Consider the following 72,089-nt stretch of genomic DNA (forward strand, 5'->3'; position numbering starts at 1 on the left):
TTATCAATGCTACAAAATCACATAAAATGAAAGTATAAATGCTAAAATGAATATGTTGTTTGATTGAATCAGATGATCTTAAAGTTAACAAGCACAAGGCCCTGGGTTCGGTCTTCAGCTTTGGGAAAAAAAATAAGAAAAGAAAATAGACATAGACTCTGATAATACATTTGTAATGTCAAGCACAAATCCATGTCAACAAAAAAACAAAAAAATCTGGGGATGGAAATGATTTTAGTACCTAATTGCAACCATATCTTCGGACTTTAAATATGACAATGTATCTGGAAAAAGATGAGATTTTATGCCATAATTTAACACCCCCTAACCATTTTTTTCTGTGCATGTAATTTCCTGGGATCCATTTCTTACTTTTAGCCTTAAGAACATTGACAGTGATTTCGTATGCAAAGTAGGTCAGCTAGTAATACCTCTCTAAGATCATATGATAAAAGCTCAAATGAAGATAGATTTTGAATGCAATGATTATCTTCCCAAATATGAATCAACAAAATCCTTTCTTTCATCTTAAGCTATATTTTATTGTATTCAATCTAATGTGTGATGATTAAGATATATTAATGGTGCTTTAAAAGATGCAATATATTCTATTTAAGTATATCTTTATTCAGAGAATAAGCAAACACATTAATATAATTTTGAAAATCTTGTAAATTATTCTGCCCCTCACTTTTCATATGTGTGTGTGTGTGTGTGTGTGTGAGAGTGTGTGTTTGTGTGTGTGTGAGATGTGTATTTTTTGAATGTATGGTGTTTGTGTTAGGAGATGCCTATTCGTGAATGTATGTATATGATGGGCAGAAGCAGATGTGTGAGTCCATCTTTAGTCCCTATTTATGTCATAAGAGTGCATGTCTCCACGAAGTTGGAGTTCTGGGATAAAGATAAGATCCTTAGAGAGTAAGGTCCAATGGTCGGCTTGCCTCTTCTCCTCACTGCCATGTTTATAGAACTATGCAATTATATCTGACTTTTATGTACCTTCTTGGAACCCTAACTCAAGTTCATATTTGAACAATAAGACTTCACTAATTAAACATTTTGCCCACTCCCTCGTTCTTTCTTGTAGGCTGATAAAATGTTATCTACAATATTCTCTTCCTGACAGAGTGAGGTGCTTATGGTCATGTACTTTTCCATCTGACCTAGTCTGGGACTATAGATAGCCTTGACTTCAAGCTCATTGTTCTATTTTCTGATCAGTGGCTACACATATTTTGTCTTTTAAATTCTTTAACTCAGGAAGTGACCACCTCTGAGAGAAAACTGTGATTTTTTTATTCTAATATATCTACTAAATTTCCTGAGAACATACAGAAATATACACAAATCTTTTGAGAAAAAAAAGATTAATTGGTAAGGAAATCAATCCTATAGCAGGTGCATCTGCATAGACATTTAAATGATGCCCCATTCCTCCATATGATCTTTGTCTGCTAAATATTACTAGACTAGATATAGAGATTTACTTTAGTATAGCCAACAATGAGGAGTCTACCTTCCTATAAGCAAGCATTTTTATGCTTCTATTAATAAACTCAATAAAATTTGTTAAATGACACAAAAATGTAGAAATAGAAGAAGACAGGAAGAAGATTGGAATTAGCATTGGACAAGAGAGTATTATTGGAGTAAATGTGAATAAAATACATCCTTTACATGTATAAAAATGAATTCTAGTTTGGCATTTTAAAAATGAAGTTTTGTCTTTTTTAATTGAGTATTGTAGAAGAAGGTCATATTTGTGTGCACAGTTATTTACTTTAGGTTTTGGGAGTTTCGTTTTCCTTTTCATGTGCCAAATACAAAAGGTACAGTCAGAAATGTAAAAGTGTTATGGAACTGTCACAGGATGAGCATGACTTACATCATAGTTCTATCTCTCCAGAGTTTTCCTTCTTCCTTCCCCAACCTATATTTTGGATCTTAGAATCTGAAAAGCTTAAAAGTTGCTTCTGAAATTGAATGATCCTATTCACATAAGATATACAGGAAAAGTGGTTTATGAAAGAAGTTGTTCTCTTGAGTCTGGATTTATTTCAGATTGACAGTCACTTTAATTTGGATGAGAACTTGAGACTTTCAAATAGAAATAGTTTTACATGAATCAGTCAACATACAAACACTAAAAATAAGCAACAGCTTCTATGACTTTAAATATACCCATGCTTAACAGTCCACCTAGTTTTTCACAGTTCAATTAGTAGTATCATTTCCCTGGACTTGAGCTTAGCCATTATATCCTAGATATTTCATTTATGGCTGAAAAAATATAGTGAGATGTGGGTTTGGGCATTATTCCTTTGGTTAAGGTAAGTGAGAATTTTCAAGGAGAAAGCACAAACAAGAAAGAATAAGATCACTATGACTTTGGCTTTCTAAGTAATTTCACCTATAAAAAATCCACAACCATTTATTATCTTCCCCCTTTCGTTTCATGAATGGGCTGATATGGACCCTCCAGCAGATAGCTCACAAGAGAGTGGAAGAAGAATTAAATTAACACACAACAATTAATCTAATTAGTGGCTGTAATAGTGCCATGCATCATTTTAATACTGTTCACAGCAGACACTTTTGCAGAAGTGATTTTATTTAATCTCTTTCGATCAGTGTTGTGTTACGTTGTTTTGGTACATACTACAAAACACAAATGATGTTCCCAGAAGAGAGATCAACATGGGTTGCATGGTAGAAAAGCTGTCAAGTCTACAAGTAGTGAGTGAAAGTTGAATACAATTGCAACCTCAGGGATGGATAGAGACAGGGGAAGCAATTAGTTCCTTAGCTCATTTCCTGTGGCACAGCCCAAGAGTCAAAATAGCTCAACATTTTCCCATCTGTAGACTGCTTTTAAATCTAATTCAGGATTTGAGCACAAAATATATGCATTTAGCCCCTCAATGATTATAAAAATCTTGGAAGTCAGACACAAGCAATCATTGTGTTGACTGTGAAGATGTACCAATCATAGGCTGCTTCTCTCCTGCGCCTCAACTGCCTCAGCTGCACTGACGTTGTTTAATTCAAAGTACTGAAAAATATCCTGAAATACCTCTGAATTATTTTTTAGAAGAAAATACAACAAAGAAAGCAAGAAAGGAAAAATGTGTTCCTATGTGCTGGAAGACCAGCTGGAGAGGAAGCGCCAGGCTTTTGCAGTCAATATTTTGCTGTGCTGAAGCTTGATTGAAAGTCTCAGTCTCTAACTGATGGAATAGTTAAGGGTTGCAAGGGCGCCTTAGCAAGGATTTAAATTTATATGGAAGAAAAGTCCATTAGAGGGAGAGGCATGGGGAGGGGAGGGAGGGAGAGTTTGTGTTAGGGGTGGGAGTGTTTTAAATATACCAAAGTTTCCATAATTCTAATACAGAAAAGTCTTCACAGAAAGATTCAGGTAACTTTTTACCTGACTTATCAATAGCCATGACAAATAACATGACCTAAGCAACTTATAAAACAAAATATTTAATTTGATGCTCATGGTTCCAGAGAGTTACATTTGATGAGCATCATGTATAGGAGCATGGAAACAGGCAGGGAGTCAGGGATAGTGCTGGAGTAGTAGCTGAGAGCTAGCATCTTGATTAACATGCACATGGTAGAAAGAGGTAACTAGCAATGATGTTGGTGTTAAAACTTCAAATTCAAATCGAAGTGAAACATCTCCTCCAACAAGGCCACAGCTCTTAATCCTCCCTAAATAGTTTTACTAACTAGCGATGGAGAGTTGGAATATATGGAGTTTTGGGAGCCAGTCTCATTCAAAAATCCAGTCAAAGCCAAGATGCCAGTGAACGTTCTGAGTGATCAATATATCACACAGAGGAATCAGTATATGACCACCTTATATTTTGCCGCGTTAGCTTCCTTCTAGTTGCTGTGAAAAGACTCTACTCTAGAGGGAAAAGAAGATTTATTTTGTATTACAGGTCCAGAGTTGATACAGTCTATCATAGGGAAAGGCATAGCACAAGGAGCATGAGGTGCTTGCCAAGAAGCAGAGTGATTTCATTTCATTGACATAGATGAAATAGAGAAAATGCTCATGAAGTGGTGCCAAGTGATAAAACCTAAAGGAACTTTCTCCCTAGGTTTGCTTCCTTCCTTGAGGTCTTGAGCAAAGCAAAGCCTACAATGCGTGGTGGTAATGATGGATGGCTGCACATATTGATGTGGGAGTGAGTGCATATATGTATATGATTTTGACAGAAGAGGCCAGGTACCTATTTTTATTGTTTCCTAATACAAAATGTCTTAGAAAACTCATAACTCAATGTTGCAAGACTGGCTGCCCAATGAGCTTCAGAGATCCACTTATGTCTACCCACTCAGGTCTGAATTACAACTGTGTTTAGCTTTTTAACATGGATTCTTCATTCGTGGATGGGAGGGACATTACGTGATGAGTCACCCACCTATTCCAAGAACTATCAGCTTGTAAAAGTAAATTATCTTTGAAAATGGTCTCATGCAAGAATAATTGAGTAGCTAGAAATCTCTGTCAGTTCATACAACGCAATGTGCATGTGTCTATATTCTATAGATATCTATATTTCTCCCAAGTGCAATTACTGTCCTAAATACCAGACAGTCTTTCACAGAACACTCCAAGCATATATAATAGTCCAGACTGAGACTTCACTACTTCTGGTAGCTTGTTTGGGAAAGAATTACTAAAAGTATTATATCACAATAATCCTTACTGGTAAAATAAGCTATTAAGACCAAATGGTATGTATATATTTTCCCTTTTGCTTTCTTTTCCATTCATCTTTTCCACATATTTTCTTTGTTTTTCTTTTCTCCATCACTTCCGTCCTCCTTCATCTCTTCTTGTTCTTCTTCCACATATCCCTTCATTTCATCCCTTCCCTCCTTCCCTCCCTTTCTCTCTCCTTCCCCCTCCCTCCTTCTTTCCTTCTTTTCTTCCTTCCCTTGTGTTTCTTCTTTTGAAAAACAACATCTTCTATAGCTCTGGCTGGGTTTGAACTTTCATATTTTTATGACACATCTACAAATAACATATTGCAGACATTTTAAGCACTCTCAACTATGTATATTGCTATAATTAGTGTTGTTTATGGTGTTTACTTCTATCTTACCTGTCATATAGAGCTTATATCCTAAGTCCTTCAAAAATACTTGTCTTAGACTATGCTTTCCTTTTTCTCACGCATATATTCATGGACCAAACAAATGCCAAATATTTTCATTTTTTCTAACTCTCCTTTATTCCTTTCTGTTTTATTTCTCTCACATTTTTGCCTCAGATATACTACCTCAGACATTGTTTCTTTGTTCTTCATTACTCTGCTGAGATTCTGAGAAGTAATCATTGAATAGTTATGGAAGACCAGGTCTATGTTCCTATAGCAAGTCCTGGTCAGGATTATTCTACTTCATATCTAGTCCTATATCATAATAATTCTGTCTCCACATTTCCTGAGAAACTGATAACAAGAATTGCCACTACTCTGTCTTCATACCAGATTCTCCTGCTTGACACTATAGCAGACTATTCTGGGAGTTCACAATACTCCACAGCACAACTATGTCAGATGCAACTTAGAACACCACAGGCAAGAAGAATTTCTTTGTTTGAGACATACTGCCTCCCAATGTCTAAAACAAGGCGGTCTTCATCTGTTCCATACTGAGTAGAATCTGTCCTGTTGAAAAAACCAACCAACTTTCCCTTTTTTTTTTGTTGGTTGTTCTTTCACTGTAGATTTTTCCTGTAATCAGTGGGTCTGACTGAGTCAAATGAAGCACTATATTGTAATTTATTTTAAATTATTGTTATTCATCATGGAGTGATCCACATATAATTTGGGCAATAAATGCATTTTCAATGAAAATTTACTTGTAGGTTACTTGGGCAGAACTTCAAAAAAGAATCAATGTTTTATCCTTATTTGTGAAAATAGAAATTATGTAGTCCAGTGTATTCAGAAGAAAACAACAACAACAACAACAACAACAACAACAACAACAACAACAAGCAAAACTAACAAAAAAACAAAAAACAATAAACCACCCTGTTCCTACAAAGTTTCTATTCTACAAGAGATGTAGAGACAAGAATTTACAGAAGGTATAAACACTGATCCATTTTGAGCTTAGGAGATCTAGGAGGATAATGTTACATGGTGACCATCTGAGAGTCAGCTGGGAATTTTCCTGTTATTGGTGATTAGGAGCATATTCCTAGTATCCATAAACCCAATAGCTAAAGTATCTGCGTAGTTTGAGAACTTTCTGCATCATGTTCACACCAATGATCTAATAAAAACTGCCCTACAACTTGCTCTGCCCTATTAATATACAAATATCATGAAATTTTATTATTTTGAAATAGGGTATGTGAGAAAATCTAAATCTGAGTCTCAAGGATCTTAATTCATATTTGACTATGTAACAAACAAACTCTTACTTCCATTGATGACAGAGCTATGTTTCATTGATGATATTAGTCTGGGGGTTATGATAGATATGTTGTTATCTACAAAAATTCCTATGACATACTGAATGTTTAAAAAGTATTGTTATTTTTTCATACCTCATGTTATCCACCTGTTTCCTAGCAGCCCTACAGGTCCTGTAGCAGACAGCATGTATTGTGAACCATGCCTTGCTATGTATACTTGACCTCCCTCTAGCCTTATCTCTCTAGAGGGCCTCCTGTCAATATTCTCTCTGAAGCCCAGGAATTCCCCAGCTGATCAGGTCATGCTCCTTTGCAATTAATTCGACTTAGCATTAAGGCACATTCTAAAGGAAGACAACATCATTATATTTTTAGTACACTTTGCTGGCTCTACATTCCACTCAGTGACAAAAATTCCTTCTGGAATAAATAAACCTGAGATTACCTTCTCATCTCTTCCTGGTGGAACAGTGCTTTGTTACCTGGATAGACTGAAAATCTAAAGAAAAGGAGGGGCTTTTTGGATATGAAATTTTCAAAACTTTGATGAAAATATATTTCTTGGTTTAATACTCTCTGTGAGTATTTATGTACAGAGACGTATATGTATACATGAATATACACATACCTACATGTGCTATTCAAATGTATGTAATAAAATACATGGACATGTTCTTATCGTGTTTGTTATCAGTGTTTTCATTTCTGTTATATTTTTGTGAAAGGATTAGAAAAAACTTTTGAGACAAGATTTCATGTAGGCAAAGCTGGGTTCTAATGTCCTACCTCTCTAGTGATGATCTTGTACATCTAGTTCTTGTCTTCCTTTGCTGAATGCCAGAATTATAGGCATGAAACATGGTGATCAATTTATGTGAGTATCAGAAGCAAACTTGGGATTGTGTAATTGCTAGGTCAGCACTCTACAAACAGAGCTTTATCCTCTGGTATGAATGGAAAGTTTAGTAAACAATTTATTATGCAAGGTAGCAATAAATTCACATAGGTAAATATTTATAAGTGTTATGAAGCATCAAAATCCATCTACTCCTGCACTGATTTGACCATTTTATCCATGCCTTAGAATTCACATTTACTATTTACTGCTTTTACAAAGTTTTATCCTTGAAAACAGAATAGGAAAGATCTCCAAGAGTATATGAGTAGCCGAGACTAAGCAAGGGAATCATTGTTTTCACCAAGACCTTTTTTGCTTTGAAATAGTAGAAAACTCAGTAATCATTAAAATAGTACTTCATACTAGACTGAAAATTACTTTCCTTCACATTGAACATTAATTTTCCATAACAAACTGAGAGATTGGAATTCATCATTTCTTGCTATAGAATGGAATAAATTTTATCTCAACAATATATACTGAGAAGTGTGTCTTGTTTGTTTTCAGCATTGGGGACTTACAGCATTTGGTCTCCTCCTTTGTGGGATGTTAACGACAGAGACAAGTTAATCAAATAAATAACAGTACTTCATTTCATACTGTTGAAAAGACAAATCTTAAACATAAAATTTTAGAAAAAGGTGGCTAGTGAAGGAATTTAGAGTAAAGAATCTTTTGAACACTCAAGGCTTTCAAGTGTACCAAAAGTTTATTTTTGCAGTGGCTCCAGTGAGTTCAGACATATCAAAATGATGAGACTAAGTGACTTCTGAGTCCTCAACTGCAATCAGGCAACAATGTCATCCATTCAGAGGGGTCAGGAACTGCTAAAAATACTGTCTTTTGAGCGTGACATGACTGTTGACCCCATGCAGTCACAGTAGTGGATAGGCCAGCACAAAATCAAGTCAGGTAATATTCCAAAATGGATGAGGGACGGTCCAGAAGGCTCAACCTTCTATGGGTAGATATAGATAGATAATGAACTTCAGAGAAGAAGAATTAAATCCTTCAACAGTGTAACCATTGCTAAGTCATCTTTATTAGAACTATTTTCCCATGCCGCATTCATATAGGAAAGCCCAAATAAGGTCATATCCTCGTGCAAAGTTGGCGAACCTGTACAAGAGAGATACCCTTAGGCTGTTGTTGGGACCCAGGGCACTCCAGACCCGTTGCACTGCCATTTTTCGAGGGGGGGAAACTAGGGCAGAAACCCTCATGTAATATGACATGCCTTCCAGGGAGCGTATTTGGTAGAACTTCCCTGTGCGATGCTAAGCTCGTTACCCCTCATGGGCTGCTCAAGCCGGACACTCTAATCCTGTGCAATGAACCGAGGTTCTAGGAGTGCAAGAGCTGTCCAGCCGGCGACCTGTTGCTTGAGCATGGTCAACCAGATATCGGCTGACGCTCCTTGTTCAAGGGCTACAAGCGCCTGGGCGATCACTACTTTGTCCTTTCTTGTTTGAGATCTCAATTTGCAAAGCAACCAGAGGAGTAACACTAATCCACAGCAGAGGATCACTCCAAAAAGTCCCACTCCCACTCATTCCTTGAAATAAGAGACTGCTGAGGTGATCCAGGACGACAATCCCTCCGTCAAAGACAGGCCCAGTCGGGTAGAATTTACTCGAATGATGGTCGCTCTCAGCTCTCGAAGTGTCTGTTCAAACTCCGAGGTCCAATTCTGTAACAGATGCTGTGAAAGACTCTTAGACAGATTAGCAGCTCGGGTAAATTTGTCATATTATATGGAGGTGACACAAGGCCTGGGAGTTTTTGCTCACAGCCAAGCTGAGCCAGTTGCCATAGAATGTCTAATTGCTCTCGGACCAGATCTATACGTTGGTTGACAAGCATAAGGCCTCCCTATGTCTGAGTATTGGCTGAGGCCTGTCTGTCCCGAGCCACAGAGACGGTGGCCGATAAATCATTGATAGTTTTGGTTGTCTGTACTGTATTTGACAAGGCCAATGCCGAGGCAGTAACCGAGGCAGCGACTGCTGTCTTAGCAATAATGCCAGCAATAATTGCAGAAGTACCAAAATCTCTTTTTCCTCTAAATAAGGTCATGGTCCCCGGGGCATCAACAGGGATCGGGATAAAGCGAGGCATGCGGGTAACTACTGCGATATTTTATATGAGTAGCTGTCCAGACAGAGGCAGCAGGTTTGATGTTCCCCATCCAGGAAAATGACAACCGTCCCTTTTCGCCTTTTCCTCCATGTAGCATCGCCATGGGCGTAAGATCAGTGCAGCTACCATTAACGCAATGTAAGGCCACCACCATAGAGAACTGTGGCGTTAGCCACAATGTCCTCCTCACCAGTTCCCCATGTGGCCTCCCTTAACCAAGCAGAAGATTGATTACATAACATAATGCAAGGGAGATCAAAAGATGTTTTGTTGAATACGCCAAAACAAAGGCTGCCCTTAAGGGGAATAGTCCTATTTTCTTTTAGTCGTTCAACCTGTAGATCCTTAGGTAAATAGGCCAACCCTAAATCCCTGTTAGTGGTACACCACCGGCATTGGGAGTGGAAAGGTTGACATTATTCCCCATCATAGCTCGCCCTGCACCGTTGCTGGCATCCATGGAAGAAGAGTGAGGAGGTGCAGGAGTCCCAGTCCCTTCTTGATCACTTGCTGTGATGCTCTGAGTAAGTCGTCCTGGGATCCATATGGGATTTTCATTGTCCTGTGGAAAAACACAGACAGCTCCCCTGGATCTTATTAAAACAGGGTCCGGGGCCTTTCCATTCGTTTGTTAATACATCCTTCCATTTGACTAATTCTTTTGTCCTCTTGGGCTCTGAGCAATGTCACTCAGCTGTTGTTTGTCCAGCTTCATCAAGATTTAAAAAATTTAAGGTAAAAAGGGCCAGAGCAGTGGCCACTCGGGGTGTTGGGGGGAGTTCTGTCATAATTCCCCTTCTTTGTTTTATTAAATATGATTTGAGCGTCCGATGAGCACGCTCTATGATTACCTGTCCTTGAGGGTTGTAGGGCAGGCCCGTCAGGCGGGTAACCTGCATCTGAGCACAAAACTGACGGAATTTTTGAGATGTGTAGGCAGGGCCATTGTCAGTTTTTACACATTTTGGCTTTCCCCAAGCACTCCATGCTTCAAGGCAGTGCTGAATGACATGTGTTGTTTTTTCTCCTGTAAGTGGGGTGGCATGTAGAATGCCAGAACATGTGTCTATAGATACATGCACATACTGTAATTTTCCAAAAGTAGAATTATGAGTAACATCCATTTGCCAGATTTGTAATGGCTGTATTCCTCTCGGGTTGACCCCGATGTGAGGAACTGGGAGGAACTGGCAGCACTGTTGGCATTGGGTGACTATATCACGTGCCTCTTTTCTAGTTATAGAGAAGCGGCGGCATAAAGTTTCTGAGGTGACATGGAAATTGCCATGAAAGGCTTTAGCGGCCTCTAAAGGAGAGGCCAGGGCCACAGCTATCATTTTTGTGGCTTTGTCAGCCAAATCATTCTCTGAACTTATTGGGCCAGGGAGTCCAGAATGGGCCCGTATATGAGTAATGTGTACAGGGAATCTTCTATTTAATAGGATAATTTGGATTTTTCGGAAAATATCTGCCACCTTACTAGTGGTTTTAATTATACTAGCGGTTTCAAGAATACTAACAGCACTAGCTCGGCCTCCTCCTCTGAGTCTAAGGTTTTATTTTCAGAGCTTTCAGAACTGTCGAGGTTCAGCGCTTCTAGCTCTTTCACAGGGTATAGGCTGGCTCCCCCTCCTGGTTTATGTGTAGAGGAGGAAGTGCTGGAATCTGAAAATTTCAACGCTCCCTTGTCTGCGGACTTACCGGGAGGGCCCTTTTTCTTTCTTAGGACGTCTTTTTTCTTGCGTGCGTCCAACCTCTCACTACGTTCGGTTTCTGACAGACTTTCCCGGACTACCTCGAGAGTGGCCTGTCCTTCTACTACTGCTGCCTTACACGTTTCATCCTTTAAACAATTCTTAACCAGCTTCCATATAGCTTTGGTCCCTAGGCGCAGATCCTCTTCCGCCAATTTTCTGTCAAGGTCTTTTCCAAGTTTGTTCCATGAGGCAATCGTAAACGAGCCTGAACAGGCAAACCAAGGCGCCACCCTCTCCACCTCCTTCACAAAGTTCTTAAGTGTTCTTCCTCCAATTTTGATGTTCCTCTGCTTTAACACTGTTTCCAAGGCCATGACAACAGACTGTGAGGATCCCATGATGGGCCAGGAACGCTGGCGGCTTATCTACGTCCGTCTGACAAGGTGTGAGGTGAAAAGGTAGAGACGGACACGCTGCTCTCTTATGTACGGGAGTCTTATATGCGCCTCCCCGGATGGTGCCGCTTATCTATGTCGGCCTTATCGCGTCCTTGTTCCTCAACAGTCAAAATCGAAGGTAAAAGGGAGGTGCGCGAATCTCACTTATATATGAGAGACTGAGACGTGCCTTCAGCTGCTGTGATCGTCCTTTTAACAGCGAAAACGGTGAAAACAGAACATAAAGAGTAGGGTGGCTCCCAGGACAAATACTATAGCCTCAACAAATCCTTCCCAAGGCGGTGACAACCCCAGACCAAAGTCCAAGAGAGGGCTGCCTCTCCGAACGTATCTACCTGCAGTTCTGAATCCTCCTTGTCGCCAAGGGATCTCCGAAGGTGCTGACGATGGCGAGGTCTTTCCCGGGTTTTCGGCACCAGATGTCCCGTGCTACGTCTCGCCAGCAGGAACGACGCGGCACACACAGGATCCTACTGCAGAAAAGCTTTAATGCGTCTTGAGAGGGAGAGCATAAGCTTACAATGTGGAGACGCTGAGTGAGGAATAACTGTCCCTTATATAGGAAACTATCCTCGCCTAGGACGTGTCACTCTCTGACTGGTCGCTGCCAATTATGCCAGATGACGTACCAAAATGTAAGTGTTCCTTTGAGTAGGGAAGTTACCAGGCGCCTGCGTATTGCCCTTTTTACTAGGTGCGTTCTGCCAGATGCCAGTGCCATCTTGTAATGGAGTATGTGAGAACAGCTCCTCACATAGGTGAGGACAGCTCCTCAGACAGCTCCTCACACTTTCTCTCATTTTAATAAAATGTTTCTATTTCTACTTACAACTACACAATCCTGATATAGTTATTTGTCATGGAACACACAGACCTGAAAACATCATTGGGTACCCTCTAGATTCTTACCTAACCCTATACATCAACACAGCTTCAAAACCCATGAAACAACTCACCTGCCAAACATACCCTTATGATGCCAGAAAGGAGATTCTTGCTTATCTGTAGTCACAGATATTGCATACATTTTCAGTCTCCAGTCTAAGTTATGCACTGCATGGAAAGCTTTTTTTTTAAATACTGGGTGTACAAATATCTTAATCATCCAAATATAACCTAAATCCTTAATAGTTCTCTATGATTTTGTTTTTTTCTTGGTCTGCATAGCCATTCCTATGGTATTTGCCCAAACTGCATTGCAATTTTTTATTGTCTGAGAGCCAAATAATAATATGTGTCTGATCAAGGGCTTGCTTAAATGCTGCATCTAGTTCTGTTTATGCTGAAAACATTATTTGTGTAGCCTTGCCTTGATAAACCACACTTTGATTGTACAGTACATTTTAGGTCCATTCATTTACCAGACCATCTAGAAATCATGGGAGATCAGAGAAGACACATTTGTGAATTGATATTGACTCTTTAACCCTTCTGTGTCCTTTGTTCCCCTTTCTTGAGTAGGTGACCTTTGGCATGGGCATTTGTGAAGATCATAGTCTTTGAGTAGAATGCTCTGTAATCAGAGATACCTACTTCTGAGTGCCAAAGTATGTGAGAGACCTCTAAGAACAATGTAAGCACTTTATTCCTTGTTTCAGCTATTTTTAAACTAAGGAAATAGGAGTTCAGTAGATAAACTCCCTGGCATATGATCATAAGAACCATAGTTCAGATCTATGACCTCGTGTAGAATGACAAACATGACTTCACTAGTTCCTGTCATCCCAGTGTTGGGTCGAAGGAAGGGAGAAGAGAAGGTGATCCTAAAATTTCATTGGTGAGAGACAAACATTAACTGATAAGTTTCAGGTTTATTAGGAGACTGTTTTAAAACACAAACTGGAAATCCACTGAGGAAAAACCACCATTGTCATTATCTACTCTCCAAACATATGGATACACACAACACCACTACCACCATTACCAAGTACACGAAGCATAGACATATCATACACACTCATGAGTGACTATGATTACATACAAAGCAAAAGGGCAGCAGTCTTCTGTCAGGACAGTAACCTCATCCAGGTCTCACCTGCAAAAAGTATTCAGTAATCTTCCATTTTGCTCTTTGTTGCTTTGCTCATTGTCCTTCTTGTGAACCCCATCATTCTGTTTACCTTTCTTTAACGTGAGCTCTGCTGACAGCTTGAGTCTACAATCCTTAGATACAGATCTGATTTACTGCTCTACCTTCCCTCTGGGGCCAAACATAGTCAAGTATATGCATAGAAAACTGGCTCTTTCATATCTCTAAGCCTGAGAGTGCAATCACCACTCTGTGTTTTAACCAGTTTTGAGTATATTCATATTCAAAAGAATATCACTAAAGAAAATCACTATGCTTGGGTAAGGAGATGGTATAATTGCATCAGAAAATGAGGCAAGTGAATGTTTTCTAAGTGCTTACAGAAAATGTACAAAACAGTGGGTGCATCCTGAAAGTGTGTGTATCCACTGTATGAAAAAGCACAGACATTTATTGTGAGACTTTAGCATACCGAATTGACTAAGTAAAACACAAATAAGTGCTTTTGTCCATGTATTATCATTTTATGAATGAATACCCTCTAGTTGGATCCATTAGTAAAATTGTCTGATAAGTGTATTACCTCTAGAACTTAATGAATATGTGATAAGAGGAGGCTACATAGAAAAAAATGGTTAAAAAATAAGAAAATAAGAGTTACTGAGGTGGGTCAGTAGGTACAAGCACTTGTTATGTATGCAGGAGTACTTCAGTTCCATGACAATAGGAGTCCACAGTGAAAAGAAACAACCAAGTACTGAAAGTCATTTTCTCACTTCCACTTCCACACTGTAAAAATACACACACACACACACACACACACACACACACACACACACACACAAGCACGCACACAGGCATGTACACATGTACATGTGCATTATTATATATAATATATTTAATACAATATTTTTAATTATGTTACATTTTTTATCTCTCTTGACCTTTTTTGTAGTTACTTGGTATTTACTACTTTATATTAATACCCTGAAGGAAAGGAGTCCAATAAACTCAGTACAGATAGTGGCAGGTAACTGAAACCCCTTGGGCTTTGGTAAGTAGGCACATGAGATTCTTCAGATTGAACTTTTCCTTCTTGCCAGGTCCTCGACATTGTAACATGTTCAGGTGGAAAAATAAGAGTCTTCATTGCAAGAAGGCCTCTCTTCAGTCTAACAGTTTGTACGTCCTGCTTCAGAACATATTGCTTGAATGAAGAGTTGGTAAGAATGTGACTCTTGTTAGCTGCCTTCCTATTCTCCTGATATTAACAGCCTAGGGAAGGATAATTTTTACATCTTGTCTCAAGATAGTCCCAATAAAATGTGTGATCAGCCTTCACTCTTCTGTGTGTGAGGTTGAGGTGGGGGCTCTAGGTTTGTACCATCTATACACTGTGTGAATGTGAAGAACAGAATTGGGTGGAGTAGGAAGAATCAGCAGTTGGGATATTAGGGATGAATTGGCTCCAAAGAAAAAAAACACTATAATGACCATAGGACATGTTCTTTCTCAAAGGAAAGAACTTTCAAAGTTAAATTGCTTGCTGTACAAATCCAAAGACATAAGTTCAAGCTCCTTAATTACTGTAAAGGTAAAAAGAAAAAAACCTACTCCACCAAGTTGTGGTCTAGCATCCACACTTACATTATGACACTTGTAGACACATAATAACAGAGACATAGACCCAGACCCAGAGCCACCACCATAAACATGCATTTAAACGAAAAGATTCTTCATAATTCCTTGGCTATAGATGAAGTAGGCTCTTCTCCTAGGCTCCTCATTCAAAGCACATTCACTGTCTTTTTTGTTTCAGACATGATTTAGCCTGAAGAGACAGCTCAGTCAATAAGAAATTGCCCTTCTAAGCATGATTAAGTGAGTTAAATCCTTAGAACCATGGTTTTTGTTTTTTGGGTTTGTGTATATGTGTGTGTGTGTGTGTGTGTGTGTGTGTGTGTGTATGTTTGTGTGTGTGTTTGTGTGTGTGTTTGTGTCTGTGTATGTGTGTATGTATGTGTATGTGTGTGTTTGTGTGTATGTGTGTGTGTGTGTGTATGTGTGTGTATTGTTGTTTTTTAAAGACAAGAATGTGGCACATCTTATTATCTGAGCATTTGAAAGGCAGAGATAGGAGGACTCCTTATGCTTAATGGACAGCGTGTCCAGCTGAATCAGTGAGCCCTGGGTTCTGTTGAGAAACTCTATCTCAATTAATAAATAAACATCCATCAATTAATTAATTAAAAGCTGTGAGTATTGAGTAATGATACTCTAAACTGAACTATGACTTTCACAGTTTGAAAAATTCCTGTACAAGCTCAAACATTTAAACATACAGAAACATTCAGAAATATAAAACACTGTATGTGAAGTTGTTAGAAGGTGAGAGCAAATTTCCTGTAAGCCTCTGTTTTTCTATAAAAATTAAATACTAACCACTAAAATATGTGTACATTTAAAAATTACAGAATATTTAATCACAGAGAGAGAGAAAAAGAAAGAGACAAGGAGAGGTAGGGGGGAGAGGAAGAGAAAGAAGGATAATGAAAGAAAGAGGAAAGGGAGAGTTAATGTAGAAAGATAATGTAAGGCAGAAGAAAGCAGTTAATGTAATTATACAACAGACTCCACAGACAATCTCATTTCTATTCAGAGAAACAAATTGTCTTGTCCCTTGTTGGACTATGTATAAAAGATGTCAAAGAAGTGAGTGATCAGTGATCTAGGTAGATCAGGGGTGAAGCTGGAGTATGTATAAATGACTTATCATAATTTTCAAACATAACCTGATTCACACATTATTGGCATGGTGATCTCAGACTTTGCTTGGAAGAAAAGTCAAAAACCATGCATGAAAAACTCAGTCCAATTCCCATCATCCATGTAAATGTGTTGGGCAGAGCTATATATGTTTTTACTCTTTACACTGTGGAGATGGAAACAGAAGACCTTTGAGAATTACTAGCCTGTTGGTCTAGATGAATTTGCTAACTGCTGATTTACTAAGCATGTTTAGCATTATTCACAGAGCTTACATGATTTGGAACTTATAGAAAAATGGATGGAATATCTTGCTTTTTTGCTCACATATTCTTCTTTTGAGACAGAATTTTTCTCTGAATCTGGGGTCACAAATTAGAATATTAGAAAATAAAACAATTATTCATGTTTTGATTCAGCAACCCTTCTTCTAGAATTTGTAAACATGTATTCTAATATTTAAAATAACATCAGGTGGACAAAGATGCTCACTATAGTATATGTGTGTGTATCTTTATTTTTATGCGTACATATGAACAAATGTGCATGTAGAAATCAGACACTTTTGTTCTCCAGGTGCTGCTCATCTTAGATTTGGATCAGAGTTTTTCATTGATTGGTAGCCCAAAACTTAGGCTAAGCTGACTGCTTAGCACTTACAGAAAAAGCTATATCACAACAGTGCTAGGATTACAACCAGTCCCCTCATATTCAGCTTTTTAGATAGGAATTAATTTTTTATTTTTATCTTTATGCAGCGAACCTATTTCTGATTGAAGTATCCTGAACCTATATTATTTTTAATAGTAGTAATTACTGGCAAATTACATGCCAATTAATTGAAGATGGGTTGAGGGAAATTATGATACACACACACACACACACACACAATTTTAAAAGAAATTAAGGTTTCCATTTACTGATCTAAAATTTCATTAAGATGTGATTCTATGTGGACATAGTTCAGTGTTTAAGCTGCTTATGTTTGTGCAATGTGTGTTTATGTGTGTGTGTGTGTGTGTGTGTGTGTGTGTGTGTGTGTATCTTTTAATAAAGATGAGTTCTCTTTGTATGTGTATAATAATGCAGAGCATTCCTGAATTAGACAGAGTGATTCAGAAAGTGGGTGTCTGGTTTGATTCATATTAAATATTTCTAGAGATTTAATTTTCTCCTCATTTTCAGGTGTGTATGTACGGATATGTTTGTGCCTGTTTCTGTGAATGGGTAGCCATGCATATTTGTTCATATGAATCCAGGCCTAATGTTGTAGTAGGGAAACTTCTCCAATCATTCTCCACTTTATTCTTCAGTTATGGTCTCTTTAACATAGAACTTCCCTATCTGGCTAGTCTCCACGAAATTTCTTACTTTCTTCCAAAAGATACAAGTCGATGTGGGCTGCCATACCTATCTGATAAACACCAGGTTCTAGTTATTAATATCTTTGTCTGCTAAATTGCACAGCAATGGCTTTAATTGCTGAGCCATCTCCCTAGCCTTTGGGGTACTTTCAAATCTTTTTATGTACATTTCTCACTGTTAGTTAATCGCCATAAAAATAATGGACAAAAAAAATCCTGTTAAAAGTACCAACTATCATGAACATAAATATCTCTGTCCTTTTGGATGAAAAAGAGGTGGGTAGGATATGGTACCATATTTCATACATGGCTGCTTCTACTCACTATGCTGTCCTATATGTCAACTAGAAGCATACCCTCTCCAAGGCTTCCACCATCACTGAAGATGTAGTTAGGAAAATAAATAACATATATTTTCCATATATGTGACTCCATTGTGTAGCAAATAATTCTTATATTTCTATCTCCATAAGTGGGCCTTTCACATCTACAATGAATTTGCACATAAACACAGAGACACAAAGAAACCTACACACACACACACACACACACACACACACACACACACACATATTAAATATTCCTTATCACAACAGTCATTCTTCAAGTTTCATTTCTTTAGTGTGATGTACAATGCATTAAAATAGCCTGGGATCCCTGTATTTGCACTTAGCATAAACATTCCAAAGGAACCTAGATTCTAGTTTTATAAAACATTCTCTCGGTATAAAATGTATTCGGTGTCTGTGTGTGTGTGCTTGTGTTTGTGTATGTATAGTATTCTTATGTATGTGTGTGTTTTACTGTTTCTGACCCCTGGTGTGAGTGTGGGGTCAGAGGATAAGCTTGGCTATTAGCCCTTGCCTTCCTTTGACTTTTTATGAGGAGTAGTCTCCTTTGTGTATACCAGGCTAGCTGACTTGTGAATTTCCAGGAATATGTGCCACAAGTTATTCAGAAAAAATCTGAGGTTAGAAATATATTTTACCATATCCCAGTTTGGGGGTTTCTAGCCATTCAAATTCCAGTACTCCACCTTACATGGCAAGGACTTTACTCTCTACATTATTAGCACAGGGCTTTTTCTGCACTCAGATTTACCTTGTATCTTGAAGGCATGGTCCTCAGACCTTGTCACAAGTTATCTCATTTATCCTGAAAACAAACGTGTGGTGTCAGTAAGGATATTTAGAGAAAAAGGGTATGTGTGTGGACTGAAAATTTGGAAAGGTGAATGTGTTTTACAGGACAGACCTTCCCTTGGAGTAGAGGGATTTGCTCAGAGGCAGAAGATTTCACAAACAGTAACGAAAACATTTGTCTGGGTTCTCATTTAAATTAATATAAACAGGATAGAGAGACATCCTGAAAAATTCTCACTGCTTTCTGCTCTACCCCTGCAACTTCACTTGCTTTTATTTGTCTGTACTAAATAGTTAACATGACTCCCACTGTGGGACAAATAGACTATTTTAACAGAAAGAAGAAATGGTAAGGTTAAAGCAGGTTTAAAAATCAAGGAAATCACATAATTGAAAATGGCAGGCATAGAACCTGCTGGAACAGGTGATCATGACACCCCATTGAGAAGGCAAGAGAATCAGTCACATAGGGACAACACGAGAAGTGCATCCCCATGCAAATAAAGCACCCCTCACATCTCAGAATGAGTCAAAGGGAAGCATCTGCTCTTGGATGTCATGCTATTCCCAAAATGTTTATAAGGTGCCTTTCCACATGGAATAAAGGGCACAAGATATTTTACCAAGAATTGCCTGAGAGTCACTGCTTTATGGAGCTGTAAGCATATATCGTAGGATCTCAGATCCAGCCAGCAGGCCAGGCTTGCACCTCTACTTTCTGAATGTGCCACCACTTGCTGATGGGCATTAACTGATTACCAACTGCTCACAGCTACTAGTTGCTCCTCTATTTGTGAGTTCTAGTCAGTTGCTTGATGTCTCCTGCTCCAGTTTTCAGCTGCCGGCCTCTGTTCATCTTAACTGATGATTGTGAGCATAAGTGCTGCAACTGTACCAGGAGTGGCCCTGGCTGTGTGTCCTGCATGGATTTCCCTTTAGATTATCATAACACTTTGAGCATTCTGGCTAGACCAAAAAGCCCAGCAGAATCTTTTGTTTGGGTTGGGCCAGAGATCTTTGGATTGCCTTGTCTCTTCTAAGCAGCATACTTGTGGCCATAGGTCACCCAATCAGCAATGCAAACATACAGCATGATACCCCACCCATTGCCTAAAAGCAAACCATTTTACCTTGCCCAGGGAGAAGCCGGAAAGGTAGGATTTGAGCCACTTATTTTCTGGCCCCTTGTTCTTTTCATCTGCAAAGTTACCCACAGTCCAGGGTATAATTTTCCCCTGAGAAAAATTTAGTTTTCTTTTCTGACTATTCAACAATTTTAGGTGGTAATTTTTTTATCTGTTTTATAGACCAGCTTATATATCTTTCTAATTTATTTTAAAGTGGTGCCAGTCATTGGATTTATTCCTACGCCTGTGTGGTGTCTTTAATATCTGCAAAGGAAAACTCACACCTCACTTTTTTTGTCCATATTTTCTCTTTCCTCAATATGTAGTCCTGACAGAGTGCTTGTTAGACATACTGGAAAGCTCAGTGTTTGGAACTTTTTCAGCTCATAAGGAGGTCATGAGCAATTGAGACTACAGGCTTCTTGGCTTCTAGGACTGAGCAGTGGAGACACACAAATGTGACATGAATGTCAAGCACAAAGACAAGGTTTTTGACATGAACCTAAATGGATCGTTCACATTAACTATTTGCAAATCACAGAAAATCAGCATCCTCAGAGAGAGACCTTATATAATGTTGCAGACATTTGCATAGCCAGTAGCACTGACTTCTGTTGGCCGTTCTGCACGGGTCCAAATATCAGAATCATGGCTATACTGGCAAAACCTCTAGAGTGCTAAGGACAGTATGTATATGGATTACATAACTTCTTGACTAAACCTGGGAAATCTATTCAATAAATAGAAAAAAATTACCTAGATTTACTTATTAACTTCTGTTCTTAAGAAAGGTGATATATTAATGAGAACCCATAATAGTGCTTGAGATGAGGTCTCTGTTTGTGTCTGTTTTTGAGGTCTCTATCTGTGTGGGCAACTTACCTATCTGTATGTATATGTGTTGCTTTTGAGGTTTCATGCTTCTAGGAAAAAACTGGTAGTATTTTTGAAAACTATTTGAAGCACTTACCCTTCTTTTTCTTCTTTGTCTTTTTCTGCTTGACATTGCTATGGATATTTTGGATTTTTTTCTAACTCTGGTACTCAAATTTGACATGCCCATATATTGATATCTGAATGGAACTTTGCAATAGACACCAAGGCAATGGATAGTTCCTGTTATAGGTATAGAATCAGATGTCAGAGGGTCTAAATATGACTATGAAGACTTTATTTCTTGTTTCTGTCCTTATCTTAAGCCTCTGTGTGTAATGTGTTAATATATCTATAAAATTCACCAACAGGTTTGGGAAGATAGCACAACCTATAATACACAATTAAGGGGACTTGGGTTTATATTACCAGAACACATGTAGAAGCCCAGTAATTTATATCTGGAATCCCAGTGTTACTATGTTGATATGGTATGAAACTTAAACACTAAAAATCCTCATGGATTACAAAGACATGCAACACAGCAGTATATAATGACATGAGATTCTCTCAAACACACTGTGGAAGACTAACATTAGGAGGTTGGTTTGTCTTGCTTAGCATAAATTTTCAACATGATAGAGCCTAACGTTATTTGAGAGAATAGCTTCAGTTGGGACACTGCTTAAATAAGATTGCCCACTGGGTATGAATGGGGCAGGGAACATCTGAATTGATGTAGAAAGGTTGATATTACTACGGACAGTAGCATTCCTAGGTAGGTGGTCTTAAAATATAAAAGAAAGCTATCTGGGTATAAGAATGACTATAAACCAGCTAGCACACAGCATGCGCCATGGCTCCTGAGGTAAATCTTTGGCTGTGATTGGAGGCAATGCCATGTAGAATAGCTTTCATCACTGAATTCAAGTTCTTTTTACAAGTTTCTTCTTCATTTCCCTCATAATACACTATGACTTCAGATACAAGTCAAATTAACCATTTTGTCTCCAAAGTTGTTTCTTTTCAGCACAAAAATGCAAATCTGATTTCATTGCACCTATCCTGCAAGGATATTCTTACCTACCATATGCACATCTCACATATTAGAAAACCTACAAACATCCTAATACTTATTCTAAATAATCTTTCCATTATGTATAGTAAATAATACAAAATGTGTTTCATGAAAAATTGTTATGGTAAGTATGGAATCTATACATACTAGGGTCAGAACAAGAAGGAAGAAAAGTAGAGGATGCATGTTAAATGTAGATGTAACATATAGATTTTATTAATTTTTTGCAAGGGTATTTTTAGGGAGACAATCTCTCATTATATAACCCAAACTTGTGCTGCTCCTATCTTAGAATTGCAAGTGTGAAAAAGGCAATAATGCGTTTCACTGTCAAGCTGTATTTCTTATTTGAAATTCATATATGGTGATTTCACAGATGTACTATAGGAAGAAATATAGACAAGGTATTAAATTTCTCATCATTGTTGGAGACGGTCAAATGAGCATGGATATGTGTTTATGAGGGAAGAGTGCTACCATTCAGGAAAGCAGAGAAAACTGGTGGGGCTTGTGAAAGGTGATCAAGGGCATCAAAGTTCATTTTCACTATACTGGGCACCATTATAGGAACTCATCTAGGAATTTTCTTACTTGTACTGTCTAGTGATCCTGCTGATGCTGAGTCCACTTTGTAACTCAAGTATAGTAGATAAGAAGGAGTGTCTGGGAGATGTTGAGTCTCTTTCATTATAATTTACCCCATTCAATCAAAAAATGCAAATTGTTAAACAAGGATTATCTTGGCCTCTCTTAGGAAATAAAGACAAATCTAAATTTATTGAATGTTGTAAATCGAACCTAGGTCTTTCTGTTCTATTTAACATATTAGGCAATGGCACCATTGTACTATACAAAAAGGTAGACACTGCCTTTCAGACCCCTATGTACATTTTTCTTGGTAACTTTTCAGGAACATATTCTGATCTTCTAACTACTGAAATCTACTAACTACACATTTAATTAGAGTGATTTTATTACCTAGTAAAATTAGTTGCAATTGAGTTTCTTGTGTATCTCAGGTTACTTAGTGTGTAAAGATGCTTGCTGTCAAATCTGATGATGTGTATATTATCACCAGAAACCACATTTTGACAAAAGAGAACTTATAGTGTGATCTACAGACAAATGCTAGAAGATATAAGTTCTCACAAATGTAAACACACACACTAAACACACACACACACACACACACACACACACACACACACACACATATATATATATATATATATAGAGAGAGAGAGAGAGAGAGAAGAAAAAATACAAACACATACACACTGCTTCAGAAAATGTTCTATGAGTAACTTTCTGTGAGAAAATTATTTTCTTTGATGTTTAGGTAAAATGTTCTGTAATTATCATGTAATTATACCTTGTGTTTTATAATATTTGGTTCCAGCATTTTCCTTTTGAAGTTTGGTTTGTGTACTCTGTATATTGGCAAGTGTGAAATATTACTGTAATAAAGTCATTATGTGATTTTAGGTGTAGTAGTGCACCTTTTGTGAAACTTGGTGATCTGTTTCCTAGAACACATGGTTAGTGTTGGATCATAGTCATATGGATTACTCTATGTTGATATGTATAAGTTATATATGTTATATAATATATAATTTCTGGTTAATTTTGGTTTGAAATCTATTATTCAGATATTACAATGGCTACATGATTTATTTTGCTGTGTCCATTGTTGCTTATCTTAAATAAAAGCACTTAGTAAATCTGAATTCCTTGTAAATAAAAAAAATCAAGGTATGTGTCTCTGGTAAGGAAATACCCAAGTTTGACTTGTATTTGCATGTATGGACAGGCACAAATGAATACACAAACACAACACAAAATTTTCCACTTACACTATTTATACTAAGTCAGTTTTCTTTGATTACTTTGTTTAAGGCGTTGACAAACCATCAGGCCATCCTTCTGTCCACTATGGAAAATTCCCTATTGAATGTTTATCTGCATGGAAATATATGTGATCCTTTATGCCTCTATTAGACCGAAGTACCTGGACCAGTGCTTGTTCTTCCCTTTAGTTTAGTTGCTTCTGCACATTTCTATCCAAACGTCTGAACAGTGAGACTATGATATCAGTAGCACAAATAACACAGAATAACATGAGGTATAAATCACATCTAAATCAAGCATGGAGGAGCAATGCTGTGACCATTGCTGTGTGAAAATCCACAATATTTCCCTTGTCTCATGCCCATGTAAAGAGATTTACAAAACCCAGAAAGTAAGCACATAAGAATGGCTGTGGTATCTTGCTTTTGTTTTTATTTTTATTTCTTTTTTTTTAATGTGTGTGTGTGCTTGTGTATCCTTGTGAGTGTCTGTGTTTAGCATGCATTTACAGCCATATGGACGGCAGAAATTAATGTCAAGTATACTCCTTTTTATTTTCATCTTCTTGCTAAAACAGGATATTTCAATTGAACTCTGAGTGAACCAATTCAACTGGTCCAGCTTGCTGGTTAAACCGATGTATCTTTTCTTTCCATGCTCGAGTTATAAACAGGTAGCCATATGTATCTGTCATTTATATGACTTTTGGGGATAACAATTCAAGTCATAATCTTTGATGAGCTACAATTTATTTCACCATTGTAAAAGAATGAGGACTTTGAAAAAGAATACTTGCAAATCATTTACCAACTGTGAGTATCTTGCTCTTCACTAACATTGTAGAACATGTTTTACTGCATAATGTGCTCCGTGTGTGGAGCCCTTATGTAATAAAAATGCCCTGTTGGAAATCCAGGACTCAATGAGAATATCAAACCTAAGGATAATAGGTATAGAAGAGAGTGAAGACTCCCAGCTCAAAGGGCCAGTAAATATCTTCAACAAAATCATAGAAGAACACTTCCCTAACCTAAAAAACTAGATACCCATAGGCAATAGGCATACAAGAAGCCTACAGAACTCCAAATAGATTGGACCAGAAAAGAAACACCTCCCGACACATAATAGTCAAAAAACCAAATGCACAAAATAAAGAAAGAATATTAAAAACAGTAAGGGAAAAAGGTCAAGTAACATATAAAGGCACATCTATCATAATCACACCAGACTTTTCACCAGAGACTATGAAAGCCAGAAGATCCTGGACAGATGTCATACAGACCCTAAGAGAACACAAGTGCCAGCCCAGGTTACTGTATCCTGCAAAACTCTCAATTAACATAGATGGAGAAACGAAGTTATTCCATGACAAAACCAAATTTACACAATATCTTTCTACAAATCCAGCACTACTAAGGATAATAAATGGTAAAGCCCAACATAAGGAGGCAAGCTACACCCTAGAAAAATCGAGAAAGTAATCATCTTGGCAACAAAACAAAGAGAAGAAAAGCATACAAACATAATCTCACATCCAAATATGAATATAACAAGAAGCAATAATCACTATTCCTTAATATCTCTCAATATCAATGGCCTCAACTCCCCAATAAAAAGACATAGATTAACAAACTGGACATGCAACAAGGACCCTGAATTCTGCTGCCTACAGGAAACACACCTCAGAGACAAACACAGACACTACCTCACAGTGAAAGGCTGAAAAACAAATTTCCAAGCAAATGGTCAGAAGAAGCAAGCTGGAGTAGCCATTCTAATATAAAATAAAATCAATTTTCAACTAAAAGTCACCAAAAAAGATAAGGAAGGACACTTCATATTCATCAAAGGAAAAATCCACCAGGATGAACTCTCAATCCTAAATATCTATGCCCCAAATACAACGGTACCTACATATGTAAAACTAAAGCTCAAAACACACATTGCAGTCACACAATAATAGTAGGAGATTTCAACACCCCACACTCATCAATGGACAGATCATGGAAACAGAAATTAAACAGAGACGTAGACAGACTAAGAGAAGTCATGAACCCAATGGACTTAACAGATATTTATAGAACATTCTATCCCAAAGCAAAAGGACATACATTCTTCTCAGCTCCTCATGGTATTTTCTCCAAAATTGACCATATAATTGATCAAAAAAGGGCCTCAACAGGTACAGAAAGATAGGAATAATCCCATGCATGCTATCAGACCACCATGGCCTACAGCTGGTCTTCAATAACAATAAGAGAAAAACGCCCACACAATCGTGGAAGTTGAATAATGCTCTACTCAACCATAACCTTGTCAAGGAAGAAATAAAGACAGAAATTAAAGACTTCTTAGAATTTAATAAAAATGAAGGAACAACATACCCAAACTTATGGGACACAATGAAAGCTGTGCTAAGAAGAAAACTCATACCTCTGAGTGCCTGCAGAAAGAAACAGGAGAGAGCATATGTCAGCAGCTTGACAGCACACCTAAAAGATCCGGAACAAAAAGAAGCAAATACACCTAGGAGGAGTAGAAGGCAGGAAATAATCAAACTCAGAGCTGAAGTCAACCAAGTAGAAACAAAAGGACCATAGAAAGAATAAACAGAACCAAAAGTTGGTTCTTTGAGAAAATCAACAACATAGATAAACCCTTAGCCAGACTAACAAGAGGACACAGAGAGTGTTTCCAAATTAACAAAATCAGAAATGAAAAGGGAGACATAACTACAGATTCAGAGGAAGTTCAAAAAATCATCAGATCTTATTATAAAAGCCTGTATTCAACAAAACATGAAAATCTGCAGGAAATGGACAACTTCCTAGACAGATACCAGTTACCGAAATTAAATCAGGAACAGATAAACCAATTAAACAACCCCAAAACTCCTAAGGAAATAGAAGCAGTCATTAAAGGTCTCCCAACCAGAAAGAGCCCAGGTCTAGACGGGTTTAGTGCAGAATTCTATCAGACCTTCACAGAAGACCTCATACCAACACTATCCAAACTATTCCACAAAATTGAAACAGATGGAGCAATACCGAATTCCTTCTATGAAGCCGCAATTACTCTTACACCTAAACCACACAAAGACCCAACAAAGAAAGAGAACTTCAGACCAATTTCCCTTATGAAAATCGACGCAAAAATACTAAATAAAATTCTGGCAAACTGAATCCAAGAGCACATCAAAACAATCATACACCATGATCAAGTAGGCTTCATCCCAGGCATGCAGGGATGGTTTAATATATGGAAAACCATCAACGTGATCCATTATATAAACAAATTTAAAGAACAAATCCACATGATCATTTCATTAGATGCTGAGAAAGCATTTGACAAAATTCAACACCCCTTCATGATAAAAGTCCTGGAAAGAATTGGAATTCAAGGCCCATACCTAAACATAGTAAAAGCCATATACAGCAAACCAGTTGCTAACATTAAATGGAGAGAAACTTGAAACAATTCCACTAAAAACAGGTACTAAACAAGGCTACCCACTCTCTCCCTACTTATTCAATATAGTTCTTGAAGTTCTAGCCAGAGCAATCAGACAACAAAAGGAAATCAAGGGGATACAGATTGGTAAAGAAGAAGTCAAAATATCACTATTTGTAGATGATATGATAGTATATTTAAGTGATCCCAAAAGTTCCACCAGAGAACTACTAAAGCTGATAAACAACTTCAGCAAAGTGGCTGGGTATAAAATTAGCTCAAATAAATCAGTTGCCTTCCTCTACACAAAAGAGAAACAAGCCGAGAAAGAAATTAGGGAAAAGACACCCTTCATCATAGACCCAAACAATATAAAGTACCTCGGTGTGACTTTAACCAAGCAAGTAAAAGATCTGTACAATAAGAACTTCAAGACTCTGAAGAAAGAAATTGAAGAAGACCTCAGAAGATGGAAAGATCTCCCATGCTCATGGAGTGGCAGGATTAATATAGAAAAATGGCCATTTTACCAAAAGCGATATACAGATTCAATGCAATCCCCATCAAAATACCAATCCAATTCTTCAAAGAGTTAGACAGAAAAATTTGCAAATTTATCTGGAATAACAAAAAACCGAGGATAGCTAAAACTATTCTCAACAATAAAAGGACTTCAGGGGGAATCACTATCCCTGAACTCAAGCAATATTACAGAGTAATAGTGATAAAAACTTCATGGTATTGGTACAGAGACAGACAGATAGACCAATGGAAAAGTATCAAAGACCCAAAAATGAACCCACACACCTATGGGTACCTGATTTTTGAAAAAGGAGACAAAAATCATTCAATGGAAAAAAGATAGCATTTTCAGCAAATGGTGCTGGTTCAACTGGAGGTCAATATGTAGAAGAATGCAAATCGATCAATGCTTATCACCCTGTACAAAGCATACATCCAAGTGGATCAAGGACCTCCACATCAAACCAGATACATTCAAACTAACAGAAGAAAATTTAGGGCAGCATCTCGAACACATGGGCACTGGAAAAAATTTCCTGAACAAAACACCAATGACTTTTGCTCCAAGATCAAGAATCGATAAATGGGATCTCATAAAACTGCAAAGCTTCTGTAAGGCAAAGGACACTGTGGTTAGGAGAAATCAGCAACCAACATGTTGGGAAAAGATCTTTACCAATCCTACAACAGACGGAGGGCTTATATCCACAATATACAAAGAACTCAAGAAGTTAGACCACAGGGAGTCAAATAACCCTATTAAAAAATGGGGTTCAGAACCAAACCAAGAATTCACAGCTGAGGAATGCCAAATGGCTGAGAAACACCTAAAGAAATGTTCAACATCTTTAGTCATGAGGGAAATGCAAATCCAAACAACCCAGAGATTTCACTTCACACCAGTGAGAATGGCTAAGATCAAAAACAGGTGACAACAAATGCTGGCGAGGATGTGGAGAAAGAGGAACACTCCTCCTTTGTTGGTGGGATTGCATACTGGTAGAACCATTCTGGAAATCTGTCTGAAGGTTCCTCAGAAAATTGGACATTGAACTACCTGAGGATCCAGCTGTACCTCTCTTGGGCATATATCCACAAGTTGCCCCAACATATAAAAAAGACACATGCTCGACTATGTTCATAGCAGCCTTATTTATAATAGCCAGAAGCTGGAAAGATTCCAGATGCCCTTCAACAGAGGAATGGATACAGAAAATGTGGTACATCTACACAATGGAATATTACTCAGCTATCAAAAACAATGCCTTTATGAAATTCATAGGCAAATGGTTGGAACTGGAAAATATCATCCTGAGTGAGGCAACCCAATCACAGAAAAACACACATGGTATGCATTCACTGATAAGTGGCTATTAGCCCAAATGCTTCAATTACCCTAGATGCATAGAACACATGAAACTCAAGACAGATGATCAAAATGTGAATGCTTCACTCCTTCTTTAAAAGGGGGAACAAAAATACCCTTGGGAGGGAATAGAGAAGGAAGGATTAAAATAGAGACAGAAGGAACACCCATTCAGAGCCTGCCCCACATGTGGCCCATACATATACAGCCACCCAATTAGACAGGATGGATAAAGCAAAGAAATGCAGGCCGACAGGAGCCGGATATAGATTTCTCCTGAGAGACACAGCCAGAATACAGCAAATACAGAGGTGAATGCCAGCAGCAAACCACTGAACTGAGAATAGGACCCCCGTTGAAGGAATCAGAGAAAGAACTGGAAGAGCTTGAAGGGGCTCGAGACCCCTTATGAACAACAATGCCAACAAATAGAGCTTCCAGGGACTAAGCCACTACCTAAAGACTATACATGGACTGACCCTGGACTCTGACCTCATAGGTAGCAATGAATATCCTAGTAAGATCACCAGTGTAAGGGGAAGCCCTGGGTCCTGCTAAGACTGAACCCCCAGTGAACGTGATTGTTGGGGGGAGGGCGGCAATGGGGGGAGGATGGGGAGGGGAATACCCAAAAAGAAGGGGATGGGGAGGGATTAGGGCGATGTTTGCCCGGAAACTGGGAAAGGGAATAACATTCGAAATGTAAATAAGTAATACTCATGTTAAGAACAAAAATGAATGAAGTGTGAAAAAAAATCTCAGTTGAATCTTCAAAAAAAAAATGCCCTGTTTTCTCACATGATGAAGTGAACACATTTTATGAAATGCATGGGATTTCAATCATTCCCAGAGATCTCAACTATAATGTGTTGAGAGCTGTAGCTGTATGTACTTTAAACATGTCCTTTCCGCAACACGCAAGTTCACATGTCTGTATCTCACGGCAAGTGTCTGTTATCCCATAATACTTTCTCTGGAGGAGAGATGGGAAGTGGGGACTTTCCAGGAACTCATCCATCAGTGAGCCTGGCCTTTGCATGAATGAACAAGAATAATCATGCCTTAATCTAGGTGAGAGTTGAAGATGATGACCTGACGTTTCTATTGACATCTGCTTGCACTCACATATAAACATGAACACACTCATGCACATGCATATGCATCATAGACATACACACCAAATGAATAACTAAATGTAAACCAAAAGCATATAAAATTAATAATATTTATTTTAGGATAGTTTATTGATTATTGGTCACATATGGTCTTTTCTGATGGATTCGCATATTTACAGTTTTTCACCACATATTTCTAGGAAGCTAGTTTTATTTTCTATTTCATAGATGAGATATGAAAGATTAGAATAATGAGGATATTGTTTTAAACAAATATCAACACTGAATATTTTTATTATTTTATCATTTTTAGATCCAATTGATAAGCTATAATTGCCCATTTAAACATACAAAGACCAGTACCATCAATCCCTTAAGAACAACCTGTAGGTACACAGAGCAGAATCTTTACATCAACCACCATGGCTTCTCGGTCTCTCTCCTCTCTCCTCTTCCTTCATTCCAGTCTCCTCCTCTTCCTTCAAACTTTTCTCCTGTCCATCCTTCCTTCTCATCCAATAACAAGCCTCCTTCTATCTTGTACCTGCCTCACCTGTGACATCTTCCCACATTTCACCCTTTTTGTCTAATTAAAAAAAAAACTTTTCTCTAAATGTAAGTTGAGTACAACTATTATCATTGTGTAATTAATAGCATAAAATATATTTAACACCCAGTCCAACAATATATCAGTTAAACAGAACATTTAATTATTGATTTCAGCTTAAGAAAGGCTTAAAATCTTTATTATATCTTGGCTAGCTTGTATACTATCTGATAACGATCTAATAAAATATGTATATTCCGAGTTAAACAGTCCAATAGGCTAAGAGACTACAATCAATCTTCAACCCTGTTAGAAATCTGAGAATGACCAAATATCTATACATATAGGAAGCCTAACATGGCTTCTAGAACTGAGAGGTTGTAGAGACAAATCTCTACTAGCACAGTCCCCTGTTAGCAACATGTGAGCACAAGTCTTTAGTCTTCTGGCCCAAAATCAACTGACAGACTCTTGAAATGCAGATTTTGAAGGGCCAATGACCCTATCTTGGCAGAGTTTATCAGTCAACTATTGTTCATAATTTGTCCTTTTCTGGACAGCATAGTCTGCAGATGAAACAGGCAGTTTTGTCCAGTGGCTGCCTAGTCACAAATTATTGCCTCACCTGGAGGTAGAGATCTTCAAATTCTTCATTAACTAGGCCAAAGGGGAACTGTTAGGAGAAGATATGTCTCAACACAAGATAAATAATGTAGAGGGCCATTTTAACATTCGCCACAACTGTGTCCCACGTGGAAGGCCAGGATAGCTTCCACCATTACAAGATGGCACTGGCCTCTGCTGCGCCAGCCGACTTCCTTTCAGGAAGTTAAGTGTGTGCTCATGTGCAAGAGTGCCTTCGTGCCAGGTCTTTGCCCACTCCAGGGCGTGCCTAATGAGATCATGGGTATGTGACCTATCAGGTGTGGATGCACCTCGCTGTGTATATAAGCCATGCCATGCGGGCGCGCGGGGCTCTCCTTAAGATTTCAATAAAAGTTTTTGCTATAGCAAGGACTCTTATGTCCCTGCGTGTTTTCTTGCTGGCGAGAGGTCGCGCGTGGGACATTTGGTGCCGAGTACCCGGGACAAACGCCTCATCATCGCCGGCGCCAAGGGGGGCCTCCGTTCACGGAAAGGGTCAGAAGCTGTAGGAATTGAGGTAAGCTCCGGGAGACATGATAATTTCTGAATTCTTTGGTCTTGACCTATCGTATCTTTCTCCTTCTGCTGAGGGTGCTGTTGAGGCCTCTATTACATGGTAGTCTGAGGCCGGGAACGTTAGGAATTTGGCAGATGGTCAAGGATTGTTTAGGTAAAGACATTTTTCGTCCTATAATAGCGGCAGGCCAAGAGGCCCTGGACGAAATTCAGGAAAGCATGTCAGAAACGGAGCGTAGCGAAAGGTTGCAATGAAAAAATGATACTGATCGATCTCAAGCACCAGGCCCCTCTGCGGTCTTACCACCGTCAGAGGTGATAGTACAGGGAAAGGACGCCCCGGGGACAGTGGCCACCTTGGCTACTGAGGGAGGGACCCTGAATAAAAAAGGGGCCCCCTGCTAAGATTAAATTAAATAAACAGGGAAAGGAGGAGAAAACTCCGAAAAAAGCATTTATCCGGTAAAGGAGTTAGAGGTCTTGGGGCTTGATAGTTCAGAAACCGATGAGCTTGGCTCCTCTGAGTAAGAGAATTTAGAAGATGAGGCAGCTTGCTATGAAGAAAAAAGATATGGGCCTAGGTGGAGAGCCACTGTGAAGAAACCGAAAGTTATGGATCCTTCCTGGACAAGGCTGGTAATTTTGTTTATTTTTTTCTTTGTGTGGGAAGCCGTTAGAGCCGTTAAGACAGGTCAGAAGGTCCTTACAGAACAACAAGAAAGTATGTCACAGGGAGAAAAGGTCTCTAAAGAAAAAACGGAAAGAAAAGGAGATAAAAGGAACACATTATTTTGGGAGAAAAATTTTGTCTTTGTGCTGGTAAAAGGTGTGATTAGGCTCTATAAGCTTTGCAGAGTCATACTGATTAGGCTTGATAGAGGCAGACCGCTTGAAAATTTATTCAGGAGAATCAAACAAAAGGACATCTCAATGCCCATGCACAGCTTGATGGAGTTAATGTAATTGGGTTGTGCGTAAAAATATTCAGGACTGTGTTTCACTTCCATACCATTGGCGAATGTCAGTCGTGCTGCTCAGATAATGTATCTCAGTATCTTACAGGAATTGGGTTTCAACACGTTGATGGACTAGTCCAGGAATTGAGACAATCCATCATCCATATCGACTCCACTCGAGTGGATAGTCACCGTGAACACCATCTGGTTTTTTTCCCTCTTTGTCTATTGTCGGTCCTTGGTGCACCAGGATGTCCCCATGTCTGTCAGTTTATATCTGTGGTTCTTGCTTCTCGTTGTTTAAATGTTTTATGTTTCATGTTCAAAAGAAAAAATGGTAAAAACTTTATCTGCCGGGCGTTTACACCTTGATTTGGTTTTAACTCGTTTCAAAAAGGAACAAATGAATAAAAAACAGTTTCAATCAGGCCTTTAGAGCCCTGCACCTGCAGCCAGGAGACTAGGTTAGCTGGAGAAGCTGCCCAGAGGCTAAGCGTCTGCACGAGCTGATCTTAAAGGTGCCAGCAGCTTCTCAGCTTCTTTGGTACAAGATCTGAGAGCTGTTTCTCTTAGAGAAATCCCTGACTTATTATTTGACTCAACAGGTGACAAGGTGCTTCTCTTAAAATCATAGGTAAAAATGGTGTTTGGTCTAAATATTAAAGATATGTGTAGCCACTTCAATTTGTTTCTGATTGGTTTTAAATGTGTAAATATGCTCTATTTGCCTTGGTCATAGATCGTTGGCTTTTTTTAGTTATTGGATATGGTTAAAAAGGTATAATATTGGTAACAGAACGTTGACATAAAGCTGGTAATTTAGATGGAGTCATTTCTAGACAACATGTGGCATGAGCCAACATAGGGAAACAGGTCTAAATTGAGGTAATATTTTTATGGAATTCTTATTCTAGAAACCAGGCTTCTAAAAGAACTTAGGACAATGTCTCTTTGTTGAGGTACTGGAGACTACACCATCGTGCATTCATATATAGGAATTGGCAGTCAAAATTTGTACTAGATTGTTGGAGGTCGAGTTTTGCTTTCCTAGTTGTGGTTTTCCCTGAAGCTATCTGTATTTTGATGCTAATTACACTGCCCCAAGAACAGCTGCCTAGACACTACTCAGAACTCAGGTGACCCTGTGGTTGTGCTCTGGTGTTACAAGGAGAACTTAAGGATTTGATTAAGGATTGCCAGTGTTACATTGACTAACTCAAACTTATTTTTAATTAAGAAAAAATCAAACAGGTAGAGATTGTTACAAGATTTATGAAAGATTGATGAGGTTTTGGAACTTGTGAGAACATTACAGCCAGTCTGTTTACTCCAGCTGCCATTTCAAGATAGATTTAGAGGATTGATTTTGAGTTTTCATTTCGTGAGCTTGCTTATAATTTTAGAGAGCCCATGAAGTGATATCATTAAAAATTTTACAAAAGAATGGCTAATAGCCTCATATAATGTAATTTTGTTGCTTCTTCAATGTAAGAAGTTAGAACCTTGAATCTTTCAGTGTATATGGAATTTTTTACTACAAACCTTTGCTCTCAAAATGAGCTTTAATATTTGGGGAATAGCAGTTAGACTACTCCAGAAAAGAATATTTGAAACTAATTTTAAGCTTCTAAGGATATGTTACTTAGCTAAGTACATCACCTTACCAGAGGATTTAGGTCTTTGTTATGCACATTGGAGATAAAGCTTCAGCTGTGTTAATACAGAGTTGTGGACTAGAGTCATGGAAGTATTTTAAAAAGAAACCTGGTAAAACATATCTTATTCCAAACAACAATCAAATTGGTTATTACAAAATACTGATATATGGCCTATTACATATACAAATTTTTCAGGCAAAATTGATAATTTTACTTTTTACATGCTTTTGTACTTCCTGTATATTTGTGCATACTACCCATAGGAAATGCGCTTACTGTATTTATAGGTGGTTCATCTAATGAAAAGGCTACATATATGATTGGATCACTTGTTTATTCTCTTGAGTTTCTATTGCTTCAACACAGATTATTAAATTCCGTAGTTTAGCCACTGTTTTTAAATCAAGCTCTCAATTCACATACTGATAGCCAATGTGTGGCTTGTGGTTTACAATTGATTTCAATTACTTAATGCTTTATTAGAGACAGGTTTTCTACTTAAAATCAGTGAATGATTTCAGTGTAAATTGTCTGACAACTCACTGTCCTTTCAATGCTCTGTCTCAGACAACTAAACAAAACCATAGACCCAGCTCTTTAAAAATGGTAATGGAGTTGATAACACACCCTCATGAAAAGAGGAAGACTCCATTTGCTTACTTTCAACTCCCAGCCTCACCCTGCCAGTTCAGGGATTTCTAGTAAGACTGAAATTGGACAATATTTACAAGATTTGACATTTCTAATTAATGCTTATGTTTAGGTAAATAAAGTTTGTGAGGTGCTAGAGAAATGGCTTAGTGGTTAAGAGCACTAAGTACTGTTCCTTTATAGGACATTTAAGAACTCAAACTGGATTGCCTGGGCTCTTTAGCAAGGGAGGACAATGATACCAGTCAGATTATAGGCCTTACATAGGAACAATTAGTCAAAAAAATCTCATTCTTTATATATCCAAAACATAATGCTGGAGACAATAAATTGGTATACAAGTCAATTTATAAATACAAGTGCTCAGTGTCCTCAATTTAATCCTCGAGGACTTACCTTAATAAATAATATATTTACTATATCTTAATAAATAAAAAAGGAGGAGTTACTCCTGTATGCTAAATAATGCTCCTTTTATTTCAATTTTAAAATTTGGATGCCAAAGTTTATGGCACCCTACAACTAGGCATACTTCTGCCTAGATGAAATAGAGAGATCCACATATTGACATGATCCTGTCCAGATATTTTATATGGGGAAGAAGGAATGTTTGTGTTTTTTCTACAGGATGCTACAAGAGTGTGCCAGCTGCCTGAGTGGTGGGTGAGACTTGATGATCCTTGTTGCATGAAGATTCAGCTTTCGTGGTTCGGGTCCCTGGAGTCATTCCTCTGCCCTGAGAGGAAGATGAAAGATTCCCCCTCCTCATTTGTCATCACAGAGATTTTGCTGTTGCTGCAGTCAGTGTTACCGCTGCGTGTTTCCCGTCCCACTATAGCCCGCTCTCTGACCCTCTGTGCACTGCTGCTCGCTGGAGAAGACTGGACTCCAGCCGTTGCTGCCCCCCTCATTTCCCTGGTGACTCTTGCTGCCTAAACTGGTCATTTTACAGACTGTAGCTTCACAGGAATGCCACCTGCGTAAAGCTGCTGTGGACTGGGGAACTCTGTCCTGGTTGTACAGATCTCAGAAATGGTTCCATTGCCTGCTGGTTGTTCCAGAGATCCTGAAATGTCCTGGAAAAGACCTTGACACTTTCGCTGCTATTGTAGCAGCCATTACTGCTGCAGACATTGTGTCTTCAGTGTCTGGAGTTATCCTCCCCCAATCTATTGTTAGACAAGCACAGTGGGTAAACTTTCTGGAGTAGTTACTAACAATTGGGAATTCTAAATTCTATTATAGGAGCGGCTTGACTACAGCCCTTCGTGGTAACAGCTGAGGTGAACCAGATGAGGTGCCCACTACTTATCGGGAGTGGCTCTGTTTGGTGCAGCCCTATGCTGTGGATTAGTATTCATGCTATGGTTGGTTTGCAAACTCAGATCTCAACAGAAACGTGACAAGGTCATTATCACTCAAGCACTTGTGGCCATTGTACAAGGGGCCTCCCCTGGAATATGGTTATCTATGCTCAGGAATTAGTCAGGATCTGAGTTCTCTGCTCTTGCACCCCATGGATCTGTGGATCCATTGGACTGGGATGAGAGAGACTCAATGATCCTTTGATCAGCCCTTCCACATTGCTGAGGTTTCCTCATTGCACGCGATAGGGTGATCATGATTTGTTGTAAAATAAATGATTTGTGATAAAATAAATAAATAGGGGGAGATGTATAGGGCCGCTTTAACATTCGCCATCACAAGATGGCGTTGGCTTCCACTGCACCCCACGTGGAAGGCCAGGATAGCTTCCGCCATTACAAGATGGCACTGGCCTCCGCCACGCCAGCCGACTTCCTTTCAGGAAGTTAACTGTGTGCGCATGTGCAAGAGTGCCTTTGTGCCAGGTCTTTGCCCATTCCGGGGCATGCCTAATGAGATCATGTGTAAGCGACCAATCAGGTGTGGATGCGCCGCGCTAGGGTGTATATAAGCCGCGCCTTGCGGGCGCTTGGGGCTCTCCTTAAGATTTCAATAAAAGTTTTTACTACAGCAAGGACTCTTATGTCCCCGTGTGTTTTCTTGCCAGTGAGAGGTCGCGCGTGGGACAAAATAACCTTAAATCTCAAATTTTGTGGCTTTCTGACGTTTTTGAAAATCATCTTCCTATATAAGACAATCTGGACTGTTGTCTTTATATCTTAATAATATCTTCAAAGTACTTTCACAAGGTCAGCAATATGTTTGCTATTTGTCCCTTAACTCACAGTTGTAATCAACTCAGAATTTTGTAATGACATCAATAGGAGGACTGGTTCTAAACCTTATATTTTTAAACTTTTTTGACAAATAAATTCTATTCCAAAACAAATATATGATTTTATCTTAGTTACCAAATGAGATTATGACTATACAACTCAATCTAGCTAACTCCTCCCTGTTAAATTACATCCATTTCTAAATTCCTCATACAAACATCTTTAGAATAACCACTTTCAGCGCCCCCCCCATGTCCAGGATATTGGGTCAATATCTCCTCTATAACTTCTTCAAGCTGTACATGGGCGTTGAGATATCCTTGGAGGTAAGGGGTAGGAAGAATGAAGCAAATGCTGCAACTGATATGTCGTGACTGGACCCAGATGAAAGTCCTTGAGACTAGGAATCCAAGTAGGCACCCTCTGTAAAATACAACTATCAAGACAAAAACTTTAGAATCAAAATCACTTTTTGTTTGATTCTCCTGCATTTATTTTTTCAGGCGGCCTACCTCTATCAAATCTGATAAGTATGACTCTGTGAGGTTTCCAGAGCCTTATCACACTTTTTAAAAACAGAAAGACAAAATCTTTCTCCCAAAATACTGTCTTCCTTAATCTGTTACTAGAAAAGCTTGTATCTTGCACTCTCTCCCACAGTAATAATATAATCTCAAATTTGAGTTTATAATAATAAACTCAAAATCACACCCATTATCAAGATTAAATATTTTTTTTAAAAAGGAAGTAAGCCAAACAATAAGCCTGATAGGCTTTTGTTCTCTGTGATATAAGGAAATGAACCCAAAATTCCTGTGGAGCCCACGTTAAGAGAATCTGAGCTTCCTGTTGTGGCAAATATCAAAAGTAATAACAAACCCTCTCTAGCTGGCATCAATGAGCCATAAGGCCGTTAGGAGGGTAATTCATAAAACAAACTAAATACCTTATCTCAACCTCAATATCAATAAGGAACATATCAAACCAGGACTTTTGCCCAAAATATCTCAATCTGTTAAGCTCTCTACCTGGAGCCACAGATTTTTATTTAACCTTAATAAGTTCTATAATATATGTCTGCACTCACTCTCCCTGGTATTACAGACATTTATCCCAACTCTCTACTTGGACTTAGTGAACAATTTTTCCCTACCTAAGTTCCAAACCAGAGATGACAATCACCACATGATTCAGTTAATCTCTTTACTCTCCATAAAGCAAACTTAAACACCTATCAATTCTAAAACCAATAAGCAACTTAAAACTCAGGACTTTAGCCGAAAATATATCCATCTGTTAAACTCTCTACCCAGAGTCACAGATTTTTCTTTTACATTAGTAACTTCAATAATATATGTCTGCATTCACTCTGCCTGGTGTTACAGGCATTTATCACAACTCTCTACTTGGAGTTACTGACTAATTTTTCCCTGTCTAAGTTCTGAAACATGGATGAAAATCCCCACCTGATTTAGATAATCTCCTTACTCTCTTCTTTCTAAAAACAAACTTAATCACTTTTTAATAATACCTGTAATTAAGAAGTAGCTTGTCTAACTAGGATTTCAATTCAAAATTTCTGTGGAGCCCACGTTAAAAAGAATATGAGTATCCTGAAAGACTTTCTAAACAACTTTCTTTAAAAAGCAGCTTTTAATCTCTAACTTTCTGATCTGCCATTATTTATCACAGAGCAGGGGACCTACAGCCTGCCAGACCAAGCTGCTTCCCCGTTTATTTGTTTGGATTCCTGCCCTTGAGCTATCACATGACTTAACATGGCACCAGACTCCTCTTACTTAGAAAATAAAAACTTTTTCTCAACTCTTAGGATTAATAGTGGATTCTTGGCCATCACATAGGTTCACCATCTGTTGTTGTAAAAATATAAAAAGTTAAAAAATGTATTGTTGGGGTTGGGGATTTAGCTCAGTGGTAGAGCGCTTGCCTAGGAAGCGCAAAGCCCTGGGTTCGGTCCCCAGCTCCGAAAAAAAGAACCAAAAAAATGTCTTGTTGTCTTTTACCCTGCTAGGTCCTGCACCATGGTGCCCCAAGATATCTGCTAGATATCCTGGCATAAACACATCCCAACTTCACCGGGGTGGCCCAGTGTCTCCAGCCGCCACACACTTTCCTACACTCAAACCCATACATAAAAGAACACACAAAACAATAATCTTAGATCCAATTGATAAAGTATAGTTGCCCACTTAAACATACAAAGCCCAGTACCATCAATTCCTTAAGAACATTGATAACAACCTGTAAGTACACAGAGCAGAATCTTTTCCTCACCTGCATGGCTTCTCAGCCTCTCTCCTCTCTCCTCAACCTTTTTCCAGTCTATTTTATCATTTTTCATTTTTATTAACATCATTTGATAATTTCATAAATGAACATATGTTTATATGTGTATTATATGTGATTGTACATATATAATATGCACACACACACACACATACTCACATACACTCACATACACTCACATATGCCATCTCCTCTACATGCCTTCGAATCTTCTGATGAAGAAGAAATTTATTCACTGGAAGCCTTGGCTGAAAGAGTTTAGTAAATATGTTACATAATGTATAGTGTGAAGATAGTTATTTATAATAGCAATAAGTTACAAATAAAATCTCATGTAAACAGTTGTTGATTAATCAATTTTTCATCATAGAGAGATGGAATACCACCTGCCATACTAGCTTTTCAACATGAATTTGATTCCCAGAATCCACTTTAAACACCAGATATGGTGGCATGCATTAGTAATCTGAACACTACTGGGAGATAGGAGGCAGAAATAGGATAAGCAAACAGATCTTCAGGAATGAGGTAGCCTGGAGTATGCCACACTGGCAGAAAGTATAGGAGACACCCTTTTTTAATGAGGTGGAAGTTGGGAACTGACTCCAGAAAGTTATTTTCTGATCTCTCCATATATACCATGGAACAAGCATGCTACATCAAAAACATACACATAAACACAAAATAAATTTTATTTTAAAGAAAAAACAGTGTTCTCACTCAGGCTTCTCTGATGTAATCATCCATCTTATAGTCAACACATACTGCAGCTTCTAGTGTATTGTCAAATATGAAATAAAAAGACATGAACACAATGGAAACAGCCTGTAAGATCCAACCTTCTGTGAGATTTGGGTTTGTAATTCTCTAAATCTTCCTTGCTCTAACCTGACTTCACTTCTTACCAAGAATTTTGTAGGGAAAAATCATGCTTTTCGGTGTAACGCAGCCTAAAGTTGCATTACATAGAATCTAAGGATGATAATGAGAGACTCAGAAACTTAGATGGCAAGATGGTTAATAGGTTCAAGGAGAGACAAGTCATATTTGGAAGTGAGTATAGGTTGTTCAAATGAAAACCACAAGTTCAATCTCCATCATTCTCTCACTGGATGTAGTGAGTAATTAGTGCACAAGATTTACATTTCCTTTACTTATTATTTATCTTTATTGAATACCTTTGGGTAAGTTCATAGATTAATACAATGTCTACATGCATCTAAATTCGGAGATGTTAACAAAAACTTATACGTAAAAACTTCCATCAGGAGAAAATATATCTGTGGGGGGAATAAAAAGAAGTTATGGTCCATGAGGATGGAGACATAGAAGAAAGTAGAAAAAAACTTTTCTGCTATGAATCTTGAAAACTGCCATGCATACTGCTATGTACACATATTTATTCTGCATGATATCATGACAAGGTGCAATTTCATATCCAATACCTGTCCTAGCTTCCAGGTCCTATGATAGAGAAGACATTTACTTAATGGACACTTGCCTTGTAAGTATAAAGACTGAAATTCAATTCCCAGAACCCACATAAGAAGCCAGCAATATAACCTGGACTTGTAACCCTAGAAATGGTTAGATGGGAAATAGAGACAGAGAGTTCTCTTGTCCCTACATGACCAGGTAGCCTCACCTACTATAATGGAGCTCTAGGCCAATGAAAAACCTGGTCTCAACCACAAAGCAGAAGATATTTGAGGAACATCACTCAAGTGTGTACTCTGACTTCACACACACACACACACACACACACACACACACACACACACACACACACACAAACATCATAGTCAAACCATATGTTATTATCAACATTAAATAATGCAAAGATAGAGAGTGTCTATATGCATCTAAATTTGGAAAGGTTAACAAACACTTATACGGAAAAATTTCCATCAGGAGAAAATATATCTGTGGGGTGAATAAAAAGAAGTTATGAGGATGGAGATATAGAAGAAAGGAGGAAGAACTTTTCTGCTGTGAGTCTTGGGAACTACCATGCATACTGCTATGTAGACATATTTATTCTGCATGATATCAAGACTAGGTGCAATTTCATAGCATGATGAATTATAGAGTCTGCCAGACATTCCATTTTTTTCAGATGTTGAAACTGAGGACTAGACAATAAAAATGTCATTTACAGAGTCAACGAAATGGAAAGCATCTTCACACTGAATCCTGGGTCTTAGCCATTATTTATTTTAGTCACATAAGACATTCTTCTTTGTTCCACATTCATGACCCACATCTGCAAAGTAGTCCATCAAACATCACTGTCACATTTAATCCACATTCAATTCAGATCCAGAGAGCTCTTCTGGTTCAAGACTGATCTTCACTGAAAGGCCATGGATTTGTTCCACTGGGTCGTTTATTAGTCATAAACACTCACCTCTCTTTATAACTTGACCCCCTCATGATAGGCTATGTTTGATCACTGTTCCTTTTGTGTTTTATGGACACTCATCTGCTCTTCCATGTTTGAGAAGTCTCTTTGCAACATTTGCCCAGCTCAACATTTATTTCTCCTCTTAATGCATCTTTCACCATATGAAGATTCTGCTCTACTTTCATTCTTTTTTCCTTTCATATTTTGAGAGGCACAGTTATTAAGCTCATGGTGACTGAAGCTTCATGTAAACTCATATCAACAAGATTCATCTATTTGAAAGAGAATTGGGTTGTTTTTCTCAAACTCCATTTGAATCCAATTTTTCTCTATTACTGTGTGGAACTATACATTCTGTTCAATTTCTCTGTCTCAGCTTTCTCCTGAGTGTAAATCTGAGTGAATAGTATCTCGTTTGAAAGCTTTATTTTAAAATATTACATGAAAGAGCTTGGCCACTGTGCTTTCTACAGCCAATGGATATTTCCTTGCCTTATTTTATTCTTTTAAAATAATATTTGTTCTAAATTTTTATTTATAGAAGCTTATGATTCTGTGTGCACATACATGGGTGGTAGATTTTTATTCACCTGTGTACATGCAGAGTCCAGAGGGATATAAGAGATCACTGAATATCCCAGAGCAAGCAGGAATAGAATTTTAATACATGGATGGCTGTTAAGTCTGCTCTGGAATTCCAAGTTCCTGTCTTTATAATTGTGGAACAAGAACTCTGAAGCACTGTGCTGCTTTTTCAGTTCTCTCTCATTTTCTCTCCTACACCTGTAATTAAAATGTACATGGTGGGTAGAGGTCAGTGGTTTGCTCAAGACTTTAGCGTTGTTTTATCATTTCATATGTTTATATATTATGTAATTATCAGTCATAGTACAAATTTAAATCAGGACTTTGAATGGGAAAGGCAAGTGTTCATGTACGGAACTCAGTGTTTAAATCTGCATAAGATCAAGATTGTCATTGTTCTAGTATGGAGGCTTGATCACTAGCCATCAACCTAAACTGAGGAGTTATTGACAACTGAAGAGACATGAGAGTCAGTTTTCCTTAATGATGTAGCACCTGATAGGCTGACCATGCTCAGCACCAATATTATGAATACCACATGTTGGAGTCAATGGATTATTAATAAAATAAAATGATAAGAATCTGGAAAATAGGAGATAGATGGGTTTTGGAGTAGTGTGGGAAGAAAGGTGCTGAATATGATCAAGAAATATTGCTTTAAATTCTGGAATAAGTAGTCAAAATTATATAAATTTAATGAAAATGAATAAATATGTGTCTATATCTAGACACATATACATAATGTGTCAAATAGGTCTTACATTTGTATCTGCATTAACATGTCTTTTACAGCCACCATGAATTTGCACACAACTAAACACACACACACACACCCTAATATATGCATAAAATTACTAAATATAGATTATATATATATACACATATTTCAAAAGGATAGAAATAGAAGAAATTAAAGAGGCATAAATTTTGGTATTTACCTTTAAAATGTGTTGAACATATAGATACTCATCAGAAAATATTTAATTCAAGAGATAAAATCACTCAAAATCAAAATGATTAACATCCATTGAGAACAATACATCAATTCTGTGGAAAAGAAACTTCTCAAGCAGTACCTAATAAGTTTTCAATACTCTTACGGTCTTTTTTTTTTTTTCATTTTTATTAAATTGGGTATTTCTTATTTACATTTAAAATGTTATTCCCTTTCCCGGTTTCCAGATCAACATCCCCCTAACCCATCCCTCTGACCTTCTATATGTGTGTTCCCCTCCCCATCCTCCCCCCATAACCACCCTCCACCCTAGAATCCAATTCACTGTGGGTTGAGGCTTGGTAGGAACAAGGACTTCCCCTTAAACTGGTGCCTGTATTAGGCTATTCAGTGCTACCTATGCAGTGTAGCCTAGGGTGAATCCATGTATAGGCTTAGGGTAGTTGCTTAATTTTTGGAAGCTCTGGTTGGTTTGGATTGATGTTCATATGGGCTCTCAAGCACCTTCAGCTTTTTTTGTCCATTCTCTGATTTCTTCAACGGGGGTCCCATTCTCAGTTGAGTGGTTTGCTGCTGGCATTCGCCTATGTATTTCCCATATTCTGGCTGGATCTTTCGGGAGAGATCAACATCCAATTCCTGTCAGCCTGCACTTCTTTGCTTCATCCATCTTATCGAGATTGCTGGTTGTATATGTATGGGCCTCATGTGGAGAAGGCTCTGAATGGGCGTTCCTTCAGCTTCTGTTCTATCCCCTCCCTATCCCCTCGCAAGAGTATTCTTGTTCCCCTTTTAAAGAAGAAGTGAAGAATTTGCACTTTGGTCATCCTTCTTGAGTTTCATGTGTTCTGTGCATCTAGGACAATTCCAGCATTTGGGCTAATATCCACTTATCAATAAGTGCATACCATGTGTGTTTTTTTGTGACTTGCTTACCTCACTTAGGATGATATTTTCCAGTTCCACCTATTTGTCTATGAATTTCATAAAGTCGTTGTTTTTGAAAGCTGAGTAATATTCCATTGTAGATGTACCACATTTTCTGTATTGATTTTTCTGTTGAAGGGCATCTGGGTTCTTCCCACCTTCAAGCTATTATAAATAAGGCTGCTATGAACATAGTGGAGCATGAGTCTTTGTTACATGTTGGAGCAAATTTTGTGTATATGCTCAAGAGAGGTATAGCTGGGTCCTCAGGTAGTACAATGATCAATTTTCTGAGAAACCTACAGACTGATTTCTTGAATGGTTGTACCAGTCTGCAACCACACCAACAATGGAGGAGTGTTCCTCTTTCTCCACATCCTCTCCAGCATCTTCTGTAACCAGAGATTTTGACCTTAGCCATACTGAGTTGTGTGAGGTGAAATCTCAGGGTTGTTTTGATTTGCATTTTCTTATGAAAAAAGATGTTGAGCATTTCTTTAGTGTACTTCTCAGTCATTGGGGATTCCTCAGCTGTGAATACTTTGTTTAGTTCTGAACTCCAATTTGTATTCGGGTTACTTGTCTCCCTTTAGTCTACCTTCTTGAGTTCTTTGTATATTTTGGATATAAGCCGTTATCAGATGTAGAATTGGTAAATATTTCTTCCCATTCTGTTGGTTGCCTTTTTGTCCTAACAACAATGTCCTTTGCCTTACAGAAGCTTTGTAGTTTTATGAGATCCCATTGGTCGATTCTTGATCTTAGAATGTAACCCATTGGTGTTTTGTTCAGGAAATTTTCTCGAGTGCCCTTGTGTTCGAGATTCTTCCCCACTCTTTCTTATATTAGTTTGAGTGTATCTGGTTTGATGTGGAGGTCCTTGATCCACTTGGACTTATGCTTTCTATGGGGTGATAAGAATGGATCAATATGTATTCTTCTACATGCTGGCCTCCAGCTGAACCATCATATTTGCTGCAAATGCTATCTTACTTCCATTGGATGGTTTTGGCCCCTTCTTCAAAAATCAAGTGACCATAGGTGTGTGGGTTCATTTCTGGATCTTTATTTCTATTTCACTGGTCTATCTGCCTGTCTCTGTACCAATACCATACAGTTTTTATCACTATTGCTCTGTAATACTGCTTGAGTTCAGGGATAGTGATTCCCCTGGAAGTCCTTTTATTGTTGAGGATAGTTTTAAATATCCTGGGTTTTTTGTTATTCCAGATGACTTTGCACTTTTGTCATCCTTTTGTCTAATTTTTCTGTCTAATTCTATGAAGAATTGGATTGCAATTTTGATGGGGATTGCATTGACTCTGTAAATTGCTTTTGGTAAAATGGCCATTTTTACTATATTAATCCTGCCACTCCATGAGCATGGGAGATATTTCCATCTTCTGAGGTCTTCTTCAATTTCTTTCTTCAGAGACTTGAAGTTCTTATCATACAGATTTTTCACTTGCTTGGCTAAAGTCACATCAAGGTATTTTATATTATTTGGGACTATTATGAAGGGTGTCTACTTCCTAATTTCTTTCTCGACTTGTTTCTTTTTTGTGTAGAGGAAGGCTACTGATTTATTTGAGTTAATTTTATACCCAGAAACTTTGTTGAAGGTGTTTATCAGGTTTAGTAGTTCTCTGGTGGAACTTTTGGATCACTTAAATATACTATAATATCATGTGCAAATAGTGATATTTTGACTTCTTCCTTTCCAATCTGTATTCCCTTTGATCTCCATTTTTTGTCTGATTGCCTGGCTAAGACTTCGAGAACTGTATTAAATTAGTAGAGAGAGTGTGAGTAGCCTTGCCTAGTCCTTGTTTTTAGTGAGATTGCTTTGAGTTTCTCTCCATTTAGTTTATTGTTAGCTACTGGTTTGTTGTTTATGGCTTTTACTATGTTTAGCTATGGGCCTTGAATTCATATTCTTTCTAGGACTTTTATCATGAAGGGCTGTTAAATTTTATCAAATGTTTTATCAGCATCTAATGCAAAGATCATATGGCTTTATCTTTAAGTTTGTTTATGTAGTGGATAGCGTTGATCGTTTTTCGTGTATTAAACCATCCCTGCAAACCTGGGTTGAAGCCTACTTGATCCTGATGGATGATTGTTTTGTTCTGTTCTTGGATTCGGCTTGCAAGAATTTTATTCACTATTTTGTGTCAATATTCATAATGGAAGTTGGTCTGAAGTTCCCTTTTATTGTTGGGTCTTCATGTGGTTTAGGTATAAGAGTAATTGGGTATTTATAGAAGGAATTCGGTAGCGCTCCATCTGCTTCAATTTTGTGGAATAGTTTGGATAATATTGGTATGAGGCCTTTTGTTAAGGTCTGATAGAATTCTTTACTGAATATTTCTGGACCTGGGCTCTTTTTTGTTTGGAGTCTTTTAATGACTCCTTCTAGTTCTTTAGGAGTTATGGAGTTGTTTACATGGTTTATCTGTTCCTGATTTAACTTTAGTACCTGGTATCTGTATAGGAAATTGTCCATTTCCTCCAGCTTTTCAAGTTTTGTTTAATATAGGCTTTTGTACTAGGATCAAATGATTTTTTAAATTTCCTCCTATTCTGTTTTTATGTCTCCCTTTTCACTTCTAATTTTGTTAATTTGGACACACTCTCTGTGTCCTCTGGTTAGTATGGCTAAGGGTTTATCTATCTTGTTTATTTTTTCAAAGAACCATTTTTTCTTTCCCTTGATTTTTGTATAGTCTTTTTTGCTTCTACTTGGTTGATTTCAGCTTTCAGTTTGATTATTTCCTGCCTTCTACTCCTCCTGGGTATAGTTATTCTTTTTGTTCTAGAGCTTCTAGGTTTGTTTTCAAGTTGCTTATATATGTTCTCTCCTCTTTATTTCTGCAGTCACTCAGAGCTGTGAGTTTTCCTCTTAGCACAGCTTTCATTGTGTTCCATAATTTTGGGTATGTTGTACCGTCGTTTTCATTAAATTCTAAGAAGTCTTTAATTTCTTTCTTTATTTCTTCCTTGACCAGATTATTATTGAGTAGAGCATTGTTTAACTTCCATGTACATGTGAGCATTTCTTTCTTATTTTTATTGAAGACCAACTTTAAAAAAAACAACCAAAAAATCTCTCTTCAATTAACCAGTTAACAATTTTTATCCTTCTCTGTCTTTCTTCCTTCCTTGATTTTTTCTTCTCTTCTCTTCCTTCCTTCTTTCTTTCTTTCTTCCCTTCACTTTCTTTTGTTCTTTCTATCTTTCTATATTTCTTTCTTTCTTTTTTTCATTATGTTCAGATTGAGACTGAAAATTTGGATTTTTTTTAATTTTTAAAATCTCTTTATTAAGCTTATCTGAATTGCAGGACTCTATAATGACTTCTAATTACTTCTTAATGTGAAGTCAAGTTGTTTTTCTGTTTTTGTTGTTGTTGTTGTTGTTGTTGATGATGATGATGATGATGATGTTTTGTTTGTGTTGTTTGTTTTATTTTGTTTTTCCAAAAAAGTACTATTTCAATCAAGATATAATGTCTTGCAAGTGTAAATGATAACTGTGATAATTGCATTTTCTTTTCCTTACCCACACACAGCATTTCAATGCTATTTATTGAAATAATTCATGTAAGGGATGGAACATGTCCTATTCTAAAAATTGAGTGTTAAAGATTTTGTGGGGGCTGGAGAGATTGCTAAGAATAAAGTATGATCACTGTTTTTCCAGAAGACTGAACTCAGTTCTGTATATCAATTTTGGGAAGGTCACTACCATCTGCCACTTAAGGTCCTGGAGAAAAACTACCTCCTACCTTTCTCAGGAGACACCTACAATCATGTACATACATACACAAAGGCACACACAAATCTTCATATAACAAAACCTAAGAAATTTGGATGCCTTCTATCAATGATTCTGCCTTTTTATGTACAGGTGGTGTTATGAAGAAGTCACCTGGGTAGGAAGTTGTCACTCTCACCCAACTAATTCTGGAATGGACTGAGAAGGCTAAAGAAGTTAGGAAGACTGGGATAATGTTCTACCAAGGTTTCTTAGGCATATATGGTTTTTTAAAACATTTGTATAATTTATAAAGTCTGCTTAAGTGAGCTATTCTTACGTAGTAATGAATAAACTAAATTGTTTCCCATTTGTTGATGGAAGAAATATTAAACAGGGCAAAGAGGTCTAGATTGAGATACTTCCATACTGAGGCCAGTCACTCATCATTTGAGATCAGGCAAATTAAGTTTTGTTATATTCTTCACAATTATATAGTTTTAACAAAATTAAATAAAGAAATAGATCAGATGATGTTATTCTAACTTTAAATATTATTTACAACACACTACATTAGAAAGTTTTGTTTGTTCTGACAATGTGCTAAATCCCTTAAGGGAAATAAAAAGTATATTGGGAAAGCTACATAAACACATAAAAATAAGTTTCTTCATGTCCCATCTGTATGGACCAGAAGAAGTGTCATCATCTTTCTATTTTTATTTTAAGGCTTTTGTTTTACAATTATTTGTATGCCTGGATATATGAGCATGTGGGTATATGCAACCAACAGATGCCTGAAGAGAAAGCTGGATTTCCTTGAGCTGGAACTAAAAGTGGTTGTGAGCTGTATGATGTGGGGGATGTAAACCAAACTCACGTTTTCTGCAAGAGCAGTAGTCTGTCTTAATTGCTGAGTAATTTCTCCACTCTCATCCTTCAACTTTCTGAGATACAATATATGAATGTGGAATGAGAACATTCATTGAGTTGCCTTTAGGGAAGTGCTCAGAGCATGGTAGCCCAAGAAAATGTTGAGTTTCTTTTTTTTTTTTTTACATTGACAAAACAATGGTTCAGAGGAGATGAAATAGACAAAAATTTTACATTCTTCTGACTAAATACAAGAGAAAGTCTTAGCCTTTGTAAATCAAATAACATAAGAGGACTCTGTGAACTTAGGTGACCCAAGCAGACTTGATATGCATATTGAAACCTGAGGACACTCCAGGAAAGACCAGTATGTTTCTTTCAGCATAATATATAAAACATTTACAGGCAAACCGATGGAACCTGAAAATGCCAATGTTGACTGAGAAATAACAACAACAAAGACAAACAAAACAAAAATATGCAAAAATTATCACCACAATTACAAGCACAGGGCTGTTCTCCAAAGGAAATGAATAAGACAAGAGAAATCTCCAAGTCAGAAAGCTTGCAAAAATTTGATGCTTTTATGATGAACTATCACAGAAAACTCTCTCTGCATATATACACTGAATGCAGAAATTTATACCTACACCCTGAAAGCTGTATGGAAGCAACTGCATGGTGAGAACAAAGATCAATTAAATATCTAGGACTTAAGGGTCATTGTCAGGACTGATATCTCATGTACAGAGTCCTAGAAATCTCTGAGAGATTGTGGTTATTATCTGGCTCAGGAATAGTACTAGTAAGTAATTAGGCAATCACTTAGCAATTAAGATATCTTAGTTAGGGTTTTATTGCTCTGAACAGACATCTTGACTGAGGCAACTATTATAAGGACATTTTATTGGGGCTGGCTTCCAGGTTACAGCTTCAGTCCATTATCATCAGAGAAGGCATGGTATAGGAAGAGCTGAGCGTTATACATCTTCATCTGAAGGCCACTGTGAGAAGACGGGGATCCAGCAGCTTGGATGGGAATTTTAAAGTACACAACCCCAGTGACACAACTATTTTACCAAGGCTACACCCACTTCAATAAAGCCATACCTCTTAATAATGCCAGTCCATGGGCCAAGCACATAAAAACCTCTCATACACTCTCTTCATGGTATCAATTCTTTGAATAAACCCTTCAAGCCTGGGCTGTCAGTCGTAAGTGAGGCTTCCCTCACCAATAGCCTAAAAGAGTGCCAAGCCTCAGATTTTCTCCATGACCTTTCATGCCTTCAAAACTAATACCACATGGATGATTAGTGCACATTACTATCATCAGAAAATATTTCTCATACATTCTTCAACCCTTCTCTCACAACTCTACTCTACCTAAACTTTCTTGTTCCAATATTCCAAATCCCTTGTATTCTATTTCCCTTTCATCATATCCCTATGGCCTATTTCTGATTTCTAAGCTTTCTGACTTCGAAGGAACTTTAATTTAATTAGACACAGCAGAAGATTTAAAACCAACAATTAAAGTGAGACAAAAAGTGGTATTTATGTTTTTGAACCTGAGATACATAACTCAGAATGATTAATTCCAGCACTACTCATTTATTATTAAATTTTATAATTTTATTTTTCTTAATAACTGAATAAAATTCCATTGTGTTAAGGTACCACAATTGCATTATTCATTAATCAGTTGATCCTATTCAAGGTTGTTTTCATTTCTTGGCTAATGTGAATGAGGCATTATAGCAAATGGGTAAAAGAAGTTTAAATAAAGAAAGAGATAGAGTTATTTGTGTATACATCCAAGAGTTGTGTAGCTGCATTTTGTAGTAGATCTATTTATAGTTTTTGTTTGTATGTGTGTCTGTTTGGTTTGAACAACAAAGAGTTTCCAAAGACAGATCCTGCCAAAAATTATAGGCTATTGTCATTGCTTTTGTTACCATCCTGAGTTAGTGGTGAGGTACTATTATTAAATGTAACACATATCTGAATCATAGGACATGGAGAAATCACCCTATGAATGAGAAGCTCACCCCTACTAGTTAACTTACATAGTGCTGAAAGAAAACATGCATTCTACCAGAGTAGAAAATGAGTCATTAATCTTACCTATATTTGAACCTTGAAAGCTAAAATAGTCAGTTGTTTGGCAAGACATAGCCACTTATGGAGTAGTGGCCTTAATGTTGTGATAATACCAACCATTTTTTGATTTGATTTAATTCCATTCAACAAGATATAACTCATTCCTGGCACAATTTCCAAGCTCAAAATTTATGGCTTGTCAGGTTAACAGGCCTTAAGGAAAATTCTATGACTTCATTCTCTTAAAAGAACATCAGTATAATAGTATTAAGGATTAGGATTAATTTTATATACATACATTAGTGTATCTTTCAAACCTCACCAGAAAAGCTTCATTTTTCAATAACTGATGAGTAATATAGAGAACCATAACTGGCAAGATGAAGAGATGATATATGTATATGCTCAATCCTAATCAGGAAAATTGATGTACAATTCTCTTCTCCTCCTCTTGCAAGAGTAAGACATCATTTCAAAATATGGGGCAGATAGATTAAAAAATGTAGTCATAGATCTATCATAACATTATTTGTGGTAATAAAAGAACAGTTGTACAGAAATCACAACTGTGTCATCACAGTGCCTACACAAATTCAAATAAGCAAAATTTTGAGCATGAATGGGAAAATAGTCATAAAATACCATCTCTAAGTAAGGAGCTATTAGCACTTGATGAGTTCCAGGAGGGGGAAAATCATTTCTCTTCAGGTATTCAGCCCACAAGAGTTTACCTATTAGGTAGTAAGTATTCCTACACACTGAAGTACTATTCCAGCTGAACCATCTCCCCTGAGGTTCCCTGTACTTGCTGCCAAGATTGATTGATGGCTTGAGTTTAGCCCCTGGAACTCACATGGGAGAAAGAGAAAACTGACTCATGTGCATTGACCTCTGAACTCCACATTCACGCTATGAAATGTGTCTTCTCTTTTCTCATACAAATAAACAAGTTCAAGAACAGGAAATTCTGTTCTTAACTCTTATTTGTTGTTATTGTGTTGCTTATCTATTTTTAATATTTTATTTATTTATATCCTAAATTTTAAATCCCATTTAGGACTAACCTCCCAAAGTTCTACATCCAATTCTTCCTCCCCATCATTTCTAGGGGTGTGCTTTCCTCTCCCCTGACCAGAACATCCCCCTTCCCTGGGGCACCAGTTCTTTCCAGGATTAAGTAGAATCCTCTCCCACTGAGGCCAGACCTGGCATTCCTCCACTATATATTTGCTAGGGGCCTCAGACAAGTTATTTAGTTAGTTGCTTAGTGTCTGAGAGATCCAAAGGGTCCATGTTATTTGACACTGATAATCTTACCATGGGGTTGTCATTCATTTAAGATCTTTCAATCCTTTCTGTATCTCTTCAATGGGGGTCTCTGTCTTCAAGCCAATATTTGGCTATAAGTATCTACATTTTTCTTAGTCAGATGCTGATAGAGCCACCTAGAGAACAGCTATCTGTTCTGCAAGAACTGTCTCCTGTTCTAGACTCCTGTCTGCAAGCATCACATAGCATTAGTAATAGTAACAGGGTTTGGGGCAGACACATGAGATGGATCCCAAGAAGGGCCAGACATTTACTGAGCTAAATCAAACACACAAACAACTAATAAGAAATGACTAAATACTGTGTATGTTGGACTAGAGATCTATATAGGTTGAATAAGACAAGGGCTACGCCAGGAGCTGACCCTGAGCCACAGCTCCCTGTACCCAGATCCTGTGGGGAGGGAGCTGGATTCTCAGAAGTGCAGACAATCCTGAGAGCACAGGGGAAACCAACACTCTTCACATTCTTGACCAAAGAAGAACCTGCCTAAATCCCTCCAGATACAGGAACCAAGTATCAGTCTGGGAAAGGATTCTTCTGTTTTCCACCTATACCTGGAGCTGACCCTGTGCTACAGCTCTGTACCTGATACTAGTGGGAGAAAGCCAGTCTCCAGGAGTGCTGACACACAGGCTTACAGGAGGGTAAAGCCACTGCAAGAGACAGTGAGAGCAGCTAACACAAAGATAAGCTGATAGCAGGAAGCAAAGGTAAGAACCTAAGCAACAGAAAGCAAGGCCACTTGGCCTCATCCGAGTCCAATTCCCCACCACAGCAAGCTTAGAATACTGAAACACACCATAAAAGCAAGATTTTGATTTAAAAGTACAACTCATGATGATGTTAGAGGAATTTAAGAAGGAAATAAATAACTCCCTTAACATAATAAAGGACAAGACAGGTAAAGAAGTAGAAGCCCTTAAAGAGGAAACACAAAAGTCCCTTAAAGAACTACAGGAGTGCTCGCTTCACCAGCACATATACTAAAATTGGAACGATACAGAGAAGATTAGCATGGCCCCTGCGCAAGGATGACACGCAAATTCGTGAAGTGTTCCATATTTTTTGGGGGCTGGTGATTTAGCTCAGTGGTTGAGCGCTTACCTAGGAAGCGCAAGGCCATGGGTTCGGTCCTCAGCTCCAAAAAAGAACCAAAAAAAAAAAAAAAAAAAAAAAAAAAGAATTACAGGAAAACACAACTAAAGGTGAAAAAAATGAACAAAATCATCCAGGATCTAAAAACGGAAATAGAAACAATGAACAAATCACAAAGGCAGAACAACATGGAGACGGAAAACCTAGGAAAGAGATCAGGAGGCATCCATACAAACACCAACAGAATGCAATATACAAGAATCTCAAGGGCAGAAGATATCATAGAACACATTGACACAATCATCAAAGAAAAGGCAAATCTCAAAAAGCTCCTAACCCAAATTATCCAGGAAATCCAGGACACAAGGAGAAAATCAAACCTAAGGATAATTCGTATAGAGGAGAGTGAAGATTCCCAGGTTAAAGGGCCAGTAAATATCTTCAACAAAAGTATAGAAAGAAAACTTCCCTGACTGAAAGAAAGAGATGCCCATAGGGAAAAAAATGGAGCCTACAGAACTCCAAATCACTTGGACCAGAAAGAAATTCTTTCCATCACATTATATTGAAAACAGCAAATGCACAAAACAGAAAAAAGACTATTAGAAGCAGTAAGGGAAAAATGTCAAGTACAATAAAAAGTCAGACCTATCAGAATTAAACCAGACTTTACACCAGAGTCTATGAAAGTCACAAGATACTGGGCAGATGTCATACAGACCCAAAGAGAATACAAATTCCAGCCCAGGCTACTATATTCAGCAAAATTGTCAATTAACATTGAGGGAGAAACCGAGGTATTTCATGACAAAAGCAAATTACACAATATATTTCCACAAACCCAGCTCTACAAAGGATAATACATGTAAAACTTCAACAAAAGGAGAGAAACACAGCCTAGAAAACACAAGAAAGAAATCTTATTTCAACTAACCCAAAAGAAGATAGCCACAAGAACCTAATTCCACCTATAATAACAAACATAACAGTGAACATCAATCACTGGTCCCTGATATCTGTCAACATCAATGAACTAAATTTCCCAATACATAAAGAGGACCCATCAATATGCTGCTAACAGGAAACACACTTCATTGACAAAAAGATACACGACAGAGGAAAAGGCTAGAAAACAATTTTGCAGGCAAATGGTCCCGAGAAACAAGGCGGAGTAGCCTTTTAAACTTAAATAAAATCAACTTTCAAACAAAACCTATCAAAGACAAAGAAGGACACTAAATATTCATGAAAGAAAAAAGAAAAAAAATCTAACAAGATGAAATCTCAATCCTGGATATTTATGCTCTAAATGCAAGGACCCATAAATTCATAAAAGAAACCTTACTAAAGCTCAAAGCAAACAATGCACCTCACACAATAATAGTGGGAGACTTCAACACCACCCCACTCTCAACAATAGATATATCATGGAAACAGAAAATAAACAGAGACACAGTGACACGTATAAAACAAGTTATGAAACAAATCAATTTAACAGAAATCTATAGAACACTTCATCTTAAAGCAAAATAATATACCTTCTTCTCAGCAACTCACGGTACCTTCTCCAAAATTGACTATATATTTGTTCAAAAAAAAAAAAGCTCAAATCATACATGAAGATTGAAAAATCCCACCAGATTACCATGGATTAAGACTGGTGTTCAATAAAAATAAAAATGAGAGAAAACTCACATACACATGAAAGCTGAAAAACAGTCAATTCAATGACAACATTTTCATGGAAGAAATAAAGAAAGAATTTAAAACTTTCCTTCTAAGAAGCCAAAATTGCTATTATTCCTAAATCACACGAAGACCCCCCAACAAAGAGAGAGAACTTCAGACCAATTTCCCTTATTTATATTGATGCAAAAATAGTAAATAAAATATTTGCAAACAGAATGCACGAATATATCAAAACGATGATCCATCATGATCAAGTAGGCTTTATCCCAGGTATGCAAGGATGGTTTAATATATGGAAAACCATCAACGTAATCCACTATATGAACAAATTCAAAGATAAACACCACATGATCATTTCATTAGATGCCCATAAAGCATTTGACAAAATTCTATACCCCTTCATGATAAAAATCCTGGAAAGAACAGGGATTCAAGGCCCATATCTAAACAGAGTAAAAGCCATATACAGCAAACCAGTAGCTAATATTAAACTAAATGTAGAGAAACTTGAAACAATCCCACTAAAATCAAGGACTAGACAAGGCTCCCTACTCTCTCCCTATCTATTCAAAGAGTTCTGGAGATCCTAATCAAAGCAATCAGACAAAAAAGGAGATCAAAGTGATACAGATTGGAAAAGAAGTCAAAATATCACTATTTATGGATGATAATGATAGTATATTTAAGTGATCCAAAAAGTTCCACTAGAGAACTACTAAACCTGATAAACACTTTCAGCAAAGTGTCTGGGTATAAAATTAACTCGAATAAATCAGTAGCCTTCCTCTACACAAAAGATAAACATGCTGAGAAAGAAATTATGGAAAAGACACCCTTTGTAATAGTCCTAAATAATATAAAATAACTCGATGTGATTTTAACCAAGCAAGTCAAAGATCTATAACATAAGAACTTCCAGTCTATGAAGAAAGAAATTGAAGAAGATCTCAGAAGTTGGAAAGATCATCCATGCTCATGGATTGGCAGGATAATTATACTAAAAATGGCCATTTTATGAAACACTATTTACAGATTCAGTGCAATCCCCATCAAAATTCCGATCCAATTCTTCATAGAGTTAGACAGAACAATTTACAAATTCATCTGGAATAACAAAAACCCTGGGATAGCTAAAACTATCCCCAACAGTGAAATGACTTCCGGGGGAATTACCATCCCTGATCTCAAGCAGTATTACAGAGCATTAGTGATAAAAAACTGCAGGGTATTGGTACAGACACAGGCAGATAGACCAATGGAATAGAATTGAAGACTGAGAAATGAACCCACACAGCTATGGTCACTTGATTTTTGACAAAGGAGCCAAAACAATTCAATGGAAAAAAATAAAGATAGCATTTTCAACAAATGGTGATGGTTCAACTGGAGGTCAGTATGTAGAAGAATGCAGATCGATCCATGCTTATCACCCTGTACAAAGCTTAAGTCTAAGTGGATCAAGGATCTCCACATCAAACCAGATACACTCAAACTAATAGAAGAAAATGTGGTGAAGAATCTGAAACACATGGCCAGTGGAGAAAATTTCCTGAACAAAACACCATTCGCTTATGTTCTAAGAACAAGAATCAACAAATGGGATACATTGAGCTACAAAGCTTCTGTTAAGCAAAGGACACTTTTGTTAGAGCAAAATGACAACCAACAGATTGGGGAAATTTCTTTATGGATCCTACAACTGATAGGGGGCTAATATCCAAAATATACAAAGAACTCACAAAATTAGACTACAGAGAAAGAAATAACCCTATTAAAAATGGGGTACAGTGCTAAACAAAGAATTCACAGGTGAGGAATATCGCATGGCTGAGAACAACCTAAAGAAATGTTCACCTTTAGTCATAATGGAAATGCAGATCAAAATAATCCTGAGATTCCACCTCATACCATTCAGAATGTCAAAGATTAAAAACTCTAGTGACAGCAGATGCTGGTGGGGATGCGGAGAAAGAGAAACACTCCTCCATTATTGGTGGTTTTGCAGACTGGTACAACCATTCTAGAAATTCAGTCTGGAGGTTCCTCAGAAAATTGAACATTGTACTACCAGAGGACCCAACAATACCGCTTCTGGGCATATACCCAAAAGATGCTCCAACATACAACAAAGACACATGCTCCTCTATGTTCATAGCAACCTTACTTATAATAGCCAGAAGCTGTAAAGATCCCAGATGCGCTTCAACAGAGGAATGGATACAGAAAAATATGGTAATTTACGCAATGGAGTTCTATTCAGCTATCAAAAACAATGAAGTCATGAAATTCATTTTCAAATCGTTCAAACTGGAAGAATATCATCCTGAATGAGGTAACACAATCACAGAAAATTACACATGGTATGTAGTCATTGATAAGTGGATAATAGCCCAAATGCTCGAATTAACCAAGATGCACAGACCACATGATATTCAAGACAGATGACCAAAATGTGGATGCTTCACTCCTTCTTTAATAGGGAAACAAAAATATTCATAGGAGGGGTTAGGGAGGCAAAGTTTTGAACAGAGACTGAAGGAATGGCCATTCAGTCGACATGTGGCCCATACATATACAGTCAGCAAACTAGATAAGATGGATGAAGCTAAGAAGTGCAGGCTGACAGGAACCGGATGTAGATCTCTCCTGAGAGACAGGGCCAGAATATGACAAATAAATAGGCAAATGCCAGCAGCAAACCACTGAACTGAGAACGGGACTCCTGTTGAAGGAGTCAGAGAATGGAATGGAAGAGCTGAAGTGACTTGAGACCCCATAAGAACAACAGTGCCAACCAACCAGAGCTTCCAGGGACTAAGCCACTACCCAAAGACTATACATCGACTGACCCTGGGCTCCAAATAAGGTAGTAAGGAGTAGCCTAATAGGGTCTCCAGTGGAAGGGGATGTCCTTGGTTCTGCCAAGGCGGGCCCCCCAGTGTACAGTATTGTTGTGGGGGCAGTAATGGGCAGTAGGTTGGGCGGGGAACACTCATATAGAAGGGGAAGGGGATGGGTTATGGGGATGTTGTTCTGGAAACTGGGAAAGGGAATGTTTGAAATGTAATAAGAAATACCCAATTTAATAAAAATGGAAGAAAAATTGATGAAAATTAAGGCATAACATACTCAAACTTTTGGGACACAATGAAATCAGTTTTAAGAGGAAATTTCATAGCTCTGGGTGCTACCAAAAAGAAACTGTAGGGAGCATAATCTAACAGCTTGAGAGTGTATCTAAAAGCTCTATGACACAAAGAAGCAAATACACCCAAGAAGAGTAGACTGCAGGAAATTATCAATCTCAGTGATGAAAACAAGCAATTAAAAACAAAAAGAACTATACAAAGTATCAACAATACCAGGAGCTGGTTCTTACTGAAAATGAACAAGATAAATCAACCATTAGCAAGACTAACCAGAGGGAACACAGAGAGTATCGAAATTAATGAAATCAGAAATGAAAAAGGAGATATAACAACAGAAAGTGGAGAAATTCAAAAAAGTCATAAGATTCTAGTACAAAAGCCTATACTCAACAAAACTGGAAAATCTAGATGAAATGGATATTTTTCTAGACAGATACCTGGAACCAAAGTAAGTTTAGGATCAGATAAACTGTCGAAACAGCTCTATAATTCCTAAAGAAATAGAAGCACTCATTAAATATCTGACAGTTGAGACCCCTTATGAAGAACAATGCCAAGCAACCAGAACTTCCAGGGACTAAGCCACTACCTAAAGACTATACATGGACTGACCCTGGACTCTGACCTCATAGGTAGCAATGAATATCCTAGTAAGAGAACCAGTGGAAGGGGAAGCCCTGGGTCCTGCTAAGACTGAACCCCCAGTGAACTAGATTGTTGGGGGGAGGGCGGCAATGGGGGGAGGATGGGGAGGGGAACACCAATAAGAAAGGGGAGGGGGCAAGGGGATGTTTGCCTGGAAACCTGGAAAGGGAATAACACTCGACATGTAAATAAGAAATACTCAAGTTAATAAAAAAAATTAAAAACAAAACAAAAAATTAAAAACAGAACAAAAAATTAAAAAGTAAAAAAAAAAATAAAATCTGACAGTCAAGAAATAAACCTAAGGGCCAGATGGGTTTAGTGGAGAATTCTATCAGAAATTCATAGAAGACCTAATACTAATACTGTGCAATCTATACCACAATACAGAATAGAAGAAACACTACTCAATTCCTTCTATGAAGCCACAATTATGATTATACCTAAACCACACAGAGATTAAACAGAGAAAAAGAACTTCATAACAATTTACATTATGAACATCAATAAAAATTACTCAATAAAATTCTCACAAACCAAATCTAAGGATACATCAAAACAATCCTACATCATGATCAAGTAGACTTCATGCCAGGAATGCAGGGATGGTTGAATATATGGACATAGATCATTGTAATCCCCTATGTAAACAAATTCAAAGAAAAAATCACATGATCATCTCATTAGATGCTGAGAAAACATTTGAAAAAATGCAACATGCAACAGCCCTTATTGTTAAGAGTCTCAGAAAGATCAGGAATTGAAAGCCCATACCAAAACACACTAAAAAACAACATACAGCAAACCAGTAGCCAACCCCAAACTAAATGGAGAGAAACTTGAAGCAATTCAACTATAATCAGGGACTAGACAAGGCTCCCCATTCTCTCCCTATAAATTCAATATAGTACTTGAAATACTAGTTAGATGAGTTAGACAACCAAAGGAGGACAAAAAATACAAAGTGAAAAGGAAGAAATTAAAATATCACTATTTGCAGATGATATAATAGTATACTTAAGTGACCACAGAAGTCCTAAATCTGGTAATCATTTTCGGCAAAGTGGCTGGATGTAAAATTAACTCAAACACATCAGTACCCTTCTCAACTAAACAGAATAAGAATGAATTGATGGAAACTACATTTTTCATAGTAGTCATAAATAATATAAAATACCTTGCTGTGACTCTAACCGATCTTGTTAAAAAAAACATCTGTATGACATGAACTTCAAGTGTCTGAAAAAAGAAATTGAAGAAGCTCTCAGAAGAGGCAAAGGTCTTTCATTCTCAGGGACTGGCAGGATTAATATTGTAAAAATGCCCATTTTGCCAAAAGCAATCAACAGATTCAATGCAATACCCATCAAAATTCCAACTCATTTCTTCATACAGTTAGAAATAGCAATTTGTAAGTTCATTTGGAATAATAAAAACCCCGAGTGGGAAAACTATCATCAAGAATAAAAGAACATCTGTAGGAATCAGCATTCCTGACCTCAAGCTGCATTACAGGGAAATTGTGATAAAAACTGTATGATATTGATATAGAGACAGACAGGTAGATCAATAGAATAGAATACAAGACTCAGAAATGTATCTACACACCTATCATCACTTTGACAAAGGAGCTATAATGATCCAGTGAAAAAGAGAGCGCATTTTCAACAAATGCTGTTGGTTAAACTGGAGGTCAGCATGCAGAAGAACGCAAACTGATCCATTCTTATAGTCCTGTACAAAGCTCAAGTCCAAATGGATCAAGGACCTCCACATAAAACCGGATACACTTGGACTAATAGAAGAAAAAATGAGGAAGAGCCTTAAACACATGGGCATTGGGAAAATTTTCTTGAGCAGAGCACCAATGGCTTATGCTCTAAGAACAAGAATTGACAAATGCGACCACATGAAATACAAAGCTTCTGAAAGGCAAAGGACACTGTTATTAGGACAAAACAGCAAACAACATATTGGGAAAAGATCTTTACAATCATACATCTGAGAGAGGGCTAATATTCAATATATACAAAGAACTCAAGAAGTTAGACTCTAGATTTTCTAACAAGCCTATTAAAATGGGGTACAGAGCTAAACAAACAATTCTCAAATGAGGAATATTGAATGGCTAAACAGTACCTAAAGAAATGTTCGACATCCCTAATCATCAGGAAAATGCAAATCAAAATAATCCTCAGATTCTACCTCATACCAGTGAGAAGGGCTAAGATCAAAAACTCATGTGACAACATATACTGGGAAGACTGTGGAGAAAGAGGAACACTCCTCCATTGTTGATGGTATTGCATGCTGTTTAGGTATTCTGGAAATCAGTCTTGAGGTTCCTCAGTAAATTGAACAAAAAGACAAACTCCCTGATAAGTGCAGATTAGCCCAAAAGGCCAAATTACCTAAGATATAATCCACAGACCACATGAAGCTCAAGAAGAATGATGGCCAAAATGTGGATGTTTCAGTACTTCTTAAAAGGTGAAACAAAAATGTTCTTAGTAGGAAATACTAAGACTAAGTTTGGAGCAGAGACTAAAAGAAAAGCCAGACACAGACTGCCCCAACTGGGGATCCAGCCTATATGCATACAGCCACGAATACTAGACAATATTGCTGATGCAAAGAAGTGCATACTGACAGAAGACTAATATAGATGTCTCCTAAGAGTCTGTGCCAGGGCATGATAAACAACCACACAAAGAGTACACATAGACAGAACCATGGCTCCAGCAGCATATGTAGCAGAGGATGGCCTTATTGGACAACGGCGGAAGGACTGGTCCTTGGTCCTGCTGAGCTTTGATGCCCTAGTGTAGAAGAATGACAGGGCATGCAGGCGGGAAGGGGTGTGTGTGGGGAGATGGGTCTGGGAAATTCCTCAGAGGAGCATTGGGAGGGGGATGAGATAGGGGCCACATGGACTGGAAAACTGGAAAGGGGATAACATTTGAAATATAAGTAAACATATCCAATAAAAAAGCAGAAATGTTAGACAATGAATTTTTTTTAACAACAAGAACTTTGAATTCCAGGTGTTCTTGCACTAATTTACTTTGTAAACTGTGTATGTACAACATTGCACAATCCTTTAAATTCTGGGGCTGCAGTGCAAACAGTAGAGCACCATATAGTTGAATTATTCTTTGCTATTCAGAATGAAGTTAGGGGGTTGGGGATTTAGCTCAGTGGTAGAGCGCTTGCCTAGCAAGCGCAAGGCCTGGGTTCGGTCCCCAGCTACAAAAAAAAAAAAAAAAAAAGAAAAAAAAAAAGAATGAAGTTAGAACCAAATCAACTGATAAGTTCTTTCCTTCATAGATGGATTAAGAATGGCCATCATGGAATAGTATATATATATAGACATTTTCAGACATTCTCTGCAGTTATAGAATTATGGTGTTATTTTAAATGGGCATTTTAATTTGTTTTTAAAACTCTATACTTTTATTTAAAAGAGAACAAGAAAAGTATTTTTGTCGTTAATGTTTTCTGGGATCTTTGCCAAGAAGTATACTCTAGGAGTAAAAATGACACACAGATGAGATCCAAGAAATCCAACGCACTGACATGCCTCCTTGGGGAAAATGAAGTACCTAAGAGACACCAGGGATGCTCTCAATCAAAGGGGATGCCAAGACTTCACTAATTATTTTCAGATTGGATAAAATTTATCACTAGATTAAGAATGTAATATCTGATCTCCAAATATTACACTGTGAAAACAAACTGCCCTGGAACTGAACAAATATTCACATTTTTAAAAAAAATTTATTAGCTGTATTTCTTTACTTACATTTTAAATGCTATTTCCCTTCCTGGTTTCCTGCCCATAAGCCCCCATTTCCTCCCCACAAATTTTAAAAAAAGAAATTCTTCTTTCACTTTGTTACAGAAAAACACAATATCATGAGTTAAAGAGAAGCATTTCAAACAATGTGTAAGGTTTCTTATAATTCCCTCTGCACAGTGCAAACAGCTGTCATCCTTATATGGACTGTCCCATCAGAACACAAAAACATATGCAAACAAATTCTCACGTGCAAAACACACATATACATTCATATACATATATGCCTAAAAACAGTACAACTATGTTCAAAGATATAAATACACACATAAAATACATATATTTGCGTGCATGCTCATATATATATTCACATATTCATGTTCAGGATGTGCACACATACTCATACAAGTAAAATATACACATCTATTCACTCCCATACACCAACACATGCAGAGAGAGAGAGAGAGAGAGAGAGAGAGAGAGAGAGAGAGAGAGAGAGAGAGAGAGAGAGAGAGAGAAGGAGCGAGTGTGAGCGCAGAGACTTCCACACCAATTCTGGAGGAACCCTCTGTAATGAGGCAGATAGCAGCAGGGAAGGGCACTGTGGAATTCTATCTGAGAGCATATCTTCTTACTGCTAATACCATTAAAAAGTACTTCTTAACTTGAAATTCAAACCAGATTGTAAGTATATTTCTCTCTTTTAGCTTTATAAATAAGACAGACTTTAAGCTAACAAGCAGGACTAGCATTCGTTTCAGCACTTTGAACCTACTTGGCTTTTTAAGATTTTCTACTCTGAGTCATCTTGGGTTTGCACTATGGAGCCGTCATGACAAACTGAAGAAGCAGTTCTGAGAGGAAGTGACTTTTGCTTAGCACTTACATGTGTGCCTATTTGATAGTACCATCTTTCTGACAGTGAGTGTTTTAGATCTTTTGTGTTATTTTAACCATAGACTGTGTGTGTGTGTGTGTGTGTGTGTGTGTGTGTGTGTGAGAGAGAGAGAGAGAGAGTGTGTGTGTTACTTATTGTTGGGTGTGTTACTGTGATTGAGGATGCACATGTGAGTGTAGTACTTATTGTTGGATGTGTTACTGTGAAAGTAGATGCACATTTGTCTGCAGGTTCACTGGCATGTACAAGGACATGCATGTGAACTTAAGAAGTCAACCTTGAGTGTCTTCTAGAGTACCTTTCTACTTTGTTCCTTTTTGAGATTTGGCCTCTCAGTGGATAATAAGGGTCACCTCATTAGCTAGACTGGCTGCTCAACAAGCCCCAGGAATCCTTCTGTGTAGCACTGGAAGTACAAATATGCCATCACATCTAAGTCTTTATACAGATTATGAGGATTTTTCTCAAATCGCCACACACAATGCTGCAACCACTTCATTGAGTGTGCTATCACCCAGTGCTACAACAGGTTTCATCGTGAGGAGATCAGAGTTGGTTTTCCACCTAGAATATATACACCACTATTGCTGTCTGAGGAGTAGGTGTGGTACAGACAGACTCTGAAAGTCACAGGATTGGGGTTGTTACTTTGAATTCAATAAAATATTTGAGTGCTTTAAGGAAGTTAATTCTTGGGGTTGCATGATTTCTCATTCACCTGATATGCTTTCAACTTCTTTTCAATATTAATCTACTCAGTAGGACTAATGTTTCTTATTTTGTGGCTGGCATTGCTAAACCTGAAAATAGTTAGCTAAAGTACTGAGGAATCGTGGACTAGTTCTCATCCCCTTTGCCCTTGTTGTGGGGACAGAGAGAAGTCATGGAGCCGTAAATAAATTAGCTAGTTTCTAGTATGTCTCTGTGTGTGCAAGTACTGACCAGAGATATTCTGACCTATTGAAGTAAGGTATCTTCATTCTGGCAATAGAGAATATGAAATCAAGAAAAAGGAGACTTCTTATATCTACAAACACTGGAAGGTGAAATTTACTTTCTTCTGAGATACTGCTCTCTTGAATTTGGTGCAGTTGTTTGGAGAGGTTGTTTTTTAAGTCTCGATTAAATATGGGGGAAGTAAAATCTGAGAAATTCAGTAGTGGGTAAATGATTATAATTTCTGGTTTGGGATTCTGTTTTCTTCAAAAGAAAATCAGAGGAAAATAAAGCTGTGTTATTAAACTCATGATCTCTTCATCTAATAATATCATAGGTCTACTCTCTTTTCTCACATCTGCTACCATAGCTGACTCTGACATCCCTGTGACTGGAAAGTGAAAATCTTACACAAGTCTTCCTGCATCTCCAGACTTCCTGGTTTGTTAGCTCCTACTTGGACATGATGTATGCCGTTCTTACTCCATCTCTTTAGTCTCCTGTCTCTTCTTTTGTGTTGCATTTTCTTTTGATTTAGAGACAATTACTTAGAGTCACTCATTTGGATGTACCTTCATCCTAACTCCTTTTCTTCATTATATTACTTTCTGGACATGAAAACACCAATATTTCATTCACTCCAATTTGCAGGAAGACAGCCGATGACACAGAGGGGCACAGGCTTCCTGACAAGGTAAATGTCAGTATAAAACCAATTTTCTCAAAGTAGAAATACATTATTGGGCAATTTACCTGTTTTACTACTCAGCACCTTGTTCTGTAAAACTGGAATACCATTTCCATGCCTTCCTTTTCCTTTTATCTGTTTGAATAACTTTCAGTACTACTGTTTCTTCTTGGACACTAACATTGGGTGGACTTCCTATTTTCCCATTTCTGTGATATAGTCATGAGAGTACAAGAAACTATCACATCAAAGTTCCCAACAGAATACTTGGTTTGTGTGCAATTTGCAATCTCAATAAAGCATGAACATTACTGCCGTGTCTCCTCTTGTAAATTACTGTGCTCTTGCAGTAGCATGTAATTTTTAAAAGTCATGTTAAGTCTGCTTAGGATATTGCCCACCAACCATGCCTACCTCTATTCCACTGTCTTGCCCTGGTAAGTGCTAGCTTGCTAAGCCAGCCAAACCAGTTTAACCTGAAATATCTGGAGCTACCACTCACATTTCTCAGGCCATAGACCCACTGTGGCTCCTCTGCAATAAAGTAGTGGAGAATATACTTGTGTGATCTAGCTGTGTGGCTTGTATTTATATTAAATGAGTTGTGTGTTCTTTGCATGGCATTTTGAAATTGGAGATCTACCATTATAAATCTGGCTGATGTAAGTCTCCAGTGTTTTCATTTGACAGGGCTAAGTGAAACTGAGAGAGCAGTGGCTGGAGTTCTGCAGGCCAGCCACAGGGGACATATGTTGCACAGCAGCACAATTTTCCACAAGTTGTACTTGGTTTCTTTCAGTTTTTCTACTATATTCATTAAATTAGCAGATTAATTTTCAGTTCTTGCATCTATCAACACTCATCCTGCTGGAAAAATAATCTACTAAGGAGCTACTTTTTCTTCTTTGTGTGTTCAGTTCAATGTACAGTGTTACATAATTCCATCAGAATTGTGAGAATGAAGCATTTAATGGATAAAAGTAGCCAACTATTAAAGTTAAAGTCCTTCCAGCTAAGTCATGATCAGGCACTGTCATTTAAGACTCTAGCCCTGGACACTAAGTGAAAGACCCCAAAAAGAGAGTCAAAAAGGCTGAAATTTAGTTATCAATTCGAGAAACTCTCAGAATTCCTGAGATACTGATGTATTTATAACTCCAGTTATAGAAATATTATTTAAAAATAAAGAGCAAATTCCATAGACTACCATAGAAATCCCACAAATTGATTGCCTCACTGACTGTTGCTATCACTGAGACCTGACAGACAAGAAGTGAAGGTGGTTTCCTGACAGTGTGTAGTCTTTGATAGTGAGTAGAGTGACTTGTAGGAAGTAGCTGCATTTGTGCACCCTTCTTTTCAGGATTGTTGGTAACTTGGGCATACTTTCACCAAAGAATCCCGCCTACTTTTAACAAAAGACCCAAGTCATTCTCATTCAATGCAATAACTGGTGGTCGCACCCATAGTTGTATATAATGGGGTTGATGGTTTCTGGTTAAAAACAAGTATTGGCAGGGAAAGGTAGCTTTCAACTCTGGGTATGTAATATGGGCTTTTTGAGGCCTAGGACCACAGGCCTAATGAACCTTTCACATTTATGTGGTATTCTTGTAATATCATCACCAACAACGCAAATTTCAGTAACCAACCTCATCCATGCTTTGATTTTTCTTTTTTTCTGTTTGAATAACTTTCAAAACTACTGTTACTTCTTAGAGACAAACACTGGGCAGAAGATTCCCCATTCTCTGAATATCCACATAATTTGCTGTACAATTCAATATATTCCAATATATTCATTTTCTGGCATGATAACAGCCATGGAGCAGTGTTCCAGGACGTCCAGAGTACCAGAAACATTTTAGTTTAAGGGTCTCACTGGCCCAGAAACCTATTTCACTCAGCCTAGGACAAGAAAAGAAAAGAAATATTCGTGATGAGTACATCCTCATATGGTGGCTGGAGCAAGAGGTAGCTGATCACAGCCCTTCTTATGTAGGAAGAAGAGATAAATGGTGGATCTCAGAACACTTTCACCTGTATATTCAGAGGAGCATCCTAGACCATGTGACATTTTAAACTATTTTCAAGATAAGGCTTCCAAACTCAAAAAACTGGATATAGAAAACTTCTCACAGGCATTCGAATTTTGTGACGTTAGTGATTCTATAGTATGTCAGGTTGATAATCGCTATAACTCTTAAACTGACAATCTTTTAATATACCTTCCATTGATATCCTTCCACATATATGCCAACATGATCATCCTCTTAACCTAGTTGCTCCTGACTCATACACTAGGCTCTGGAACTATGAAATACTCAAATACCATTTTTCTAATACATTCTTTTTAAACTGATATGTTGTCAACTGTCTATTTCCAGCTCTGCGGCTATATCTTGACCATCAATAGCCTTTTGAGTGTCAGAGAACAGAATTCCTACACATAAGAAGTTCATTCTCATCTTCAAGCTTGGCTCCTTTTTGCTTAATTTTTCACAGTTTTTACTTTTTGTGTGTGTTTACACCTGTGTATATGTATGTTTCCATCAACTAACACACTATCATATAGCGGTCAGAGAACAACTAGTGTGAATTCTAGAGTTTAAAGCCATGTCTTCATAGTAGGTAGCTGAACTTTTATCTACTGATCAGTTGTACCATCTACTTTTAAGCAAATTATTTTTCAACCTTTTTCCTGTTGTTTTAATATGATAGAATGTTTAAATGCCATTGCACTTATTCACATACTGTTCAGTAAGGTAAATTATCCCCCAGTTTATCTGGTGGCAAAATTCTCTTAATTTGTACGCTTCATTTAAATTATAGAACTGAACTCATTAGAAGTAATATAATGGACAATGCTATCTGAGTTTTAGCTTTTGTTGCAAATTTTATGTTTATTTTTTTTTGCTCTTGAAGTGCATTCTCAGTGAATTTTAAGCATGTATAATTTATATTTCTTCCTCACCCTTGTCTTAAGGAATAAAAGCTGCCCTTAGTAGCAGTATTAAAGTATACAAAAGAGAATGAACTCATGAGCTTTATAGTATAAAGTTTTGAATGTCTACAGCTTCATTGTTTGTTTAAATGACACAAATAGGGCAACTGAGGACTTATAGGAGTACAGATGTACTTAGAGTTTTATATCTTAGCTGATGTCTGGAAATGAAAATTTCTGCTTCATTAGAATGATTGCAGGTATTTGGTGTCTGGTCTATAACGTCTTAGTTGAGAAAATGTTCCTAATCATTATGCTATCTTTCATTAAAGTGGAGATGGGGCTGAAGAGATGGCAGAATGGTTAAAAAGTGTTTGGTCCTCCTGCAGGAGATTCAAGTTCCAGTATTAGCAACCATATCAATCTTCCAGAGTTGTCTACAAGTCAGCCCTGGAAGGTATCCCACTCCTTTTTCTATGGGCACTTGCAAATCAGTTTGTACATGCTTACACACACACACACACACACACACACACACACACACACACACACTCATGCAGACATACACAGAGAGAGAGAGAGAGAGAGAGAGAGAGAGAGAGAGAGAGAGAGGGAGAGAGAGACATACACACACAGACACAGAGACAGACAAGTTAAAACAGTAAATAAATCCTTTAAAAATAATAGTTTTAGCTATCCTGTTTGTTTGTTTGATTGTTTGTTTGTCTGTTCAGATGACTGACTTATCAAGTTATCACCAGAAAAGCTTCATCCTGCAGCAGATGGGGACAGTTGCAGAGACCCACAGCCAGAAATTATATAGAAAGAGAGTCAAAATGGGAAATCTCAGTCAAATTTCTCTACTTAGATCTTGAGAATCTCACTGAAGAGGAGAAGGAATGATTTCAAGAGCCAGACAATTGGATGAAGGACATCAAGGAAAGAAGGTCTTCTAAATTAACTAAGCAATATGCATATGATCTTACAGAGACTGAAGGAGCAAGAGAAGGGCCAAGATGATTCTACATCAGGAACTTTGCCTATAAATTATAGCTATTAACATAGTAATTTTTATGGGATTCTTGACTACAAGGAAAGAGTGAGTCTCTGGCTCTTGTGATTGCTCTTGGGGTGATTCTTCTACTGTTACATTGCTGTTTCCAATTCATGATATGATAGGTTTTGCTTGATCTAATTTCATTTTTCCATGCTTCATTGTTATCTCTTAGAAACCCATTCTTTTCTAATGATAGACAGAAATGGGATGGACCTAAAGGGAAGGGTCATGGAGAAGAACTGTGAGAAGTGGAGAGAAGGGAAACTATAAGCATAATATAATGTGTGAGAAAGAAATCTACTTTCAATAAAAGAAAAAAAATAAGAAAATAAAGTTATCTATCTATCTGTCTATAGATGTATTTCACTGACTAGCTGAAAGGTAGATTAGATGTAACCTATGTTGTCTGTTATAACAGGTGGCCTTTCTGAGGCACTCTAAATATATTTTCTGGGTTCTTTGCTTGTTTAATCAATTTTCTGTCATATTCATTTTTTCTTATAGTGTCATTAAGAAGGAACTGAGAAACCAGCCTGTTTTTCTGTGTCAACTTCCCATCACCTTGATCATCTACATTTTGTCCCTCCCTCCATCCCAATTAAGCTGGTTAATAAATATGACTGGTCTTCCCAAGATATTGGCAATTTCCCTATGCACAAGAAACCTTTGATGTCAACACAAATAGTGAGATTTTTTGCATAAAAATGTCTGTTTTATACAGGAAGGAAAATGTTGACAAGACAGTTTTTATGGGAAGTATATTATGCTTGAAAAAATAATTTAATTGTAATAAATACATGCTCCATAAAACGGCAAGTTACAAGTGGTTTCAATCTTGTCTGAGACTAGTATTAAGACTTCTGCTGTAGTTGATGGCTTAACAAGAATTTTGTTTTGAACAAGGTAGTACCTTTTATAATTCCATGCTTCACAGAATATGAATTGATGGTTCCACAGAGCTCAGAGAAGAATTCCTATAGCATAGGCCTTTCCTTATGCCTGTTATAGCAGAAATCCTTCCATTGTGAAGACATCTGCCATAACTGATCAGGCTAAAATATCCTCAATCAGGAAAGCATAAGAGAGTTTGTTTGTTGCAAGCATCTGCCAGGGTCACCATAATTTGGAAAGCAGATATAGGTAATCAATGTACATGGTTAAAACAGTTTGGAGTTTGGCTATGAAATCACTCAGGTGTTCATAGGCACACCCTTCTCTAGTCAACAGGAAAGCCTCTGGTTACACCTGAGAGGACCAGTTACTGAAAAAGTCTCTCAGAAACTGCAACTTCAATGACTTGAAAATTGAAACCTAAATCAGCGAATTATTAACACAGCTGTGCAGAGAATGACTTCATAATGTGTACCAAAAGGCTCCAGCTGGCAGAAAAAGAACACAGAATTTGACACTGGGCAAACTTCAGTTTGTACCCTATATCTGCTGCTAATTGCTCTAGATTTCTACATCTAAAAATTAAAAGTGATAAGCCAAAATTCATATTTACAGGAAAAATTAGAGAATATTCACTCTTCCATTTGTTAGGAAGCTATAACCCTTCCATATTTCAATGCAAGTACAATCTGATTTGAGTCACATTTAAAATTTTCCTGAAAATTATGACTTCCAATTGTACAAAATATCATAGATACTTAACATTGATGTTCCATTCGTATAGTAGAGGCAAGAAAACTAGCTATTGGAGAGGATACTTAAGCTTTTTGCAATAAATAGAGCTAAAGAACATAGCCTGAGAGGTCGCAGTTACAGGAAAGAATCAAGTATTATTGTTTTTCTGAGTGTACACAGGATGATGCAGTAGGCATAATTATGTTAATATATTTGCACCAATCTCAGCCTTCAGCATAGAAGTTCTCTTTGAAGTAAAAAACTATTAATACAAATATTCATGAAGGTTAGAGTATGGGGAATACTTATGTTTAGCCATAAATGGAGCATGCATGTTATCTACACCAACCCAATGCTGAGAAAATACTAAAAGAAAGGAAAAAAATTACAACACAGAGAAATAATGTGAACTTTGTCTTCTCAACAAGACAGGGCTTTTACATTCATAAATTTATCACAGCTGAAGTTATCTGTATAGGATTGGACTCATCCTCATTTCATCTTCATTCAAACATGCTAACATCTCAATGAGAGAGTATGGGCAGTGAATGGGTAAAGAGGAGTGGGTGTCTTTTTATTCAGTAGCCACATAACTATATGTATATGAATATTTCAACAGTTATATGCAGTTTGTTTATACAAGCAAATAATAAACAAGCAACAGCACTAATAATACAAACAACATCTGACTGAGTCACAGTTCATAGGATATTAGACATTAAGTAGCTACTGAGGAACAATGAGATCAGGGTAGCAAAAAGGCTTGTAATAATTGCTGGGATTCATCCAGGGAATTCTTTCTAGTGAAGAGAATGCCTTACCTTCTT

At 37.5% G+C, this 72,089-nt stretch overlaps 1 non-coding gene and 1 pseudogene across 1 annotated transcript; both read left to right on the top strand.

The window, feature by feature from the left end:
• Nucleotides 1–32,166: 32,166 nt before the first annotated feature.
• On the top strand, nucleotides 32,167–36,571 carry LOC148001536 (uncharacterized; annotated as a pseudogene).
• Nucleotides 36,572–53,698: 17,127 nt separating this feature from the next.
• Nucleotides 53,699–53,805, top strand: LOC120096444 (U6 spliceosomal RNA). The gene has a single exon (XR_015636422.1). It is a non-coding gene; the product is annotated as a U6 spliceosomal RNA (small nuclear RNA).
• Nucleotides 53,806–72,089: the final 18,284 nt, after the last annotated feature.

This window comes from Rattus norvegicus, chromosome 13, assembly GCF_021556685.1.
Source record: "Rattus norvegicus strain SHRSP/BbbUtx chromosome 13, alternate assembly SHRSP_T2T, whole genome shotgun sequence".
Lineage (NCBI taxonomy): Eukaryota > Metazoa > Chordata > Mammalia > Rodentia > Muridae > Rattus > Rattus norvegicus.